A 72089-nucleotide genomic window follows, 5' to 3' on the forward strand; every position below is an offset into this window, starting at 1 on the left:
AAAAAGTATCAAATAGAGATACAATAACTGAAATTAAAAACCCAGTAGATGGTGGATGGGCTAAACAGACACAGCTGATGAGTTTTAATAAAAATGAAAAACCCAAGGTATTCATTATGGGATAGGAACTTAGTATCTCCAACTTGGAGGAAATTAAACCAGGTTTTACAATTATAATACCTTGGATTCCTGGTACTTTTTTAAAGAAAACTTACAACAATGTATCCTGTTTACCCAAATATAACTGCACTTGTATATTTTTAAAGAAGCAAAGGGTTCATATGTTAGAATAATTTGTTTTCTATATTCAAATTTATAAAGACAAGCTTCATCAGTTATTCTGAAATAAAAATTTAACAAATATATCTGAAGTTGCACCAAACTGTACACTAAAACTCTTGAGAGTAAAATCATTACTAACTTCTATGGTATCGGATGCCTCAAAATATATATAGCATATGATTTAATACATCATTTAAAAAGTGGCTGTTTTATTTCAGTCATGGGAGAATACCAGTTTTACTCTGCTAATGCCACGGTAGATCAAGTTTTAGAAATGTAGAATAGCCAGATTACATTTTAAAATACTGTATGTACCGTTCATAGTTCTCCTAATGGGATAGAAGGAAGCTGTCCTAGAAAAAGTGGCAACAGTGGACATATCAGCTCAGAGTTCTGAATTAAAGTGTCTCAGGTTCCTTCATTTACATTCCCTCTTTCTTAGTTGCCTTATGATCCCAGTGAGGTCTCTTGCACTCTGCGATAATGCATCCTTTTGCTATCTAGTATGTATCTGCCGTGGAAATCCTGGATAGAGGCAGGATCAGTAGCTAACCTGTGAGAAATTGATATTATTGACAAACGAAAAACTGAATGCTTCTCCCACCATTCAGTGATAAGTTATTTTTCAGTGTCTAAGGGCAGCGATTTATTAAAAGAAAAGTCACCTTTTCAGTGCCACAGGTGTCTGCAGGAGCAAGGATAGAAAGAAGAGAAACTTTAAAAAAAAAAAAAGATTTTATTTATTAGAGTGAGCAAAGCAGACTCTCCGCTGATCAGGGAGCCCGATGGGGGGGGCCTCGACCTCAGAGCCCTGAAATCATGACCTGGGCCGAAGGCAGATGCTTAACTGACTGGGCCACCCAGGCGCCCCCCAAAAAGGAGAGAAATTTTAATAAAAGTATTGTAATAGAATCTGGTTAAAGTGTATTCACATGGGGATAATAGTACCGTTTTGAAGATTACATCAGATAATGTATGCCAAATATTTAATACTATGCTGTTATTGTTACTCTGTGATCCATACAATATGGTACTTGTTTATAAGCAGCTGATATTTTGGGTTGCTGTTTGCATTCAATTAACATTAATAAAGAAGGGAGTTTCATGAAATTCCAGCTAAACATCTGGGGGCAAGAATGGCAAGTGAGATACTTATTGCAGGTGGGAAGATAAAATGAAACTCTGAATAAGGAACAATGAAATACCTAGGCCCCTGATCTTGTCTCTAAGAACTCTGAACAGTCCAGCTCATACCACCACAGATAAAGCCAGAAGCTTCCTTTCTAGAAAAACTGACCCATTGGCGAAGAAAAAGCTTTAGAATAGAATATGATGTTGGGAGTGGGAGGAATAATAATGATTATAATCATTATTATATAATGAAAATAATAATAATTTTGTTGTGTAATGAGGCCCACCACTGTAAAGTCCTACCCATGCACACAGACCTCCCAATTATCTCCCTGTGCCTCTCAAATATGAAGGATCTTGAGTCAATTAAAGATTCTAAGTTGAAAAATTATGACCAAACAGAAGAAAGGGACTTCAAGGAAAAAATGTTAATGCAGGAAGCAAAATTTTAAAACGACCAAAAAAACCTAATTACTATCTGTGAATAACACAATGCATTCTCAAACAAGAACAAGGTGCTACTTAAAAAGCACCTTTTCTGAAGCAATTAGAGGATGTATCCCATTAAAACAAAGACAAAGAAAAGTAAGTGGATTCTCCATTTTAGTTACCTAAACAAAAAGATGAAGGACTCGGGGAAGAATGTCTCCTTGTGAGTGACTAAGGGAGTAAATGAATAATAAATGATTCTGGTGATAAATTAATAAAAGATACAAAGTAAATTGAGCAAATTACAACCAAGGCAATTACCCCTTTCATAAAGACAGAAATATTCTCAAAGGGAATGTAACCACAGTACACTACAGAACACATTATCTATATATACTTAATATATATTGAGCATGAATTTAACAAAAATTATACAATTAAATTGGGAAGGCGATGGAATAGAAATCTTAGTATTGAATCAGGTTGGTGGGGAAGCAGAATAGAGGGAGGTGTGTGAGAAAGTGAAATCTTCATCTTCCAGAGTAAGAAGTTACTAGATAATTTTACTATTGAAAAAAGAATCAAAATATAAAACTGGAGGGTAAACAGAGGAGGCAGTAAGGTAAAGTCATTAAGAGCATGGGCTTTAAAGCCCAGCTGCCCAGGTTTTAAGAATTAGAACCTAATCCAAGCTCTTGTCACTTACTTGACCTGTGACTGGGTAAGTTAACTTTCTGTTCCTGAGTTTCCTTCTCTCTACAATAATTGCTCTGAGAATTCAATGACTTCATAATGTAGAAAGCTGAGAAAATTCTTGTCACCTAAGTGCTCAATAAATGCTGTTATTATACGGTTGTTACTGGGAAATGTGCAAGTAACACAACAGCCAAGAAATAACTAAAAGTTGCTCTGGGGAGGAGGAATGAGCAGTAGGAAGAATGGGTCAGGGGTCTTAACATTTCCTTGTCTTACAGCAGCACAGTCCAACAATTTTAATGCAAGCCATTTAGGTGATCGTTAATTGTCTTACATTTTAAAAAGAGGTGAAATTAACTTTAATAGTGTTTTATGTGGTCCTATCATCATTTAAAATGTGTAATCATGGGGCACCTGGGTGGCTCTGTCAAATAAATAAAATCTTAAAAAAATAAAAAAATAAATGTGTAATCATTATAAACATTAGATATTTTACATTTTGTACTAAGTATTGAAATCTAACACGTATTTTTACATTTACAGCACATCTCAGTTCTGACTAGCCACATTTTCAGTGTTCAATAGCCACATGTAGCTAGTGGCTATCACACTGGACAGTGCAAGCCTACAGCCCTGTTTGATTTTTTAAAAACAATACACGTCATCAATGGCTGATAAATCACAGAGACAACCAGTTATGATAGGCCCTGATGGAAGACATCTTATATAGTAGTCTACCTGCTCCAAAAAAAATTTTTTTTGAATCTGAACCTGATCAAGGCTTTAGATTCAATGACCAATTTATAGAAAATATAGAAAAAGGAACATGTTAAATGGCACTTCAAGGATACAATTAGCAAGATCCATATGGTGGGATACTCTTAGTAGATAATCAAGTCAAAAGGGGAAATTTAAAAAATAAGATGGAGGAGGAATCCATGAATTTAAAAAGATATAAAGATTTGTCAATTAATTGCAATAACTTATCCTTATTTAGATCTCACTAGATTTAACAACTTGTCATGATATTTATAACTGAAAATTTGGGCAATGAATATTTGATAGTACCTTATTTTGACTAATTCTTTAGGTATAAAACTTTTAGTTTTTTAAGAGCCATCATCTTTAGGAATACATACTGAAATAATTATAGATGAAATATGGTACCTTGGATTTGCTTCAAAATAATATGCATATTATATGGGAAGTGGATGTGAGTTTAGATGAAATGAAATTGGCCATAAACTGATCATTGTTGAAACTAGGTAATGACACACAGGGATTCGTTACACTAGTTTATTTACTCTTGTATCTTTTGTTTTAAATTTTCTATAACAAAAGGTTGGAAACATAATTTTCCAAAATAAAAATTTTAAAATAAACGAAAAATTAGGGTCAAGTCAATGACTGTGATATATAAACAGTCTGCTCTTCCAACCCAAACCCAATCTTAATTCTTTCAGACCTGAGGAGAGCTTTGTTCCTCATTTCTTATCTTGCCCTATAAGCCTACAAGACCTATATTTTTCATTGGTACTGACTTTACACATATTCTTCCTTTCCAACTTGTCTAATCCTCTCCATTAGGAAGCAGAACTCGGGACTGTGTTTATAAGCCATTTGAAATTACCCACTTGACAAACTATAGAAGACTTTAATACTGATCTAAAAGAAGAAGGACTCTCAGAAAACAGAAGACAGATTCAAAGAGATAAATTCAAGACACTAGTCAATATAGCTGGAGAACTTTACTTTTTATTCTTGCAGTTTTATACTAGGACGTCAACATTTAATTTAATAATCCATTGTTCACAATTTATTAAAAAACTGAATCCTTAAATTGTACATCAATATCCTATGACTCCAAATTTTATCACTCTCCTTCAAATCTGAAGAAAATGATTATTTTAAGTTCCACAGACAGCACAGTCCCACTGACATAACATTTAGTCCAAAGTCCTACACTCGTGAGAATTAAGAATAGCCAGTATCAAACTGGCCTGAAACCTGATTGTGTTCCTGGCTCAGGATACCTGTAGTAAATTTGTAAATCCACACTAAGACACAAAAATAAACTACGGTGTGTATGTCATATAAAAAACTTCTCACAGTAAAAATTAACATTAAAATCTCACCAAATTTTATCCAATTAGCTTTCAAAATGCCTGATTAACTGTGAATCAAATACAAATAACATCATGTAGGATTTTTTTAAAGTTTGCCCAGCATTTCAAAATGGTTATGGAATTAATATAACTTTTAAAATGTCAAAGTATGCTATACATATTGCACTTTTCTGCTAGGCTGGGCTAGTATCTTCCATGGCAAGATACTAAAACTATTGAATAAAATACACTTTTAAATCAATAGGTACTTGATTAATTTCCCTGAAATTATCAACATCATTACCAAAATCTTCCAGGATTTTGTAAGATTTGATTCCTTAAATACAGTTTTAAAGTTTAACTTAAGGAGGGAAAAAACCCCTCATATATTTGACTTTTTATGTCCCTTTTTGGTCCTTCAATGACCAAAGAGAATTTTAAACAAATTATGCTTCATGTTTCCTGGCTTAATAAAAAGCTACAATTTCTATTATCCAAATTAAAAATTATACTAATCAAAAGCTATTAATTTTGAAATGTCTATGTAAGTCTGTCTGTAGGTTCCCTTAGAACCTTTCCATGCTTTTATAATCAAGAGATTTTAATCAATTATGTACTAGAATCAAATTAGGTAAGGAAAACTTATTTTGCAAAAATAAAATCACTTCCCAATATGCTTGACAGAAACAAGCTATTCATTTTCATTTGTGTTCCATTGAAGACATAACTGAAATCTGTCCAATGGTTTATTTCCCAACTGGTCCACTATGGAATTCTTCGGAATGTTTTAAGATTGGCTGTAGCTAGAGTTCTGACTTCCATTTGGACCCTGCTCTCCTTCACTGTTCAAGTGGGGAAGAAAGAGATTTTATACCAATTAAAAGACTCATTTTCAATACTCCAATAAGCCAACTAATTTTTAAAGTTAGTTACTCTGTGGTACAACTCTACAAAACAAAGGCATTCCTGATTGTAAGACACAGATGTGGAAAATTAAAATACTGAAGACTAACATTTGGTTTTATATTTTTATTCTTATGTAACTTGGTGCTCTCACACATAACAAGCATTCTGGAAGTTAGTGTTCATATACACTCAAAAAATTTAAATAAGGGTATGGGATTTCATTGTCATTACAGGTATCACTCAACATAGAGATTAGAGCTTCTGCACAAATTTCCTGTAAAATTAAATCTTACATATAAAATTTTATTCCCGCTAAATATGAAAATCAAGAAGTGTTCTTCCCAAAAAATTATTGTCCAAATGCATAATAAAATCACATGTAAATACAGCAAACTTTTATAAGTCAGAAAGAAAAATGGCAATTTCCTGGAAAATGCTGAATACTTAAAATAAAAATAACTAAAACTGAAAATACCAGTAACTGTGGCAATAGGATTATTGCCTTATCTTGTCCATCATCATCTTGCAGCTTCAGGCCCTGCCACTAGTGGAGAATCACTCAGGGAATTTCTGCAAAAAATGCATCCAAAGGTAGCTGTTTGAATGACTGCCTTAAACAGCTCCTTGTATAAGTCAAGTATTAATTTTTTCCAAACGGTAACATTAACTTACCAGACCTACAAATCTATCTTAATATTATATAATTTAATTATTTTTCTTGATCATTAAGATGGGTAGCATTTTTTTATTTTCCTTCTGACCTTTTTTCCTACTCTAAATGATCTGATATACAGTGAGAGCTGGGAACCACTGAACTAAATGAAAAGATTCTGTAAAAAACAACCAAAGAAAACCCTCTTAGCACAAGTGATTCACAGTTAGCAAAATTATGTTACTATGTGCCATGGATCTTCAGGTCGCTCAAAAGCCAAAATTATTTATCTTTACAATATCAGATCAATCACCTAAGTTTTTGAAAACTGCTACTGAAATTTATAAAAGAGGATAAAAGCCAGTAGTGTGTGTGTTGGGGGGAGGTCACACAGAGTCAAACTGACATGGGATACTATAGAATTCTTTATCCCTGAATTTCAGATGAACTAGCCTAATTCTGTTCTGTTTAAATTTATGTACAGTATATAGCCATATGTTGAGGGATACCTGTAAGAGACCTGCCATCGCATTAGGAAAAGTTAACAGATAATCAGATTAATGTTATTTTTTAAAATGAGACACTGTCAATCTACCAAGTCAGATTTTAAAATTATGTAAATCATGAAGTTTTGGAAGAAATTTCATGAAAACAATACAGCACAATCTATGAAAAAATATGATAATGTATATGAAATATATAATTAAATGAAATCAATAATTAAAGTCTACAAAGTACCTGTTCGGAGGAGGTTTTGGTTTTGGCATCTTACTAAGAATAGTTGCCATCTCTTTTCTCTCATCAAAATTCTTCCACTGCTCATATAGCTTTAAAATAACCCTGATTATTTCCAAAATCTAGAAGTAAGTATTTGAAAAGTTCTCAGTGGCAATACCAAGCAACATTTAGTATATAAAGAACACACATCACACACATCCTCAGAAAACAGTGTAAAGATAGAGTCTCTGTCCTTAAGTATTCAGGTTATATTAGACAATCTTGATAAACTTGAAAGCAGTATTTTTACCACACTGCTCTGTAGGCTTCTCCTTCTACCCTCTCATCTTTTAACATGTATACTTTGTCTATCCTTATCCATCTCTGCAGTTGGTTTCCTTCTATCTGCTAATATCCTAAACCAAAACAGAACAGTGAGGTACTGGGAAGAGAGGTCTAAATCATGAAGGAGTAGGCCACTACAGAGTACACTCCTCTAATACCAACCGTTTCAAACAATTTAATGGGAGGTGGTGCATGAAAGACATTGTTTTGTTTCTCTGTTAACTACTCTACACATGAGTTAAGGTGTTCAAAACCTGGCAGCTATAAATCTGTCATATCCAGTTTTCAGATCAGCCCTCTTTCTCATCTGAGTAGACCTCACATTGGATCTAATACTATCAACACTTCAGCAGAAAAGGTAAAAAAAAAAAAAAAAAAAGGGCAAAAGCCTTTTGTCAGGAGACAGGCTGTGTTATAAAAGTTTATAGTAGTATTTAGTGGTCTCTAGGTAGCTTTTAAAATAATCCTGGAAATTAGATGCAGCTTTGCAACTCAGCAAACCAAAAGTTTACCATTCTGTTTAAGCCTAAACCCAACAGAGAAATATAACCTAAATAGTCAACATCAACTCTTCTCGCCAAACATGTTTCTTAATATTTTTTTTTACCAAAAATCTTCTTAGCTTTGTGGACATCATAGGATTTTAGACTCATGTTAAGTAAACATCATATTAACTTTAAAATGTTCAAATTTATACTCTACTAAGGGAATTTTATTTTTTAATATATTTTTTAAATTTTAAAATTTTTGTTTGAGAGAGAAACAGAGTGCAAGTGGAGTAAGGGCAAGAGGGAGAGAGAGAATCTTAAGCAAGTTCCACACCCAGTGCAGAGCCCAACATGGGGCTCGATCTCACAACCCTGAGATCATGACGAGAGCCAAAATCAAGAGTCAGATGCTTAATCGACTGCCTTCGGCTCAGGTAGTGATCCTGGAGTCCCCAGATCGAGCCCCACATCAGGCTCCCTGCTCAGAGGGGAGTCTGCTTCTCCCTCTGACCCTCCCCTCTCATGTGCCCTCTCTCATCCTCTCTCTCAAATAAAAAAATAAAATCTTAAAAAAAAAAAAGAATACCTTCTCCATATCCACAGAAAGCTCAGCAAACCACTGTCTGGCATCTTTCTGCTGTACAACACAGGCTACATGTAGACAAGCTGGAAAGAAAATGAGAGAAAAAGGGCCATGTTTAACCTCAAGTGTGACATGTAGGGACTTAGAACTAAAGATAAGATTTCCACTTAAAATTTTCATGTGCATTTTCCAATATTCTTTTTAAAAATTACACAGATTCATCTAACAGTTACCAATAACCATCCCATCAACTTAATATAATACAGACACAAAAATTACTAGACTATCTTAAGGTTCTGGACATCTCCTGCTCCTCACTGTATACTAAGGATGGTACAGTTGCTCTGAGAGTCGGGGCATGTTAGGAAAAAATCCAATGAGGAAACTACATCAGGGAAATGATCCTCAACAGTGGCACAAAGGAATGGTCAAAATTCACCCAGAAGTCAGTTTGACACATACACAGGCCAATAATATGCTAATAAATTTCAACAATTAATTATATTTTGATATTTCAATTAAAAGCAGTCTGTTGCCTTTAAGTTTTTAGCCCAAGATGAAGTCAGGTGAACACTGGGCACCCCAGTACCAAATTCAGTGTTATAATCAAATGGAGCTTAGAAAAAAAAATAATGCACTATATACAGTATAATTACAGTTGCTCTCTGAACAACATTAGTCTTAGGGGCGCCAAACCCCTCTGCAGTTAAAAAAATCTGTGGGTAACTTCTGACTCCCCCAAAACTTAACTATTAATAACCTACTCTTGACTGGAAGCCTGACTGATAAATAATTGATTAACACAAATTTTGTGTTATGTACTATATACTGTATTCTTAAAATAAGCTAGAGAAAAAATATTAAGACAAGCATAAGGAAGAGAAGATACATTTACAGTATTATAAAAAACCTGTATATAGGTAGACCTGCACAATTCAAATCCATGTTGCTCAAGGGTCAACTATATACACATTACACACAATATAAACTAACAAAGACAGTAAAAGAACCCAAAGACAACAATCTCCATCATAATTTTGCCTAATATAATTTCTACCAGCAGCTTGGCTACCTTGAGCCCACACCAGCTTCTTAAGAGTTATTTTCCCTGTTTTAGTTACCCAAGTGATTTTGTGAAGGATGACATTCTAGGCAAACAGTGACTCAAATGTGAACTGACATACTGGTTGACCCAAGTCAAATGAAGCTGTAAAGTAGGGTGTAGGCCCTGAAGGGACGAGAGGCGAAAGAACTGAAATTATAGTAACAGGTAATTAAAGTACAGTGGAAAATGTCATTAACAAGGCATACACACATTCTGCGTGGAGCACTGGGTGTTATGGACAAACAATGAATCATGGAACACTACATCAAGAACTAATGATGTAATGTATGGTGATTAACATAACAATAAAAAATTAAAAAAAAAAAAACAACAAGGCATAGGCAGAGTAAATTAGAGGAGACATCCTAAACCTGGACTGAGGTGATGTAGGAAGTTTGGGGATGGGAAGGGTGTCACTAAAGAGGTGATATCTAAGACAAGTCTTAAAAAAAAAAGGTGAGAATGGGAGCAGAGAATGATATGTACAGGTTAAAAGAAGTTGTGTATTTTATCCAGAAATTGGGTGGTAAAAGAGTAGGGGGAAAATCAAGAGGACAGAATCATGAAACTCAATAGGAAAAAGAAAGGGAAAAGAAACTAATAAGTGCTTAATATATGGCAGGCATTACTGGTGTTCTGTAAGACATCTCATTTAATATCTGCAACAATTCTGTATGGAGTTAGTATCCCCAACATTTTACAATTAAGGAAACAAACTCAGAAAGGTTAAATACTTTTCCCACAATTATAAAGAAAGCAAAGTTTAAACCTAGGACTATCTGATTCCAAAGCCTGTGTTCTAACCCATTACGCTACCTTCCACAGGTAAATAAAATGGTAGCTAACTTCTCCCTCCAGCAAGGCACTGACTACAGAGGCTCCTTTACCGAACCTCTGAGCACTTAACTGGGCTCAGGGAATAAAAAACAGGCCCAGTTATTCTATATAGTTTACAAGTAATATTAGCAGGCTTAATTCTGAACTTTTCCTCCTAAACAAAAACGTTCTATTCAAACACTGGTCAAAATTATTTTAAATGACTTAGAAAAAACAAAAAACGAAAACTTAACAAAAGAAGGGGGTGAGAGGGACAATAACTCTGACTTCTGAAAGTTGAATTTCATATTATTACAAATTCACATGCAAGGATTAGTCTATCACTTCATGAACCATAAGAATGTAAAGCATAATAGGGTGAAATTTCTTTTGGGATGACCTAAATAAGCTTATAACAATTCAACTAGTAAAGGCATACCATGCTTACATACCTAAAGCTATCATGAAAGGAGGATACAGTAGGCAAAGATCCGTTCTGTAGGTATCATTCACTATCCTCCTACAGAAATATAAATCATATTATTACTGAAATCAGAACTACCTTGTATGATTGTACATTTCCCCCCAGAGAGGGTCAGATTTCCCATCTTTGTAAACATTTCTTTTGTATTACTGAAGCACAGATATAAAGGTGAAAACATCAAGGGAAAAAGATGGATACATGAAAATGACAATGAATAAGCATATTTTAATGGATAAAATTACAGCTAAATAGATTTTAAACTTAAAACCTTACAGTAAATTACAATAAGGATTTTTCCAATTTTTCAAATTAGAAAATCAGAAGAAACCAGAAATTATACAGTTAATATGTATGTTGAATACCAATAAAAAGTACTCTATTTGAAAGATAATGTTTTAATTTTTATGTAAACTGTTTTTTTAAGAATCAAATTTTAATGGAAATATTAATCAAATAAAGATTCTTATCAATTTAGCATTTATAAATATAGTTAATTAAAATTCAACAAGCAGATATTTCACTCGACATACAATGTCTTGGGGCACTAGTTTAATTACTTTAAAAATATTAAACTTCATATTCAGTTGTCAACCTTCCTAGCTAATAACATGTTACACTATGAATAACTTCTGTTCTAATTACCATGCAAGGGGAAGCAACATGTCTTCTTGGCCCATGTCCTGCACATACTGGAGCAAAGGTCTATAAGGATGATACACTATCAAGCAACAATCCTAGAAACAGTTTAAAAAATGTGTATGTATAAAAACAGATTTATTACAACACAAAAACTTATCACTACCCAACTGATTTGTAATTGTGTATTTCAAAATGTATTTCTCTAACTCATGCTTGCTTCCCTTTTATTCTCTTAAGCAAGCAGTATGGCAGCCCTAAACTCTACTATAATAGTGAAGGCAGTGCTCTCTCTGGAATATACCTTGGTAAATCGGTAGGCAGTCAGTCAGCATCCATTCCCTTAGAGACTCAAAGTGTCACATCTGCAACACACTGAAACCTCTTATTAGCCTATAAATCCGTAATTCCCAACTGGAGGAGCAGAATTCTGCCAAAGACATAATCTATCTTTAAATAACACCACACACATACACAAATTGTGCAAATAATTTACAGTGGCTTCATGTCCTGACTGGTTTGCTTGTAATCCTTTTATTATAGTTACTATAGAACAGAAAAATTTTCCCATCCTAAGTGGGACATACAAATTATTTTACAGGCTTCTCAGAGGATATAGGTGATGACGATGCTACCAGGTACTCTGATTTCACCATCATGTATCATTTGGATGGTTTTAAAATGCACCTCCCTATAAATCATCTCTTTAAAGAATTTCTGACTTCACTAAATTTGAAAGTTTTACTCTATTAATCACAAGGAAGTAATACACTTACCATTAGTTCTAAAAGATAGAATTCACATTCTAATATCTGTTTTAAAAAAAAAGATTATAAATGTCAATGTGAAACAAATTAGATGAGTCTACTTAGTCTAACATAACAATTTATACATTATAGTAATGTATCACAAATTTTTACTAAAATTTTTTGAATCAAAATATACAGTAGTTTATCAGAATAAACATGTACAATAAAAATTAATTTTTACTATTATACAAAACATGTAATTATGACTATAAAGGATTTTAATCCTTATAGAAAAGTCAGCCTCATATAGTAATTCTTACTTTTTTAATTTAAAATATCCTGTGTAAACTTCAGATTTTCTAATACACTTTCCACTCAACAAATGCAAAAATGCAATTATCTCCACTTATGTGTTACTTTTATATTACAAATCAATAAAAGGAAAGAATACTGAAAATGAAACAAAAATATACAATTTATACAGGATGATGAAATCCCTCACAAGGTAGAAAAAGGACATGCCTATTAAAAATGTTAACAGAAACTCACATTCTAAATTAATGTAAAGTTTCAAATATGGTTTTCATACTGTTCCATTACAGTAGCTCCCAGCCCTAGCTACACACTAGTATCACCTGGGAGCTTTTAGAAAATACCAGTCCCTAGGCCTCAAGCCTAAAAATTCTGTTTTAGTTGGTCTGGAGAGGCCCCGAGATCACCATTATTAAAAAGTTCCCAAAGTGATTTAATGGGCACCCAGGGTTGATAACCATTGTTATTAAGTACTTTTTTTTTTTTTTTAAAGGTAGAAGCAATTTAGATGAACCATGAGAGATGATGGACTCTGAAAAACAAACTGAGGGTTCTAGAGGGGAGGAGTGTAGGGGGATGGGTTAGCCTGGTGATGGGTATTGAGGAGGGCACGTTCTGCATGGAGCACTGGGTGTTATGAACAAACAATGAATCATGGAACACTGCATCAAAAACTAATGATGTAATATATGGTGATTAACATAACAATAAAAAATTTTAAAAAAGGTAGAAGCAATTTAGCTTTAATTTAGAATTAAAATTTATATTCTTGTATTCAGTATTTGAAAGTACCATTTCTAGGAAACTATTCAGTTTATTCTAACATAAAATGGAGCTAGTTTATATACAGCTTTGACAAGTAGTCTTATTTTATACAACATACTTACATGGTTCATCCTATAAGGAAATTCCTTTGGAAAGGCATATGAAAATCTAGTTTTTACTGCAGAAAACAAAAAAATGACTTAAACTAAGAAAGTGGAAAAGTAAATTAAAGCAAAATTTCTTTAACACAGTGTAGAATATTAGAGGAAGGGCTAAATCACCTTTTTTTTTTAAAGATTTTATTTATTTATTTGACAGAGAGAGACACAGCGAGAGAAGGAACACAAGCAGCGAAAGTGGGAGAGGGAGAAGCAGGCTTCCCGCCTAGCAGGGAGCCCGATGCGGGGCTCGATCCCAGGACCCTGGGACCATGACCTGAGCCGAAGGCAGACGCTTAACGACTGAGCCACCCAGGCGCCCCAGGGTTAAATCACTTTTAGTAAGAGCTCTTAGAGATGCTTAGGGACCCAGATTTTTTTGTTTTCAGGCATGGGAAAGAACTAAGTGGCAGGAATTCCTAGGCCCCCATCTATATCACAATTAGAGAGCTTTAATTATATACTTAATGTATTAAAAAAGAGTTCTGCTGCTTAAAAAATCAAGGGGTTGGGGAAAAAAAAAATCACCTGGATTTTTTTCATCTCTAAAATCTTTCCAGCTCTAGAATGATATTGGTTTTATTTCTCAGTAATTTAGCTTAGAAGGAACACAAGTTGTGTATGTATTCAAATATATATGTATATATTTCTAAATATATATATGAAAATTGAAAAGATAATACAACCAAAGAATGTTAATAGTGGTCATCTGAGATTTAAGGATTTTTACTTATCTGTACTTTCTATAATAGGTACCTCTTTATCAAAAGATGTATTTTAATAAAAGCATAAATATATGTGCAAAGTTCTCTAAGACTTTTTCATACCACACACAAACACATACATACAGTTACTATTCTTCTTTGTCACTAAGTACAAATGAAAAAACTGTTAACTATCAATCTCTCTCTTCAAAATGATGAGTGTACACCTTTAAGTACTACTACTTGAGAAAATTGTATTCACGTCATTATGATGCAGTGTTTCATTAAATCAAGTGATGTTCTAGAGGATCTGTTCTGTGATCCCTTCCATTTGCATAAAGCCTAAGACCACACGGAGATTTAATTTTTTTTTCATTTACTCTATGTACTTTATTTTCAAAAAGTTTTATTTTGTAAGCAGAGGAACCTAACAACTAATTTAGATAGATAATATCTGCCAAGATTTGAAACCTAAACCATTTAAAGTTGACATTAGGAAATTTATACTTAAGCTTTCCTTTTCTTTCTCCTTTATTTGAAAACATACTAATATTAAGGTTTCTGAGTTTTACAAATACTTGTGATGTGAACAAGATGTAAAGTGTACAAATAAAATAGGTACTTACGTAATGGTAACTAATCAACAAGGTAACATTATCTCTGTACATAAAACAAATATGCACCCCTAACTCTGAGACCTTGACACCTAACTTTCTCTGAGATTTACCTGATACTGTTAACCTCTCTCCTACTCCATGGTAAAATTGCTCTGCATTTTGATTTTCTATCTTTTAATCCTTTTCTAACTTGGGAGGAAAGTACTTCCCTCCTCTCTACTGATACCTCTATCACTTGTGTATTTTTCATCTGCTCAACTGACAGTTCATACTTCTTTTTGCACCCTTAACCATTCCTCCTCCAATAAATCTGTCCCATCACTTACTAAAATGCTCAAATTTCTCTTAAAAACAAAAACACATAACACCTCTACCAAATTATATTCCTCTGCTTTTAGAAGTAGACTATTTTTTAGAACATTTTTAAATTTGTAGAACGGAAAAGATAATAGAGTTCCCATATACTCCCTGTTATGGGCTGAATGTTTGTGTCCCCCCAAATTCATATGTTGAAGCCGCAACCCCTGTGTGATGGTATTTGGAGCCACCTCCAAATTTAGGGAGTTAGTTAGGTTTGAGGGGGGTCATGAGAGTGGGGTCCCCAGGACAGACCAGTGTTCTTATAAGAGGAAGAGCAACCTCTGCCACATGAGAGCACAATGAGAAGGCGGCTGTCTGCTTGCCAGGAAACAGATGGCCAATCATGGAACTGATCAAGGCAGACACTTTGTTTGATCTTGGACTTCCCAGCTTCCAGAACTGTGAGAAATAAATGCCTATTGTTTAAGCCACCCAGTCTATGGTATTTTGTTAGAGCAGCTGGAACAGACTAAAACAACCCCCCACCCATTTTCCCTTGTTATTAACATCTGGTATTAGTATGGTACATTGTTATAATTAAGGAACCAATATAAATACATTATTATTAACTAAAGTCCATAGTTTATTCAGATCTCCTTAGTTTTTTCCTAATGTCCTTTTTCTGTTCGAGGCTCTCATCCAGGAGACCACTTCACATTTACTTGTCATGTCTCCTTTAGATTCCACTTGGCTGTGACAGTTTTCCAGACTTTCCATGTTTTGATGACTTTGACAGTTTTTAAGAGTACTAAATTTTTTTTCAAGTATTAGTCTGTGGCTTGACCCTCTACTGGAATTTGTCTGATGTTTATTTAATGTTTAGACTGGGGTTGTGGGATTTTGGAAGGAAGTATGAGAGAAGTAAAGCACCATTTCATCATATCACATGAAAGGTACACACTACTAGTTATTTATCACTGTTGATAATCACCTGGCTGAGGTAGTGTTTGTTGGGTTTCTCTACTGTAAAATTATGTCCCCCTTCCCTTTTCATAATATACACATTAGAAGGAAATCACTATGCACAATGAATACTTAAGAAGGGGAAATTTATGCTTTCCCTATTTGAGAGTGTAGTTAGCTACATAAATTATATGAAATTCTTCTGTATTAGAGATTTGTTTCTTCTCTCCCATTTATTCAGTAATTTATATATATATCGGTATGGACTCAGGGATATTTTTTTATACTTTGGGTTATAATCCAATACTACTTTTTTGTTGTTGTTGCTGTTATACAAATTCTTCTAGCTTTGGCCATTGAGAGCTCTTTCAGTTGGGTTACGTGTCCCTTTGACATATCCCCATTAAGGTAGGTGTTTTTTTTTTGTTTGTTCGTTTGTTTTCAGCATTTCCTTACTTATTGGCACTATGCTCCAGGTCTATCTTGCATATTTCCTGTCCCAGTCACTTCTCCAAAGAGACCTAGTTCCTTATTATTGGAGAATGGTATTAGAAACAAAGATCTGGGCACTAGGAAAACTCACTGCTACTGCAATGTCATTGTTTGTAGACCCTCATTTTTAAGTAGTCTCTACATCCAATGTGGGGATCGAACTTACAACCTTGAGATCAAGAGTCATATGCTCTCTGACTGAGCCAGCCAGGCACCCCAAGGTTCATCCATGTTGTAGCATATGAAAAACTTTAAAATCTGTCTACCTCAACTCACATTCTCCTCCAATTCACCTTACGTTATTCTGCCAGATTCACCTTCCTAACACACAATTCTAGCATCATCCTCATGTTGAGAAATAAAGCCTTCAAATGTACCACCATCATCAACAGAACAAACTACAGATTCTTCACTGAAGGCCCTCTAGGACTTTTTCCAGCTATTTCCTTACTGACCATTCACTGAATGTAATTCATTAGTTTCTCTATTTTTGACCAAACTGTTTGATGCTCCTAGACTATCTTTCCCCTACATTTCCCAGGCTCAAAGTCTATCTTTCTTTACCAAATTCAATTTAAGCCTTTCTGGATTCATCTAACAAATAACCTTTTACCACTCAAAACATTTACTGCATTCTCTAATTCTCTTATGCCACTTATTTCTTCTTTTGTATTAATATTTGTATATATATGTCTTATGTTCTTGTCCTTAAATTCCTTGTATTTATCTTTGTATCCACCACTGCATCCAATATGGTGTTTCCAGTGAGAACAATGCTGTTATTGATGATGATGAGCAGGCACTGAGGTTTACTGAGTATTATGGACTGAACCACGCTCTCTGCCCTGACCCTGCCAAATTCCAATGTTGAAGACCTAAACCCCAATGTGACTGATTTGGAGACAGGTAAATAAGAGGTACTTATGGTTAAATGTGGCCATAGGGTGGGGCACAAATTCTATAGGACTGGTGTCCCTAAAAGAGGAAGAAACACTAAGGGTACACACCCACAGAGAAAGGACCATGTGAGGACACAGCAAAAAGGTGGTCCTCTGAAAACCAGGAAGAGAAGCCTCAGGAGAAACTAATTTGTTGACACCTTAATCTTGGACTTCAGCTTCCAGACTGTAAGAAAATAATTTTGTTGTTTAAACCACTTAGTCTCTATCACTTTTTATGGCAGGCCTAGCGAACTAAGACACTGACCAAGACACTGTTCTAAGAGCTTTACTGATATTAACTCATTTGATCCTCACAAAAACCCTTTGACATAAATATTATTAATCCTCATCTGCAAGATGAGAAACTGAGACACAGATTATATTTTGCCCGATCTGCCACACAGAAAGCAAGGGAGCTGAAATTTGAAACCTAAGCTGCATGAGCCTATATAATACACTATTAACATCTATGAAATAAACAAAAATATTCTACTATAACAATTTCCTCTTCATTGGTAACCAAATACTATTATGAATATATCTTTATGGCTTTGCATGAAAAATAAACCTTAGTAATAGGTATTTTACTTTTTTTTTTTGAGAGAGAGAGAGAGAACACACACATGTGAGCAGGGGGAGGGGCAGGAGAAGAGAAAGAGAGAATCTCAAGCAGGCTACACATTCAGCACAGAGCCCGATGCGGGGCTTGATCTCAGGACCCTGAGACCCTTCATCTCAGGACCCTGGGCTGAAATCAAGAGATGGATGTTTAACCGACTCAGCCACCCAGGTGCCCCAGTATTTTACATTTTTAAAAATATACACCTTCTAAAAAATTTGGAAAACAAAAAAATGACATAAGAAGAAAATAAGGCATCTAGAATCCACTACTAACAGATGAGCACTGCTAACATTCTGGTGGATTTCCTTCCAGTTGTTTTTGAATTTTTAATAATTCAATTTTCCAGACGGCAATCCAATACTTATCAATACGATATATCTGCTATATTAAATTCTATGGAAAAGCTGGTTCTACTCTGCTATTCTTAGAAGAGTAAAATATGGCATGGAAAAGACTGAATTAGGTTATTAAACTCTTCTCAGAAAAGGGAATGACCCAAAAATATGAAAATTAGTCTGGTTCACAAACCTAAAAACACAAAAACCTTCTGCCTCTTCCGTGCAAGATAAGAAAAAAAAAAAAAATTCCGCATTATCTTTCATCTTTTGTTAGGTGCTGGCTTTGTGCTTAACCTATGAAGATGGAGCATAGCATAATGTTAATACCATAATGTTAATACCTTGTACACAATATTTTACAATCACTAGTCTACAGTGTTATTTCCTTTAATGTCATGACTCCAAGGCAGCTAAACCCCATCATTTTGGAAAAAGAACTAAAGCCAAAAAGTAAAGGAATCTGCTCAAGGTTATATAGCTATTGCTCAGACAGAATTGAGGCTGACTACTGTAGTCAGCATTTTTTTTCCTGCACTGTTTTTCAATATGGAGGCAAAATACATAATTCCTATCAAATACATACACTACAATTACTAAACAAAGTTTACCCACAAGAAGAAGTTTACCACAAGACCCAATGGCTAGTCATTATGAAGCAAAAAAAAAAATACAATAAAACTGGAAAATAAGTTTTTTCTTTACCCTTATTATTTAAGAGCCACTGAGTTGATGTTTTTGGATAATAGTTACTATTCATTTCTGATATTAAATGTAATGTCTTGGACATAATACTCTTAAGTGGTTTTCAAAATTTTTGTATTTTAACTTTATTTTTAGCCAAATACACTACCCATAAATGTGACCACAGGAGATTTAATAAACCCAACCAATATTTCACAGGTCTCATAAACTAAAAAACATTAAGGTCCTATAGAGCTTTTTCAAAGAATTACATCCTTAAAGCAGGATATACTTTTTGCACTTACATACAGAAGTAGCAGCAGAAATCAATCTTGTATTTGAGACTACTCCAAATTCCTAGAGAAATAAAGATAGATGAGATCAGGTACATAGTAACCCAATGAACCTAAGGGTATCTGGGTCTATTCAAAGCAAAGCAATTCCTATGTCCCCCCATGTTTATAGTCTGGTTTTCATCTTCTACCTACTTGAAGCGTGAAGTATTTAAATCTCTAAACGTATTACTTTTCCTTAAAATGGCTGCAATAAGACAAATGTTTAAATAATTTTGTCATTTAACATCATCGAGAGATACCAAATTAGAAACCAAGCCCTAAAGCAACAGTGCCAGTTTTCTGCACCCCAATTAGTTTCCAAAAAGATTTTTTATATTCTACACTTAACTGCAATAAAAATATTAAGTATCCTTCCTATTCAACTGAACCTGGACTAATGAACAGGTATTTCATGCTATTTAGTAATAAAACAGTTGAATCTCTAAAGATAAACTTCAGTATCACCAAAAGAATTTAAAAGACCATAGAAACTATTATTCTATTTGGAAGAGGAAGACAAGAATGATAGAATGATATATTATAAAACTTCCTTTTCTTTTTCTTTTTTTTTTTTTAAAGTAGGCTCTACCCATGCCCAGTGTGGAACCCAAGACGGGGCTTGAATTCACAACTCTGAGAGCAAGACCTGAGCTGAGATCAAGAGTCAGACACTTAACTGATTGAGCTACCCAGGTGCCCCATAAGACTTTTTTTTTAAAAATAATTTCAGCCTTACCACAAAGCAAGCTTTTTTTTCCCTTTTTTGAGAGAGAGCGAGCGAGCAAGAGGGGATGGGGGTGGGGGGCATGGCAGAGGGAGAGGGACAGAATCCTAAGCAGACTGTGTGATAAGCAGGAAACCCAATGCGGAGCTCCATCCCTCGACTTGGAGATCATGACCTGAGCCGAAATCAACAGTCGGACGCTTAGCCAACTGAGCCACCCGGGTGCCCCAAGACTCTTAATGTCAGTTCCCATTTCCTCTTTGAATTTAATATGCCACCATTGTAAAAATAACTAAAATTTATGAGGTGATCCATCTTACATATATTGTCTCATTTAATTTGATTAACCTCATAAGATTACTAAAACCTTCACTTCATTTTAAAACAGAAAAATCAAGAATCAGTTCCTTATTCAACAAAAGAAGCGAAACTAAACCTAGTCCTAATCTATATAAATACCTTCAACCTATATCCTTATTTTGGGGGGTGGGGAAGGTATGTATGTGTGTATATATGTTTATATTTAAACCTCAAACCATAGTAACTGAAACTAAAAAGTAAATGCCTCAGACATCTTAAAAGTCATTTCTATATAATTCCCACACAACTGGACAAAACACAGAAAGATCTGGTCACAGTTAACAATTAAAAACAATAACGCTATAACCAAATATAAAGGGATACATTTTTTTTTTCAGGAATAATTTTTTTTCTTTTTAAGTATCCTCTCCACCCAATGTGGGGCTCGAACTCATGACCCTGAGATCAAGAGTCATACACTCTACCAACTAGAGCCAGCCAGGCATCCCAACCCAGGAATTCTTTATTCAAAATTCTTAGAGTGAAAACTTTCACTCAGTAAATCACGTAACAAAAGACATTTAACAAACAAAACAAATTAAAATCCCCAAATTCATCTTTAAGAGTAGAAATTTATAAAGATTTTATCTAGATTTTCCATACTGGTTGTGTTTCAGATACATCAAATTACATGGTAATATTTGGAAAAACCACCCCATAATATGGGTTATTTTTTATTTATTTTTAAAGATTTTTTATTTTTTAACAGAGAGAGAGACAGTGAGAGAGGGAACACAAGCAGGGAGCGTGGGAGAGGGAGAAGCAGGCTTCCCGCTGAGTAGGGAGCCTGATGTGGGACTCAATCCCAGGACCCTGGGATCATGACCTGAGCCGAAGGCAGATGCTTAACGACTGAGCCACACAGGCGCCCCATAATATGGGCTTTTTATAAACACTTCCTTTTCCCACAAAAGAACTTAGTAATAACAGGGCTGGTTCTGTCCCTCTAAGCTACCACTTATAATCAGAAAACCATAAACCTCTAGAAAGTCTGTCTTAATATTATTTCTAATAGGGTCAACTCTCATTACTTTAGGTAATAATTAGGAAAGACGTCTTAAATAATCCTAAATAATGACTAAAACAAAACTAAATCAAAATTGACTACCAAAAGGAATATAAACCTATTGGGTTTAAATTACATTCAATTTTCAAGAATACAATTACGATTCTAAAGACATCTAAGAAACATAATACAAAGGGTTCAGAACTTTAAAGACTGCATATATGATCATGAACATTAGTCAATATCTCCTATTACTGTCTGGATTTTAGCTGCACTCTCTCAAAAATACTGAAAAGGAAAATATGAGCAGAGATTTAGTCTCAGCTCCAAGTTCCCATCTCTCTTCTCTCCCTCACCTAGTTTCTCTACCCTAACAATTCCTCATCAGAATCTAACTGACTAGAGCCACACTCAATCCTTGCTTTCCCTATGGTTTGCCAGGCAGCCATTATCAGGAAGCAGGGAGGGAAGACAGTAGGGCATAGGATGCATATGGAGAAGGAGGGACACAAGAGGAGGTACTATAATTCAGGTTATAGTAGAGAAGCTGTGGCACTTATGGAATACTACTTAGTGCCAAGCAGTAAATGTCTTTGAGGACCTAGAACAAAGCAGTTAAAGGCATGGAATTAGTAGCCAGACTCCCAGGCTCTGCCACTTACCAGCTCTATGATCTCAAGCAAGTTTCTTAATCTCTATGTACCTCAGTTTACTCCTTTATGAAATGAGGATATTACTACCATACACCCCATTGTTTGTTATGAGGATTATAAGTCATATTATGAGTCAGTTATAGTTGTAAAAGAACTTAGAATAGCACTTGGCATACAGTAAATGCTACATAAGTGTTTGTTAAATGAATGTATAAAGACATTTATATCTTTGATTTTTGTATGAATTTCAATATTTTGCATAAATCACCATCTGTCACTATTTTTATATAGGTAATATGAAAACTAGGGCAGATTAACCAATGTACATTGACTATACTTCAATGAAGAACAGAAAACTATTTCATACCTCTACTTTGGATGCCAAAAACACACATGTAGGAGCCATTAATACAGGATCTATACTTTTCAGAGAATACCTAAAATATGATAAAACAAAGTTAAATGTCATTCATATAGAAAACATTGGGGAAAAAACCAAGATAACTCTATGGCAAACACATGATTCATTTATACTAAGGTTCATCAACATTACATAAGAGTTTCAAATAGGTGTAACATAATCCCGAAATAAAAGTCCTACCTGGCATAGAATCTCTTGAAATAGACCGTAGCAGTGGCAATAACTTGTTGTCTTAATTTAAGATGTTCACCTAATGCCTGAATAACTAAAAGAAAAATAATAGTTTTAAATGTTCTTCTGGTATCTTTATAATATTGACATTGAAAATAACTTTCATGTGGTTAAATCATGACTGTATTAATTTTTAACAAAGAGAAAAACCTACATATGCTATAAAGCTCTACTTGGATCACACTGAGCTAGGACTAGGATTTGCAAATCTGTTAAAAAAATATAGGTATGCATTAACAACAATAAAAATAGAAAGTGTCCCATAGCAAACACTATTCTTATATTAAGAAGGTTGAATGATAGGCATTTTCCTCTACCTTCTAAGTATTTTCAATGTTTTTTTATTATCTTTAGAATAACTATAAAAAGAAAATATTAGACAGTAATCAAACTCACTACAACTTCCACTTTATAGTTTATTAAAAAGTCCATAATGAATTCTCCAAACAATAGAGAGAGGTAGGTTTGCAGAAGAGTGAACTGAAGGTTAGAAAGATCATGTAACAAAGCTACCATGTGGGACAGCAAGGATCTTTTGCCTCTAAATCATCTAAGCAAAGTTGCAAGATAAGAATGATCAATAGGATGTCAGCCCAAAGAATCCATTTATCTTCAAAATACTTGCTTTAGTCAATCTTAAACTGGTTTAGTAACACATTATAAAGGCTTAGGGAGATTAATGAACACTTTGAAACTGTCTTGAGTGTCTCTGCAATGTAAGATTCACAAAAGACTGTATTTAGATCACTTATAAAGATAAATGAATATAAGTTATAAAATGAATACATGAATAAAAATATTAAGTAGGGACTAAAACAGCTTATCACAAATTACTATACAAAAGTTTTAATTCAGAGGTAACCAACTGTACCATTTCAGTCAATTTTTTTAAAGTTTACCATTTGTAAAAAATATCTGTAATTTCCAATACTCTTCTTCTGAGAGAAACTTTAAGTCCTTCTGGCGTTCCTTCAACAGATCTTGTTTATCCAAAATCCATTGTAAACTAGAAGAATGAAAATGTTAAGACATGTTACAGAAAATCAACTAACAAAGTCACAAAAAATATACTAAGACTGAACAAGTTATGAACATTCCGAGAAATATAAAGTGCAAGAAGTAACCTTGGAAGACAGTATTTTTCACATTTCTTGAAACTGAGAATTATCTCACTAATGAATGTAAATATGCCCTGAAAAAAAAATTCCACTCTAATTTTGTCTCTTTTTTGTTCTCTCTCTAATTTATTTTATTTCCTTGGTTTTAAGACTCTGATATCAAGAAAGATCTTACAATCAGTGATGCCTTAAGCTTTTAATCTACAGCATGTTTATTTTTCCCTAGTGATACATAAAATAATAGTATAGTTATTTGGCATCAAATGATGATGCCTTAGATTTGAATTATCTTTTCTGTTGTTCATGAGTAACTGCAGTATTTAATTTCTCTACTTCACAAATTCCACTCATGTTAAAATCTGCTTCAGAATTTATTACACTAATAGCCTCCTCCACCCGCCTAGTCAAGTCTACTATTTTTAACCAGAGATATGAAATTGAAATGACCCAAAAAACTATTCTGCAACTTGCTTTTGTCACTCATTATGTTCTGGAAGTCTTTCTATGTCAACAAATTTGTTATTCAGCATTACCTTTAAACTGCTTCACAGCATTATGGATGGATTGTTACCTAGTTAATTCCTATTAATAGGCATGCAGCTTATAATTTTTTACTATTAAAAATAATGCTTTAATGAATAGCTTTGTAATTCACCCTTGCATATTTGGTTAATAATATATTTAAAATAATTTCCTAGAAAAAGAAGCGATTGGTTGGTTTTGCTGATAACTGTTTTACATTGTCAGTTTGTATTCCATTCGTCACACCAATTTCCATTCCTATTAACAGTACATGAGAGTGTTTTAAAATATTTAAACCCCCTATGGGTTACTGCCAATCTTTTAAATACTTTACAACTTAAAGGCAAAGTAGTATCTTACTGTTTTAGGGGTTTTGTTTTTTAGTTTACTTCTGAGGTTAAACATTTTTCCATGCCTTACTGGTCAAATACAGTTCTTCTTTTGAACACTGTAATTTTAATGACAATTTTTCTAATAGGATGGTCTTTTTCACAATTAAGAGATTCTTTTCAATAATTTGTGTACTATGGATAATAAATCATTTGTCAAATAAACTGCAAACATTTCCTGAGTTTAGATGATCTCTTAATATTTACTTATTTGTAACACAGAAATATGAATCACTTATTAAAACCAACCCATATTTTACTTTGATTTTATGCTGGTCACAAATGGGAAGGCCTTCCCTGACACAAAATGATTTAAAAAAAAAAATCACCTATATTTTCTAATACACTTAAGGCTTTTTTCTTTCAATTTTTCTTATTCCTATGCCACGTTATTTTAAAACATTAAGATTAAATTATTAAAATCTGGTATGGAAAATATCCCCCTTGCTGATTACTATTCTTTAGAAAAACTTCTCGATATTCTATTACAATTATTGTTCTAAGACTTGAACTTTAGAAGTATTATGTCAAGTCCCAATTGCATTAAATTTAGAGATCAATACAGAGAGAAATGCTATCATTACAATGCTAGAATTCAAACTCCCTTTATTAAAATCTTTATGTTCTACTACAGAATTTAAAAATTTTTCTTCCTACAGGTCCTGCATATTTCTTTAGTTTATTCTTGTGTATTTCATATTTTCCATTAGTACTTGTAATTATATTTTCCCATCATTCATTTAAAAGAAAGCTTTCCATTTTTACGTTTTGTAACTGGTCACTTTACTAAACCTTTATTATTTATAATAATTTTTCAATTAACTGAATTTTCGAGTTAATTTTATCTCTACAGGCTGACAATTTTGTCATTTTTAGTATCTCATTCTATTAACTGTATTGAGTAGCAATTCAGAACAGTGTTAAACAGGCACCCTTATTTTCCTAATATTTCACCAATATCTTATTCATGCTTTGAGGTTCTTACCATGTTAAGAAAGCACCCTATTTGTTTTAGTCAAAAATAGATGTTGAATTTTAATAGACGTCTTTTGATGCCTTCACTGTTTATTAACAGATTTCCTAATACTGACTATATTTCTACAATAAAATCACTACCATTTTTTATATTTCTAATGTAATGTTAGACTCTACTTGCTAATAATTTATGATGTTTGTATCAATATTCAAAACAGACTGTTTTTAATGTTACCTTTGCTAGATTTTATCAGTGTTCTTGCAGCTTCAAAGAGAGAACTGGAAAGCTTTCTTTCTGTGTGAACTGGAATTTCAGTAGCAGATCCTCTTGAAAATGGGAAAACATTTACCCATGAAATAATGTGGGCCAGAGCATTTTTTAAGGGGTAGCTCTTTGGTAACCTTCTTAATTTGTTTTGGCTTTCAAATTTATTACCATGGAGATAACCCAAAGGTACATCTGAATTTATTTACTTTTCTCATTCCTAATTTTGTATCTTTGTATCATCCCTCTTTTCTTTGATTCAATTAGCAGCAGTTTAGTCTATACGGATTTTTCCTTCCAAAGAACCAGCTCTTATAATTTCTGACTATTTTTCCTTTTACTATGTTAATATCAGTGTCACCTTTATTAAGTCATTTTTTTTACCCCCTCCCCGGATTTATTTCACTGTTTCCTGTTTAATATTCTCAGACTATTTTGACTTATTTTTATTTTTTTCTCAGTTATTCTGGATGTTAGTTTATAACTGTGGCTTTGGCTCCATCCCATAGGTATGGATATATATTGATCTCATCAGTTTATTTCCTTAATATTATGTAATTGTATTTTCAGTTTCCTCTTTGATACAATAAAATATCCAGAATTGATTTTGTACATTTTTGTTACCTCTTCATTAATTCATTCAGTCAGCCACCTAGTATTTAGAGCCCTTCTACTTTTACTGCAGTAAGGTCAAAGAATGTGTTGTGCTCTACTTCCACTTTCTAGAAAATGCTGTGATTCACTATGTTCTGGAATTATCATTAATTTCATCCTCACAGTCACTTAAAGTTCTTAAAAAGATAAATTTCACAAACAAATATTTAAGTTTTTCCTCACAGCACATAGTATGGAAGATAAACCAAGAACACTTATACATAGCAAATCTCATAAAAATTAAGATTACATTGTTTGTAAAATTCACCATTATTTCATGTGCTAAGAAAAAAATTGCCAAGCTCATTTCAGAAATGTTAAAATGTGCATCTTCAAGCCATGATAAAGAGTTCATGTCAATTTTCCTCTTTTACCAAAATCACCTAAAACGATGGTTTTTGTCATCTTTTTGTTGATTTGTTTTCCCAGAATTGATCGCCTTGTCTTTCTCACTTGCAACCTTTTGCAGATAAAGCACTTCATGATTCTCAAGAGATCTCAGTGGCCCCTTCCTCCAGGACTATTTGAATTGTGAGGGAAGGACACTTTCAAAAAAAGCACATTTAACATTGTAACAATTTTATACTTCAAAAGTGAAAAAACAAATATTATAGATCCTGCTCCCCCTTTGATAAATGTTATTATGCCAACAATAAGTGAAAGCATAATGAGAACATTTACCAAAAGGCAGGTAGGATCTTTTTTTTTTAAGTTGAAAAATGGTTCTAACTTCTGATAATCAACAGCCAGCTGTCAATTCTTTCACCTTCTCTCAAACTTTATTAAAATACTACCCCTTGTCCACTAAATTTTCTGTATTTTAATTTTGCCCAAGCAAATATTAGTGAGCAAAACAGGGCAAAATGAAAATATGATCAGAGGTAAGGCTTCTATAGAATTTCATCTCCAGAGAATCACTTACAGCAAGAGGAAAGCCTGCTTTTCTGAAAATAGGTTTCCAAATCCATTGTTTTTCTTCTCTTACAAAGGACTAAAAACAGAATGAATAGGAATCCATCTTCTTCACAGAATCAAAATTTAAATTACAATTACTAATGCTCTCTTGGCATTAAGATATATTTACACTAAAACAGAATAGTATCAGGTTCTGCTCATCTTTCAACCGTACAGCGGAAAGCCTAGTCAAAGTTCAATTGGTTCCATCACCCACCTTTCGGCCTAAACGAATGTATTTAGGGGAAAATATTTTTAATATTACTCTAGTTCTTCCATGGTCACTAATAAAAATAAAAACTTACTCATGAAATAGGTTAAAGAAATCGGCAAAGTCACTGGAAAATACACACTTAAAATATAAGGCACAGACTAATGAAATGGATAAATTTTGAAAGCACCTGCCCTATTCCTAACCAACATACAACTCCATCTAGGCATCAGGTAATGGCAGGAAGCGGTTAGACAGAAGAAACAAGACTGACTCTGGACTCTCTCCTCGGAATAATATTAAATCCACTCAAGACAGAAGTTCAATGACAAAAGACTACAATGCCGACAACTGAAGAGAGCCCAAGCAAAAGCGAACCCCAACTGTCCTGAAGAGCCGGCCTCACAGTCCGGAACTGTGCCACACTTCCCATACCTGCGCCCATCCCATCCCATCCCACCATCCCCAACCCACCCCACCCCGCCTCCAGGCCTAGCTTATCCAGGAATCCGAAGTTAAACTCCTTCCTTCCTCGGAGACCGAACCTCCTTAGCCCCCGCCCTTCCCCGCTCACAGATGTTTCCCCCCGACCCCCGAAACGCTGCCAGGGGGCGGGGAGAGGGGAGTCGCCAGAGAAAAGTGCATCCCGCTTCCGGCCGCTGCCGCCCCCGGGAGACCCCGCGGCGCTTGGGACAGGGGCCGGGATCCAGGCCAAAGGGAGTCGCAGGCCCCGTCCTCACCGACTCCCAAGAACAAGCCCCGGGCGAGAAGACGGAAGATCACTTACTAATGGGAGCTCTGCCAAAAGTTCCCTGCCATGGAACACAGCTTGCCCTGATAAAAAAGCACCAGCCGGCGGAGCGGCCCGCGGAGCGACCATAGACCCAGCCCGCCCGGTAACCGCGCTCCTGGATCTGATCTGCTCGGCTCCGCTCCGCGGCGGCTACGGTGAGAGGAAGAGGATGGCACTCTACTCTCCTTGACGCCGGCCGGCAACACTCTACAGTGTAAACCCGTTCCTGTGGATAAAAGTTCCGGCCCGCCCCGCGGTAGCAGACGGGGAGCAGACAGCCTGTGGGCGCACTGAGGGGCTGAGAACTAGGGCTCACAGAAGGCTCCCGGCGGTCGAGAGGCTCTCGCGAGAGTTTCTTACCGGTTCCGGCTTAGAGTTCGTGAGCTGTTTTCTGCGAGCTACGTCTATTCAGTGAGTGGGCCGGAAACCTACGCCGGTTTGGGATTTTGTTATTTCATTTTACAGGCCGCCCCTATGGCACTTCGTTAAAGTGTAAGGTTTCGTGACTTCAGTTCTTTCTCCTGCTATTGAAAAGAGGTATAAAGCTTATTTTGTCCTCAAGGACCTACCAAAATTTGCCTGCACCAAGCCAAGTACGTTCTTAATGGAGTCTTTTTGGACTGGAATGCAAACTTTTAGAGCAGCAGTACTTTTCCGTGCCAGAGACTACCGGTTTTGCAGAACAGTGAAAAACATTTTTCCTTTATTACGTATGTATGTATGTGTATGTAGTCACATATAAGTGCCAAATAGAAAGATACAGCCAGAAATGTAATAATTTAATTTTACAAGGTGAAATCTGTATTTCCCATTATTATCATTGTGACGTTGCATTTATTGTAAAACTTATTATTCTAAATAATTGGATACACCTGAAAGCTGTTCATAGAAAACCAATGTTCTGAGCAGCTTACTACATTATTTTTCAGATAAGTGAAATAAGTCAGAGAAAGAAAATAGCATATGATTTCATTCATATGCACTTTAAGAACAAAACAAATGGAGAAAAAAAAAAAGAGACCAAAAAACCAGATACTTTTAAGTATAGAGAACTGGTGGTTGCCAGAGAGGAGGTGAGTGAGGGGATGGGTTAAAAAGGTGAAGAGAATTAAGAGTACGCCTATCAGTGATCAGCACTGAGTAATGTATGGAATTGTTGAATCATTCTATTGTACACCTGAAACTAGTATAACACTGTGTGTTAATTATACTTGAATAAAAAAACAAAGGTAAAATTAGAGAAAAACTTTTTTTTAAAGAAAGACATTTTTCACATTGTGGGTAGAGACTAATTAGGGTGCCGTGACATTGTGAGTCTGATAAGCATTTTCTGGAATGAGATAAAATATCAGCTGTGTCAGAAACAGCAAGTATTATAATAGTATTATGTAAAAATTTTGATTCATACACATGCACATGCACTAGGTCCAGATGTGAAATGCATGTCAGTGACTTAACATAAAAATATTTTATATGTCACATGTCACTACCATAAAGTCTGATGTGGATTAGATTGACCTCCTTGGTAGTTGTCCTCCAGATCTTCAAGGATCTAGCGTATTTTCATCATTCAACTATTGCATCTTGGTTCTTTGCTTCTAGGCTTGAAAATCATTCTAGAGAGAACACAGAGGACTCTCACTGCCTCTTAATCAGTGTTAAGAGACTTGAACCAGAAATAATACCATCACTTCCTCTCATGACCCATTGACCAGAATAGGCATATGACTAAATTAACTGCAAGGGAGGCCGAGAAATGTAGGGGAACGTGTAGTATGTTTGATGAACACTTACGTCTGCTACACTGCAGATCACAGTCAAAAAATTTTGAAAAGTGGTGCCTTAAGAAACATCAGGCCATAGGCTACTTCACAGAGGTTCAGAATTTCAACTCAGAGGTTTTTGGCACTTGGGTATCTTTCAAAAGGTAAGGACACAGCAACAAATTAGTGTTGTTGAATGTTTTGTTCTATGTGTCCCATTACACTTTGTTTCTACCACTAGACTACCATTGTTTCATGTCTAATTCTGCATTCTTCCTCCAAAACTGAGCTCCTTCATCTTTGTATCTCTGTTAGTTCAAGGCATAACACATCGTAGGCACAGAAGATACTGGTATTTGAAACTGACGGATGAATGGAGGGCAAGGTGCTTAAAGAGAAAGAATGTAATGTTATGGACAGAGTTAGGTGGAAAAGTGAGTATTTAGAATGCAAAATAGAAATCAAACAAATGACTAAGACCTTGGAGATCAGGTCCCTTTCTTCTGTGAACTCAGGCAATTTACCGAACACGTTACATAGAAATGCTTTCTGTCCACAACCTGGTTTCTGCTTCCCAACCAGGACTCCACATTCCTAGAAGCTCTGGTGCTCCCAGTAGCTGTGCCAAGGAGGGAGCCTGAGCTCCATTAGTTTCAGGGCAAACCATCTCTGAGGGTACCTTGTAAATGTAGGTTGAATTGAACTGACTTGAACCAAAAGCTAACTTAATTTAAGGATATCTTTGATGGGATAGAGCAATTTACAAAAGCTCTTAAAATGCCTAGAAATCCCAGTTTATCTGGATGCAAAAGATGATGAGTCATGTAGGTTTGCTTAATTGTACTGATAGTTTTTAAAAAAACTTTTTATAATTTTAGTATTGTTTCTCAGTCCTCACTACTCAGTCACCTACTTAATCACTTACTGGAATTAATCAGTCTTGTCCCTTCTAATTTTTTATTTACCTTGTACTTTTCAAATAGGGATATGATCAATAAATTCTTGATGCTAATATTGATTCTCCTGTGATTAAAATAAAAGTGTTTATCCTTCTTTTCTACGATGCCTTCTCCAGAAGTCTTAATGCTATTCTCAGAAACTAGAGCCTAGAAATGTAGTGGTTTTATCAAGCTTACTTAGCTGGTTAGTGGCAAAACAGCAAGAATCTAGTTCCTCTGATTTCCAGTACAGTGAGCTTTTCATTATAAAACTATAATGACTAGGGCACCTGGGTGGCTCAGTTGGTTAAGCAACTGCCTTCGGCTCAGGTCATGATCCTGGAGTCCCGGGATTGAGTCCTGCATCGGGCTCCCTGCTCAGCGGGGAGTCTGCTTCTCCCTCCGACCCTCCCCTCTCTCATGCTCTATCTCATTCTCTCTCTCAAATAAATAAATAAAATCTTAAAAAAAACTATCATGACTAAACTACTATAAACACAATATTCCAGGTTTGTAGTAGAAGTTTCTCTTCTTAAACACTATTATTGGAGACCATCTTCTCACTTAAAAAAAAAATTGTCAGAGAGAGAGAGAGGCAGGCAGAGGGAGAAGCAGGCTCCCTGCTGAGCAGGGACCCCCCCCCCCCATGTAGGACTCGACCCAGGACCCTGGGATCATGGCCTGAGCCAAAGGCAGATGCTTAACCAACTGAGCCACCCAAGATGTCCCCATCTTCTCACTTTAAATTACTGTAATTTGCTTTAGTACTAATAGTCTTTATTGTGGAAATATCTTTTCTTCTATTTAGTCATTCACTATGCGTCCCTTTATTTTAATTTCTGGATACATGTATTTGTGGAAGATGAGTAAACCTCTAACTTACGGTAAACATACTAGTTAAGAACTCAGTCTCTAAATTAGACTGATCAAGTTCAGGTAACAGCTCTGCAGCTTACTAGTTGTGTAACTGTCTTAGATCAGACTGCTGTAACAGAAGACCACACACTGGGTGGCCTAAACAACAGACATTTATTTCTCACAGTTCTGGAGGCTGGGAAGTCCAAGATCAAGGTGCCAGCAGATTTGATTCCTGGAGAGAACTGTCTTCCTGCTTTGCAGATGGGTGCCATCTCATTGAGTACTCACGTGACAGAGAGAGAATAAGAATACTATCATCAGGGCCTCACCTTTATGATTTCATCTAAACCTAATTGTCTCCCAAAGGCCTCACCTCTAAATACCTCTGGGTATCAGAGCTTCCACATATGAATTCCATTCAGTCTATACCAGTAAACTCGGTCAAACTACTTAATCACACTGAACCTCAGTGTCTTCATTTGTAAAATAGGGATAATTATAATTCCTAAGCCATAGAGTTCTGGAGACATTTAAATGAACCTTAAATTGGAATAGTGCCTAGTACATGGTTAAGAGCTCAATAACTCTTATGTTTTACTTTTTTTTACTTTTAGCTTTTTTACATTTAACACTTAAAAGGAGTTTAGATTCTACAATCTGGACTATAAAGAACTCTGTTTTCGGGGATAAGGAAGATAGTGCTACCTTGATACAAAGATGTACTCTGCCTCTTAATTCTAGTCCTTGACACTTTAATCCATCTGCACTTCACAGAGAACAATAATCAAGTAGGTTGATTTACAATGTGCCAGTTTATTTACGCCATTAGGCATTTGTTCTGCCCTGTATACCTCTAGGTCTGGAATCCCCAAAGAGTTTAGGGAGTCCAGAATTAGCTTTCTGGTTTCAGGTAGTCTAGAATGGTCTTTGAGAGAACACAATGTATATCATGAAGAAACCTGAGAGCCAGAGCCTAGTATTCTTATTGTCTGAAGAGTCCCAGGACCAAAAAATGGCCCATTTTTAAGAAGATTCCCCAGAACAAAAAAAATCCAAATAATTGGTAAACACCTTCAGTCCAGTCAAGGTGATCCACCTGGGGAAGCATGTCAGGATTGTGATTTCAACTAAAAGTTAACACCAGGTAATTATGTTATTTTGCTAAAACAAGAAAGGAAAATTTATGGAATATATAAATGGAAGTCAGAAAGGTTAAATTGGCAGAGTGTATGAGTTTCCTATTGCTGCCATAACAAATTACTATAAATAGTGGCTTAAAACAACACAATTTTTTAATCTTATAATCCTAGAGCTCAGAAGTCCTAAATGGGTGGGTCTCACTGAGCTGAAATCAAGGCGTCAGCAGGGCTGTGTTCCTTTCTAAAAGCTCTAGAGAATCTATTTTTCTTGCCTCTTCCAGCTTCTAGAGGCCGCCCACATTCCTTGGCTCATGGCCCCTTTCATTTTCAAAGCTAATAATGCCAATTAACTCTAACAAACCATCACTCTTACACTGACTCTTCTGCCTCTTTTCCATACTTAAAGCTTGTGCTTATTACATTGGACCCACCTGAATAATCTAGAATAATCTATTTTAAATTCAAACAATTAGCAACCTTGATTCCATCTGCAATCTTAATTCCCTTTTGCCATTTAACCTAACATATTCACAGGTTCTGGGTATTAAGATTTGGACATCTTTGGATGGGGGTGGGTGTATTATTCTGAATTCTGCAGTAGCTTCAGTGGCTCTGGCTCACAGACTTAAGTATCTAGGCTCTTTCGCAGGTATGGTCTTAGAAGTGGATACATCTGAGTGTTGTAACTTGATAGCACTAACTCCGGCTAACTCCTATGGATCTAAATTGTGTACGTACCAAGCAATCTCCCAATAGTAATTTGGCTTTTCACATGGATTTGCCTTTATAAATATAAAGCTCTCAATAGCAAACAAAAATACCTGATCAATTTGGCAATTATTAGTGTCCATATAAATGAATAAATTTATATTGGGTTTTTAATATATGAATTTCTCTGGGATAGATTATTGTGTGTCCACACCGAAGAGATGATCTAGATATGGTAAGCTAGCAGTTCAGGCTTTCCGAGTCTGCAAGAATGAAAGATCCTCAAACCCTGAGGAAGTCCATCTGTCCCAAATGATTGAAATATGTCTTCAATATACTTTTTTCTTCAAATCCAAACTCAGAATGGATCTTACCATCTGGCTATGAACTGAATGGTCTCTTCTTCCATTACATCCTTTATCCCTGCAACACTGGCCAGTTCCATTCCTTCTTTTCATTCACTCTTATTTCAATCTATATATTTTAATTAGACTCTTCTGGTTGCTAAAGTTACTTCCAGAAACTTACAGTTCACTATAAAGAAACATGATTGACACTAGAACTGTACCTAGAAAACTGTCCAGAATTGAGGCTTATTTCTCTGTGTGTTTTCTGTTTTCTTGTTCCCAACTGGCCCATACAGTCTCCCCACTCTGTCTGCTTCATCATCTCTGCTCAATGTAACTTTGGTCTGTATGCTCTTCAGCTTTTGTCTACATCATAAACTTTCCACTTCAGTTCTACTTTACTTCATTTTCTACTTACTGCTTCTATTTGCTTGTTTGTCTACATAGATAAAGGTCACACACACAAAGTATTGTCTAGAGGTAGCCTTGATTAGAATGACCATGATTGGCTTAGAGTGGTGATCCTTAACCATGACTGTACCTTAGAATTGCGTAGGTTGCTTCTTTTTTTTTTTTCTTAAAGATTTTATTTATTTATTTATTTGAGAGAGAAAGAATGAGACAGAGAGAGCATGAGAGGGGGGAGGGTCAGAGGGAGAAGCAGACTCCCCACCGAGCAGGGAGTCTGATGCGGGACTCAATCCCAGGACTCCAGGATCATGACCTGAGCTGAAGGCAGTCGCTTAACCAACTGAGCCACCCAGGTGCCCCAAGAATTGCTTAGGTCGCTTCTAAAATATTCCATTTCTCAAACTCTAACCCCAGGCCAAATGTCTTATGTAGAACAAGTATATCTATACAGTATTTATATCCTTGTGCGCTTATTTATATTTGATCAAGAATAAAAATGTGGGAGCATATGCATCAAGGCATTAAAATAATAATGGAATTAACGGGAAAGAGAACAGGGCCACTGCTAGGGTGTGGGGCTTTGGGCAAAAAATTTTGTGGGGTCTCTTTCTCTATAAACATTCTGATTAAAAAATGTACTCCACCGGAACCTGTAAGGCTGAAAACAAAAAGAACTGTACATAAACACTGTACTCTGGTTTGTAAATTTCTTTCTCACAGGAGTATAGATTAATAATTCTGAACTTGTTTTACATGCATGCTGAGGTTGAACACACAAGTAAATGGATAGTACATAATGGGAGCCAGGTTTCTCACTGTCAGAGAAGGAAATTATGAATCATTGAGGGAAGAGAATGAACTCTATGGTAATGGATTAGAATGAGAGATTACAGAGTCAGCTCTGCTCATGTATATATACAGATAGGTATGGAATACGGTATATATAAGTTTGTATACATGCAGTAGTATTCATATGCATGTATATAACATATATATATTTTAGTTTCATCGGCTAAGAGGAGTTGAAAACACTGATACCCAATTGTAATGAGCATACTCACACCCAAATCTTGGTTTGTAAATACGACCCTCCAATAAAAGGAACCCAGGATCCTTGGATAAATGGCTAATTCTAAGACTGAGCAGAGAAAATACAAGGTGGTCCTGACTCATACTACCAATGAGGGAGAAAAGAAGTGCTCCAAAAACAAAAGATTGGGACTATGTCAGAAGAACACAGGAGTCAACCTGAAAGAGACCCCAATAGCCTAAGCTAAAACAATGTGAGCCACAAAAACAAAATAATGTAGTATTATAACCCACATAACAAAATACATACATTTGAATCCATACTGATATATAATTGAATAAATAAATGGATGAAAAGAGATAAAACTTTTCTACTGAAGAATTCCAAACAATATATGTTAGTATTGCCCCCACCATAAGATGGAACTTATCCCTCTCCCCTTGAGTATGAGCAGAACTTAGTGGCTTGCTTCCAAAGAATGGATTACGGAAAGAGAAAAATAGTAACTTTATAACGGAGATACCCTGCAAACACTACTTTAACTTTAAATGATAAAAATTAACAAAGCAGTGACATGTCGTGTTGATAGTATATATTCCTGACATAATGTTATGAGGAGAGCACTTTACCTCTGTGGTCCTCCTTCCAAAGGCCCATTACCCCCATAAATAGTTACGAGAAAAAGCAACAGACCCAAATTGAGAGACATTCTGCGGAATACTTGACTAGTATTCTTCAAGTTGTCAAGGTCTTCAAAAACAGGGAAAGACTGATAAACTGTCACTGACCAGAGAGAACTAGGGAGACTCTATGACTAAATGTAATGTGGTATCCTGGGTGGGATCCTGGAACAGAAAAAGAGTATTAGTGGGAAAAATTTGAATAAAGTGTAGAATTTAGTTAATAGTAATGTACCAATATTAACCTCTTAATTTTGACAAATGTGCCCTAGTTATATGAGATGCTAATATTAGTGAGAGAGAACTAGGTAAAGGATATACAGAAATTTTCTGTACTATCTTTGCAATTTTTCTGTAAATTTATTCTAAAAAGGTTTATTGTAAAAATTATATATACTCAATTACAGGGCCCTGAGGCATAGTCTAGAGCAGTATCTTACTTGACTGAATCTAAGGGCAGTGCTGGTTCCCGTTTGCCTTGCATGTGGTTGGTTGAGGCATGGGCATGTGACAATCCTGGCCAATGCAACAGAGGAAAATCCACTGAGAGCTTCTGGGCAAGGTCTTCACTGGTCTTAAACTGTAGCATTTGGAGGGGAAAAAAAAAATCAGTCCCTTTTCTGCTGCTGCTGATTATTGTATCTATGTCAGCGGTTCTTAACTGGGGATTATTTTGACTGTCATGGAACATTTGGGATTGTCTGAAGACATTTTTACTTGTCACGGCTGTGGGGAGGGCACTGTAGGCATCTATTGGGTGGGGGCCGGGGATGTTGCTAAACGTTCTACGATGCACAGGACATCCCCCCACATCAGTGAATTATCCAGCCCCAGTAGTGCCAAGGTTGAGAAACATTATCATATTTTTCTTTTCTTCTTTTCTCTCTTTCTGATGTGATAGGAGAGATATCAAGGAATATAGCACATAATGAAAGGCTTCAAATGGTCTTATGGGACTATTTAACTAGAGGTGATTAGTGGCAACACTGGAGGCAAGAGAATCAAGTACCCATGGTCAGTAAGGGAATTGCCTTGGATAAACTAACTTAAAAGTTGAATTTGAGGGATGCCTGGGTGGCTCAGTAAGTTAAGCATCTGCCTTCAGCTCAGGTCATGATCCCAGGGTCCTGGGGTCAAGTCCCTCACCGGGCTCCCTGCTCAGTGGAGAGTCTGCCTCTCCCTCTGCCCCTTACCTTGCTCATGCTCTCTCTCTCACTCTCTGACAAATAAATAAAATCTTAAAAAAAAAAGTTTAATTTGAAAGCCATAGTTCCGTCAAACTATAATCGAAAATACTTGACTTTGGTGAGTTATTGCTCTGATGCTCTCTCTCCTTACAAATGATAAATATAATAATGATTAGAAACACTTTTATTATGAGTTCTCTTTTAAATTCACATTACTGATTACAGAAATCCTTATTTAATTGCTGGGGGATCAATTCTTGACCTTCTTTCTATGTGAAATCGAATTCAGCCACTTGAAACATTATCATAGTTAACAATAGTTACATGTACATATTTTATTTAGTCCTATTAACAAGCCTGTTAAGTAGATATTGTGCTCTTTTTATAGATGGCAAAACTTGGACTGGAAGGTTAAGTGAGGAGCCAGGTCTACATATATAATATGGCAGAGCCAAGATGAAAACCAGTGTGTGTGCCCAGAGTGTGTATGACTTCTGTGTCATATTAATACTGCCAAGAAGGAACAAACCAGCTATGTGTCAGCATTGAACATATTAAGGACCAGTAAATATCACACTCCCAAAGGCCCTCGCACTGTATGAGGCACTTAATTACTAGCAACCCCTCAATAAATATGTATTGATTTACATTTTTTAAAAAATGTACTTGGTGAAATATAAATATATTGTTTAGGAATGGCACGCAGAGCACTGAGCTAAACATCAGGCCAAGTCAGGAACAAGGGTTCTTCTATGAATTAATCACAGAGCCTTAGACAGATGACTTAATTTATCTGAGATAGAATAACTGATACTTGCTGGGCCTACTTCCCAATGTTGGGACCATATACAGAGAAGTTCTTTGGCAAATGTGATTTGTTGAATAACTGAAAGGCTTTACAGTCTCAAATTCTGAGTTCAAAGAAGCCCATTAGATAGGGAACCACTCCTTTGGAAAAACCAGCTCAACCCTACTACACAGTGTTCAGGGGATGGTGTAAACCTACCTCAATATCCCACCACAAGTCTGGCTGATGACTTCATTCTTTCATTTCTCTGAACCTGTTTTTCTGACTTTTTCACTTGATTCCATCACCCCTCCCTCCAAACTAATCAACTGCTTTTCCAAAGTCATTTGCTGGAGCTGAAGAGAAGAAAGTATGTTGCCCAGAGGTTAGACTCTCAGGGCCATTCTGTCCAAAGAACACAGAAATTTCTGTCCCTTTTTCTTACCGCAGGCTGTATTAATCCTATTTCTTATTTTCTCTATATTATCATGTTTTGACATCTTAAAAAATCCTTCTGACTGGAGAGAGACTGCCCTTATCAGGGCTAGCCAATTCGTAGAGATTGCAAAGGGTCCAGCTCACGGCATGTCTTTGATATGCAAACTAACCAATCCAGAGCCAGACCTCCTTTATTTGGTCCTTATACCCCAGGAGGCAATATTCCTCTGCATCCATCATCCCATGGCCAAGTGCCAGGCAACTAGGGACCACCCATATAGCCCCAAACCCAAGGAAATTATTAACAGTTTAAGTCAATCTTAAACTGTTCACCCTGCCCTGTCTTACCTTTCCCACAGGAACCCAAATAAAGATTCTCGCCTAAACATACTGCTTGCTCCTGCCTTTACTTCCTGACCAAAACCTGGTGCTCCTCCTGTGGCCTTGTGTGGTGAGCTGCTTGCCTCTTGTTTCCAGGGGAACTGTGAGTAACATTAATTTTCTTTCAATGGCATTGACCTCTCTGTGTCATTACTTAGTCACCTTTACAATAAGATCTAGGCACAGAACACAGACCCAGCAGATCTTTTCAAAGCCAGAGGCTAAAGTAGCTTAAAAGAAAGTGGAGAAACTAGTGTTTTTTCTTTTCTTTTTTTTAAAAAAGATGTATTTATTTGAGAGAGAGACAGAGACAGGGATAGCGAGCAGAGAGAGAGGGATATGGGACTGGATCCCAGAATCCCGGGATCATGACTTGAGCTGAAGGCAGATGTTTAACCAACTGAGCCACCCAAGCGCCCTGGAGTAACAAATATCATCAAGACTTCCACTTCAGGGTGAGGTGGTCGGAGTGAGGATGTACTTATTTTGTGATTCTAATTCCTTTAATTATCAGTCCTTGATCAATGTTAAAACAGTTAAAACATTCATGACTTAAACTTAGTTTCTTTCTAAGAAGGAACATGGGACACAGTGTTAACCCCACTATTCTTTTTGTTTTTAATCCTTGAACTGAACTCCTTTCTCCTCATTCCCTTTCTTATTTATTCCCTTATTCCCTTATTTATTGTCCCTTATTTATTCCTTTATTCCCTTATTTATTGCCTTTGTCTTAATGTCATGAGAGTCGACTGGCAGATTACATTTAGACCTTAAAGACAGACCTCTCTCCCTAGTATATATAGTATCATGACCATTTCAGTCCATTCAGAATTTTATAACAAACTTCCATATACTGGGGTGGCTTAATAACAGTAAACATTTATTTCTCACAGTTTTGGAGGCTGGGAAGTCCAAGATCATGACACATATGGACAGCCGTCTGGTGAGACCCTACTTCCTGGTTCACAGAGGGCAGCTTGTCTTTTCCTTGTGTCCTCACATGGCAGAAGCGGAAGGGATCCCTTTGGGGTCTCTGATAAGAGTACTAATCCCATTCATTAGGCCATTCTCATGACCTAAGCACCTCCTTAAGGCCCCACCTCCTAATACCATCACACTGGACATTAGGTTTCAAAATACTAATTTTGGGAGGACACAAACATTCAGGCCAGAGCATTTAATACATAAGAAAGGTAATTTGCCCACAGAATGCAGAGCTGATCACTGCAGGAGATCCCTCCCGTCATCCTTTACCTTATTCCCTTCTCCCTGGAAACACAAGAAAGAGGGAGGGATGGTTCTAGTTCTATCTCCCTAACCCTATTTTCCTTTCCTGTCCTTTTTGAGGTGACCTATGGAAAGGCCCAGAGGTGCCATCTTCTTTTCTACAGCTGTTCTTGATACCTGATTCTTCATTCATTCAACTAACTGTAACTATAAGCGTGCTGAGGCCAGATGCCTGGTCCGCGTGGTGCAAGTCCGTATTGGTGCCTGGCACATAACGAGCACGCAACAAACACTTGTTAAATGAGTGAACCATGATTTTACTGAGCGTTTCTGTGTGCCGCTTACAGCTCTGAGAGCTGAGAATAGGGAAGTAACGGCTACACTGCGCTTCCTCTGGAGGCTGACACTAGGAACAAAAACAGACGCGAAGTACTCTGCCTAACGGAGCGAACTCCCTCCCGGCTGAAACTAGAGCAGGGCGGCGCTGGGTGGCGTGCGCGTCTGCCGGGTCTCTGTTGGTCCGGTTCATGCTCTTCCGGCTCCCGCAGCGCGGACCGATCTGCAGCGCCAGTAGCGGGCCGGGGAGAGGCTTAAACGCCAGATGATTCCTCCCGACGGACTCGCCTGCGGCGTTCCGCTCTCGCTTCCAGACGCCTCCCGGTGCTCCAGGGTTCGGCGGCACACACCTGTCGACTGCCTCGGCCCAGCTGCGGCTCAGTCCTGCAGGACTCCAGGGAGCGATGCCCTTACCCCGCCTCCTCCAGGCTGCGGACCAGAACAGCAGCGGGGCCTCAAAGGAAAAATCCCGCCAACAAAAACAAAAACAGCAAAACCCCCCCAAAGTTTTTCCTCGCGACCTCACCCACTTCGCTGTGTGCATGAGGCGTGGTGGTCTCGGGTTTGAAGGGCGAGGAAGTGCCTAATGCGCAGCCTAGAGGGCAGCTGGCGTACTGCGCAGCCCTGGGATGCTTTCCGCGGGTACCCGCGCAGGGTGCTGGAGCGTCCTCCGGGAGGTGCTTTCACTTGGGTCGGGAGTGGCGAACGCAGGCTGTGGTGCTTCCTCTCCAAGCCTCAGGTTTTAGCTGGAGCCAGAGAAACCGGCCTTGCCCAGGGGCCAGTCTCACGGACGGAATTCCAAAGAGAACTTAAAGTTCTTGTATCTTACGCTCCGAATAGCTGCGAGAGGCGGCGGTTGCGGCGTGGGTGCAACCAGGGGAAGCAGCAGCAGCGGGCGCCGCAAGCCGGGCGTGTGTGTTTCCTCTCTGGGCCAGCTTTTGCCAACCTGCCCGGCCTCGGAAGCCCAGGGAACATACTATCTTTTACTTAAGAGCTCTGAAGCCCTATTACATACTCTGCCTGACATCTCCAAACACTGCCAACGCTCACATTGTTGAGTGGCGAATTCGGGGGTGGGGGTGGGATTAGCAAAGGAAAAATTAGGACCGCAAAGGAAAAATTAATTTCTCACTAGGTTTATTGCATCTGTACCCTCCTGTCACTTTTGTCTTACTAAGGATAATGTTAAACTTCACCAGATATTTCAACTGACCATTTCAACTTTTCCACCTACAAAAGTTTCCTGATGAAAAAAGTCTTCCGTCTCGATAAGCATACTTTCTTGTTTGTGTTTCATAATATACAGAATTATATTGCCCATCATGGACACAGGAAACCAATCACTACCTTTTACAGTCACAATCATTGGTTTTCTGTATTTATCCTTAGGATTGAATACTTAAATTGGCTGCAAGTTTATTCAGCTGTGGTTTTAACCCTTTGACTAAGGGGAATTATTTTACACATTCAAACCTTTTTCTTTTTAAAAAGAAGTAAATAATTATGATGAAAATAGTCTTTGGAGTCTTCCTGGTCTTGCTCCAGGAACTGACTAACGTGCACCAAATCCTTGACCTTGGTCTAATTTCTACCAAACATCAAAACCTGGGTCTATTCCAAATGTGAGCCTGGGACCGTGAAAGTGAACTGGACAATCTTTTCCTGCAGGTAATCCTGTCTTTCTTTGCAATGGTCACAAGCTCCTCAGACCTTTTGAAAACTGTCTACAGTTACCTTGCAGTGCTCCTGAAAACGTGGGGGAAGATCATATGTGAAGGGCCTGGAAGGGCCTAGAATGAGGCTTGTCAAGCATGGGCACAGCTGCTCCATAATAAGCGCCCATTACGTGTTCATGGAAAGCATGAATGATGCATGAATTAATACAGGGTGCTCACCCTGAGAGGTCTGTTACTCAAACTTTAATAACAAACGACTATGAGTTCCTGCTTCTCTTTTATTTTTATTGATGTCTTTGTCACTAAAACGCTTCCTGCCTTGGGAATTTGACGCCAGCCTGGTACAGTCGTGGGGGCACCTGCCTCCCTCTGATTTCGGCACCCTGGCATCCCTGGTAGTAGTGCCAGGCAGAGGACCGACAGGGTCCACAGAGGAGCCGTCCAGCGGCGCCTGCGTCCTCCCAGCAGCTTCTGGAACCCGCCCCGAGGCTCGTGGGTGCATTCGTTTCAGCGAGGGCTTCTGTGACCGTGCGTGGCTATCCATGAGTAGCGTAGTCCCAAGGTCACCGCGACGCAAAGCCGACCACTAAGAAGGTATTGGAGCGGCCTGAAATGTACAGAGGGAAGAGGCAAAGGTCTTGCGCGGAGATCTGGGGCTACCCTTTCCTCTCCGCCTCCTTAGGAAAACAGCCTGAGTGCCTGAGGGGTCCAACCCCGGAAGGAGGGGAGAGAGATGCCGGCCCCCGTCAGTTCCAAGCCCCGAAGGAGGCCTGGGCGCTCCTTCGCCCCGCGCGTGGGGCGTAGGCGCAGAGGCGAGGCCCCGCGCTGAGGCCGGCTGTCCCATGGAGCCTCTTTGGTCACCGCAGCGGGCTTCCCGGTGCTGGGTGTGGTGCCGTCCCAGTTAGCCCAGGGATTGGGACGTCCCTCTTAGGCGGCAGGGGAGGGTCTCGGCCAGTCACGCAAAGATCCCCAGCGTTCCTCTCAGTGCCTAGGCTTGCTCAGCATTCTGGGCCTTTCTGCCGACGTCCGAGGTCGCACAATTTTGCGAGGGGGCTGGAGAAGCCAATGGGGGAACTGATGGAGTCACACTTCATTCCTTTCTCACTTCTGTGTTTGTCAGAGGGAGCTTTGCTTGGAATTTGCTGCACCAGATAGTCACTTTGATGGAAGGAAGTATAATCTTATGCCCTGAGCAATTGTTTTTGTAGATGACCCCATTAAATCATTGGAAAACTCGGCTAAATGCATTGCTCCAGAAAGAGGAATCTTTTTGAGATCCCAGAATTCATTATAACATTTGCTATTTCTAGAATGTAGAATAGTTCGTTGGAATTTATTTTCCAAAAAGGAGGTAGAGTTCTAATGCTATTATTACAAATTTTCAAACAGTTTTTAAAAGGCCAAGCAATGCTGAAAAGTAAATTAGTTCTAAGTACAAGAGGGAAAATACTAGTTACAAAAATTAGTGAAAACAGCTATTGAAAACTCGTTCCTCTTTTTAATTATCTTCCAGCAATTGTCTTCCTATTTCAATCCCCAGTTTTGCAAGAGGAAAAAGCAAAGCAAAATACCCACATCTTATACTTAGATTACAGATACTGTTGTCAAATTATTCAAATGAACACCCAAAGTTTCTTTTTTCTTTGATGTGGACATCTAACTACTTAGGCTTAAAAAGGTGGGCCGAATCTTTCTTTAGGACAGGACTTCCCAATCGTTAAAGCACTGGTTCCTTTCAATTTGTGTATGCAAGCTAAACCTTCCTTGATCTTCTCAGATGGAACAATTCTACCAAACAGTGTAGAAAGTATTGCCTAATTTGGAGTGTGTTTTGGAAAGAATAAGTTTGCTGAGAGCAAAAGGTCTTCTTTTCTCCTCCAACTAATACCATTTTTATACAAGTATCTTGTTTTAAAATGAATATTTCAGCTTACCAGATTTCCATATCCTTAGTCTTAGATTTATTTGGTAATATGAAAAAGGGACAGATTCTTAATTTTAACTTTCTCCCATGTTTATCACCTTGGGTGCCTAGAATGAAATGCCATAGGTTAGGACTTGGAAGAAATTACAACCATCCTTACTTCACCAATTCTTTCCAACTTAGAAGGGCATATAACTTTCTTCCTGAGATCAAACAATATTTACTTTCCTTTTCCATGTGTTATCCCCCAGCCTTCCATCCTAATAACAGGAAGGCTTGAGAATTAGTTCTCCATTATATAGACAGTATGAAAACAAGTAAGAGTGGTTTTCATGGTCAACACACACTTTGAATTTACTTTATTGTCCCTGTAAATATTGTGTGGAGTCTAGTTAATTCTCCACTGTCATCATCTTTATAATATAAAATAATCAAAATTAGAACTTGGTCAGTAATGCTATCCACCATTTACACAATATCAATAATTTTTAAAATTGCTTTATTGGCTATCTGGGAGCTTTAGCCTTGACTGCATAGCTATGGTTCCTTAAAATGGAATAAATTTCAATAAAGTGTAGCCTGTGTCTTTGGTATTCTCATTATTATAAAATGTAAAAAAAGTAAAAACTTTTTACACCTCTTTAAATATTTCAGTTGCCTTTAAGATTTAATTTTTTATTTGAGAGAGAGAGAGGGAGCACGAGCTGGAGGGGCAGAGGGAGAGGGAGAGAGAATCTCAAGAAGACTCCATGTTGAGTGTGGAGCCGGAGGTGGGGGGGTGCTCCACTTAGGGCTCCATGCAGGGCTCTGTCTCACGACCCTGAGATCAGGACCCTGAGCCGAAACCAAGAGTTGGGCGCTTAGCTGACTGCACCACCCAGGGACCCCTCAGTTGCCTTTAAATTGTTTTGTCCTTAAACATACCAAAAATTTTGAGAGCTTACCCATAGGCTATGTCTACAGAGGGCTACTGTTGGAAATAATAACTTGCCCTGAATTTATGCCTGTTTTTTGATGACTTTAAAGTGACTTTGTGGGATTGCCCCCATTTTTTGGAATAATTTATTTGTTATAATGAGAGAGGAAGTATCTCTCCTTTATTGGACCATAAAAATGTTAAGGCCAAGGAAGCTTAAATATTACTAGACTAGAGGAGTAAAGAGGAGACCTGAAATAAGAACCTTTATCTCTCAAGTGTTCACCTGTTCCAGTATCAGTAAGTATCAAGTTAAGATGTCTTGTGGAATTTATTTTAATTGAGCAACTTACAAGAGTCATATTTATTTCATTTGACTTATATCTTATACATTGAAGCCTCCTGATATTCCTTTGGTTCTGAGATACTTGGCTTCATGAGATGCAATACAAATGAGTTTTCAGAGTTGTCTAGTAACTAGGTGATGGTGGTGTTTGGTAGGGCTGTGTTAAAAGGTGGGAGTTCAGTCAGGCTTGGGAGGAAAAAATGGTTGCCCAGAGGAGGTGATCAATTCAAATTAGACTATAAACTATCTTGATTTCAGACCCCAGAATCAAAACTCTTTAGATGAATGCCCCTAAAAGCTCATTTAGATCCTGCTCACTCAAATTGACTGGGGCCCCACTGCTGCTCACATGAGAACTGGTGGCCATGCTGAGGGTGACAATTGCAGGTCAGCCTTCCTGCCTGCAGTCATATTCATATATATTATATATAGACAATGGAATACTACTCAACCATCAAAAAAGAAGTCTTTTATCCTTTGCAACGATGTGGATGGAACTAGAGGGTATTATGCTAAGCGAAATAAGTCAATCAGAGAAAGACAATTATCATAAGATCTCACTGATATGTGGAATTTAAGAAACAAAATAGAGGATCATAGGGGAAGGGAGGGAAAAATAAAGTAAGATGAAACCAGAGAGGGAGACAAACCAAAAGAGACTCTTAACTATAGGAAATAAACTGAGGGTTGCTAGAGGGGGGGTGGGGTAACTGGGTGTTGGGCATTAAGGAGGACATGTGATGTAATGAGCACTGGGTGTTACATGCAACTAATGAATCACTGAACTCTACCTCTGAAACTAATAATACACTATATGTTAATTACTTGAATTTAAATAAAATAAAATATTTTTTAAAATAGAGAGGGTTGGATAGATGGCTGTTAAGGACTTTTCAGTTTTGTGATTTGATGAGAGATGAGGATGGATAGGACTAGGGACTGAATTGTTTAGCCTGTCTCCCAATATGCCAGATGTTTTCAGGGCTATGTTGCTATCAACCATACTGATTTAACTCTCAATTAACTCAGCAATTGTCTCTTCCTCTCTGAGCCATCAATATTTTCCTCTTGTGTGAATCATTACCATCATCAGACAAGTCTGCTATAATATCAACCAACCTTTGAAAACTCTTTGATCTCATATCCCTCTAAAGTTACCACCCTATGTTATCTGGTTTCCTTTATAGCAAAACTCATTTAAAAGGTAGTCACTGTCCCTACTTGCTCTTTTTCCATTCTCTTTTGAATCCCACTTATCAGATTTTCATTCCCATTAGTCCAATGGAAACTTCTGCCAACATCAACATTGACTACCATCTTACCACCTCTAATGATCAGCTCTTGAATCCTCCTGTTACTTGACTTTTCAGCAGCATTTGACAGAGACTGTCATTCCTTTTTTTTCCCCTAGAAACCTCACTTCCAGGACACTACTTCTTTAGTTCTCCTTCTACTTTACTGGTTGTTCCTTCTGTCCTCTCTGCTGGTTCCTCCTCACCCCACTGACTTCTAAAAGTTGAATTGCCTCATGGCTCAGTCCTTGGATTTTTCATCTCTATCTGCACTCATTCCTTTAACAATCCCATCCATTATCATGACTTTGAGTACTCTATACTGATGACGTCCCAGTTTATAGCTCCAGCCTGACAGCTCCTCTAGTCTAAATTTACATATTCCAAATTCCTACTTAATTTCTTCTTCACTTGAATGTCTAATGGACAGTTCAAATTTAACATTAACTCTTCTGTTCTTCCCCAAATTTGCTGCTCCATCAGTGCTTTTCATCTTAGCAAATGAGAAATCCATACTAACAATTTGTTCATTCCAAAAACCTAGACATCGTCTTTGATTCTTCTTTCTTTCATACTCCAACTCAATCCATCAGGAAATGTTGGAGGCTCTGCCTTAGAAACATCTCCAGAAGTTTACCTCTTCTCATCAACACCACCACCCTGATCCAAAACACCATCATCTCTCTCCTGGATATTCCTACAGCAATATCCTAATTAGTCTTTGCTTCTACTTTGTCCCTTTTAGCTTATTGTCAATATTGTAGCCAGTGTGATCCTTTTAAATTAAAGTTCTAGTGTGTTATACGCATGTTCAAAAACTCTGTAATGATTTCCCATATCACTGAAGTAAAACCCACAGCTCGTAACATGACTCAGAAGACCCTACGTGAATAGGCCCAATTATTTTCTCTCTAATCTCATCTACCACTCTTCCTCTCACATGATCTTTTCTAGTCATATTGGCCTTCTTGCTATACCTGGAATTTACTAGGCACGCTTTTACCTCAGGGCCTTTACACCTCCCCCAGCTATCTTATATGGCCTTCTCCTTCACATCCTTTGAGTCTCAAATGTCCTCTTATCAGAGAAACCTTTCCTAGCCATCCCATATAAAATAGCATCTACCTCCGCTCCATCAGTATTTTACCATTTACCCTGCTTTTATCTTTTTTTTATACCATTTATCGTTTCAGATGTTTATTTATCTAAAGGAAGAACTGTTCTAAGGTTGGTTATTTAAAGGACAAGTCTCTGGCCTCCTTTGTTGGTTTCTATCCTCGGGTTTGTTCCCTCATGATTGATTATTGCTATTCTAAGAATCTCATCTTCACACAACATTCAAAGAAAGAAATAGTGGGAACTCTTTCCTTTTGGACACCTCTTTTTAAGATCAAGCTAAGCCTTTCCCATTATCTCCAGAAAACTTGCCCTCATGTCTGTTTGGTCAATATCATCTCATGTGCCCATTCCTAAAGCAATCACAAACAAGAGGAAAAGAACTGCTGGGTGCCTGGGTGGCTCAGTTGGTTAAGCGGCTGCCTTCAGCTCAGGTCATGATCCTGGAGTCCCGGAATCAAGTCCCACATTGGGTTCCCTGCTCAGCGGGGGGTCTGCTTCTCCCTCTGACCCTCTTCCCTCTCGTGCTCTCTGTCTCTCATTCTCTCTCCCTCTCTCAAATAAATAAATAAAATCTTTAAAAAAATAAAAAAATAAAAAAAAGAACTGCTATGATTGAGGTAAACTAATCAAGATTCACTTCTTGAGATTTAGAGGGTTTTAGCATTCCCTAAAGCACTTAACCAATAAAATATAGGTTCTATTAGCAAGAAAGAAGTGGGGACAATGACTGTTGGATGGACATTTTAATAGTGTTTTCCACACTTGTGATGAATTAAAACTCCCATTTTGTCCGCTATCTTTTGTCTAAATAGATTGCTCTCACATTTCTAGGCAGCTGCTCATTTGAATCAAGGCAGTTCCTCCCATTTATGTCTATTGTATTTAATCGTATTCATTCATAGGAAGTAGTACCTATTATCTGTTGCCAAATAGTGAACCACTTTGAAACTTAGAGGCATAGAACTATTTATTTGCTCAATATTCTGCAACTTGTTCTGGGCTTACCCGGATGGATCTTTGCTGGTATCACCTAGGCTCATTCAAGTGGCTGTAATCCTTTGGTAGGCAGCTGGGGCCTGGGCCTTTCTCTCTCTCCGTGTGATCTTTTATGTCTATGGAGATGAGATTAGGCTTCTTCACATGGTAATCAATAGTGTATCAAAAAGGGCATGCCCCAAAGTGCACATACTTATCAAGTTTCTGTTAGTGTCACATGTGCTGATGTCTCATTGAGCAGAGCAAGTCACATGGCTAAGTCCAGAGTCTATGTGAGAGGATGCTACACGTGAACATGGATACCAGGAGGCTTGATCTGAGGGGGATGATCATGTAACAGTTTACGACAGGAGAAAACTATTGAAAAGAAAAGAAAAATTACTGGAAGAATTGTGAAATTCAAAGAGCCATTCTTTTTGGAATGCTGTATAACTTCTCTAAGATGTGACTGAGTGAGACACAAAAATGAGAATACCAAGTCAGCAGGGTAAAACTTTTACTTTGCACAATTTATTATATATTTAAAAAATTAATAAGTTAATTATGTAAAAATGAATTCAAGTATGAATGAAGGTAGTAGAACCAGGTACAGGATGAAAATGAAGCATCTTTGAGGCACCTGGGTGGCTCAGTTGGTTAAGCATCTGCCTTTGGTTCAGGTCACGATCCCAGGGTCTTGGGATGGAGCCCAGCATCGGGCTCCCTGCTCAGTGGGGAGCCTGCCTCTCCGTGTCCTCCTGCCTCTCCCCCGCAACTTGTGTTCTCGCTCACTCTGCTCTCTCTCTCAAATAAATAAATAAATAAATAATCTTATAAAAGAAGAAAAAAAGTTAAAAAAAAAGAAGCAGCTTTGTAAGTATCTTTCTTTTTTTTTAAAGACTTATTTATTTATTTGAGAGAAAGAGACAGCAGAAGTGGGAGGGGCAGAGGGAGAGGGAGAGAGAGAATCTCAAGCAGACTCTTCACTGAGCACACAGCTGGATTTAGGGCTCGATTCCAGGACTCTGAGATCATGACCTGAGCCGAAACCAAGAGTCAGACACTTAACCGACTGTGCCACCCAGGTGCCCCAGTATTTTTCTTTCTTTCTTTAATTAATTTTTATTTTTACAAAATATTTTGTTTATTTATTTGAGGAGGGGCTCGTGTGTGTGTGTGTGTGTGTGTGTGTGTGTGTGTGTGTGTGTGTGAACCTGTGAGTGGTGGGGAGAGGCAGAGGGAATCTCAAGCAGAATCTCAAGTAGACTCCCTGCTGAGCATGAGTCCAATGCTGGGATCCATCTCAGAACCCTGAGATCATGACCTGAGCTGAAACCATGAGTCAGATTCTTAACTGACTGAGCCGTCCAGGTGCCCCCTAAATATTTTTCTTGTACAAAGCAATGAAGCTTTGTCTTGATTATTTGTCTATTGGTCTTATTTTACCCAACATCATTGGGTTGTAAAAACAAAAGCCAAGTTGTTATTTTAAAAGAACCAGAAATTTGTCTTCAGCCTGTCAACTTAATTACTTGGCTGCATATCCTAAAAACACATGTCCTTCCTGCTCTGGGGTAAGAATGAAATAAGTAGCTATTCTTATTCTGATAGCTATTCTTCTGTTACACCACTCTTTTTGTGGCTACTAGGCACTGAAATGTCTGTTAAGTCATCAAAAGAGAGAAAATATCTTGCTGAATTATATTTTTCCTTCTGAAGTCTTGAATCCAGATGCTGTCCCAGCAGAATCCATTTCTCCTCATGCTTGCAATCATACTAATCCAGACATCATTCCATCTTTCTCTGTTGTTCAATTGTAAAGAATTCTAACAGCCTCTCACTTTTCCTCCCTTCTCTTCCTTTTCCTTTCTTCTGTCCCTCTATCACCTCCTTCTCTCCCCCCAGTTCTTTTTTATTATTCTTTTCTCTCAAATCAACTCAACTCTTCACATGACTTAAAATTAAGCAGCTGAAATTAAATAAAGTCTTCTGTTGTCATCACCAGTGTTAAAATTAAAGACCATATTGTTATGGCCTTTGGTTTGATCTTGGAAACCAGTGGAGTACCTCCTTCGTGTTCAGTGATGGGAACCTGCTTTTTCTTCCTGCATTTTTAATTTTTTTAAATTTTTTTTCTTCAAGATTTTTTTTTATTCATTTGAGACACAGAGATACAGAGAGAGAGAGAGAGAGAGAGAGAGAGAGCATGAGCAGGGAGAGAGGCAGGGGGAGAAGCAGGCTCCCTGCTGAGCCAGGAGCCTGATGTGGGGCTCCATCCCAGGACCCTGGGATCATGACCTGAGCCAAAGGCAGACGCTTAACCATCTGAGCCACCCAGGTGCCCCTTTTCCTGCATTTTTTAAAAAAGATTTATTTATTTATCTATTTGAGAGAGAGAGAGTGCGAGAGAGAGCACGAACAGTGGGGAGGGGGTAGAGGGAGAAGCATGCTCCCGGCTGAGCAGGGACCCTGGGTGTGGGACTCCACTCCACTGGATCCCTGGGATCATGACCTGAGCCGAAGGCAGATACTTCACCGGCTGAGCCACCCAGGTGCTCTTTCTTCCTGCACTTAACACAGTTTTGCATTTGTTACTTTTTCCTGAGAAGAATAAAATATGTCACATAGCTGTTTAATATTAGGAATGACTAAGTTAATCAGTTATAAAAAATAAGAAACTGAAGAAGATAGATGCTATGCAAATAGTAGAATGTCTTTTATTAAGAGCTACACTACTGGGGCGCCTGGGTGGCTCAGTTGGTTAGGCGACTGCCTTCGGCTCAGGTCATGATCCTGGAGTCCCGGGATCAAGTCCCACATCGGGCTCCCTGCTTGGCGGGGAGTCTGCTTCTCCCTCTGACCCTCTTCCCTCTCGTGCTTTCTATCTCTCATTCTCTCTCTCTCTGAAATAAATAAATAAAATTAAAAAAAAAAGACCTTGGACAAATCAATATTCTTCTAAAAAAAAAAAAGAGCTACACTACTAAAATACATTTAAACTTTGGGTCAACTGATAATGTCTACAGTTTAGACCACAGACCACAAATCCATGAATGCACAACAGTGTTGTACTGGATTCAAAAGATGTCTTTATTTAAAAAAAATTAAATAGCAGTTTTCAGGAGACTGGTTCCTATTTTAGTAATAACTTATAATTTTGTTTTAATTCTCCAGGTGTTTTGGATAGAATAAAACCAGTGTTACCTCAATTTCAAGGTTTTATTTATTTATAAACCTCCCAAACATAAAAACTAACAAGTTACAAGGAAATCTAAAAGTCAATTTATTGATAACACACAAACAAGGTCAAAGCCCAAAAGGAAACAAACCAACATGTTCCATTTTTTAGCAGTACCACTTAGGAATTGCTTTCAGCTGCGACTAATAAGACTCTCTCCCTTCCTCCTCATTCTCCCTACATACTCAAAGAAATGGCCCAAAGACACCAGGTTTATTTTCACCTAAAAGAAGTCCAGACATAGGTAATCCAGGGTTGGTGTGGTGATTCCATTAAGTCATCTGGTGTCTTACCTCCTTGTATCTTTCTGTTTGTGTATCCCAAGCCCGTGGTTTCCATATACAGGAAGCGTTTCATGGACCAAGATGGCTTCTGTAGCACCAGCCATGGTGTCTGCATTCAGACATGAGAAAAAGCAAAAGGGGGCTAAGTTGTCTCCTTCGCCTCAGAAAACATTCTATTTATATCACATTAACCAGAACTTACCCAACCACATCTAGTTACAAAGAGTCTGGAACACACAGTCTTTGTTCCAGACAGTAATGTAACCAGCTGTAATGTAATGTAATCAGGGTTCTGTTAGAAGAAGAGGAGAATGGGGCGCCTGGGTGGCTCAGTTGGTTAAGTGTCTCCCTTCAGCTCAGGTCATGATTCCAGAGTCCTGGCATCAAGTTCTGAGTCAGGCTCCTTACTCAGCGGGGAACCTGCTTCTTCCTCTCCTGCTCCCCCTGCTTGTGCTCTTTCTCTCTCTCTCTCTCTCTCTCTCTCTCTCTGTGTGTGTTAAATAAATACATAAAAATCTTAAAAAAAAAAAAGAAGATGGGGAGAACCAACACATGGGAAGCAAACAGAAGACTTCGCTACAGTGACTTAGTGTGGAGAAATTATATCATGCTTTTTTTTTTGGCCACGACAATCTATGAAGACCCAACTATAACTGCCTTGTACCTTCAACTACTGACTACCTACCTTGTGGCTTCATCCTTCCCCTGTTTGTAAGTTAGAGGCTCCCTATCTCATGTTTCTTTTTGCATCTAGGGCATAGCAAAGTGGCTTATTCTCTAAGTCAGATGCTACTATCCAGGACTTTGATTTGGAATTAAGTAATGTAAGAAAAGCAAATACTTGTGTGGAATCCATTTTTATGAGAGTAAAAGCAGAGATATCAAGTTCCCTGAGGCAGTGGTGGCAGAGGTCCCTGCTCAGAGTTGGCAATGCAATTTATGGGGTCTGTGTCCTGTGCAGTGGCTATCTCCAGTCGGAGCCATCTGTGGTCTAATTTTGGCAGTCTTTCTGCCATTTGCTTAGAATCAGAACCACCTAATATCTTTTTCTGATTCAACCTTTAAAAGACGGCTTCCGATGTTTGTACCTGGATTAGTTTGCTAGGGTGTCATAACAAAGTACCGTACACTGGGTGGCTTATGCAACAAAATGTATTGTCTCACAGTTCTGGAGGTCAAAGTCAATGTGTTGGCAGAGTTGATTTCTTCTGAACAACCTTGGATCTAAGGAAGGATCCATTCTAGGACTCTCTTTGGCTTGTAGATGGCCATCCCCACGTTCATATGTTCTCCCTACATTCATATCTATGTCTAAATTTCCCCTTCGTGTAAGAACACCAGTCATATTGGGTTAGGGCCCATCCTAATGACCTTATTTTAACTTGATTATCACTATGGTAGGGAAGTCTCTATCTCCAAATAAGGTCACATTCTGAGGTACTGGGTGTTAGGATTTCAACATATGAATTGGGGGAGGGAATTCATAACACATAAGAATTCCCAATGATCCACACATGTCTTGGGACATCAAATTAGGGGCACTGTATCCCCTCTGTAGTAATACAGAGGACTCACTCCCTCCCCACTGCCTTCCATCCTTCCTATTGGTTTCAAAAACAGAAATGCAAGACTGCAAAGGTCAAGGGTGAGTGTAGAATAACTTCACTGATTTTTTTAAAGGAAGGTATTTGTATAAATAAAATGAATTTAGTCCATGTATAAATTGACTTAAGCACAGATCACATTTGGTGGACTCTGTTCCAGTTAAGAAGAGGAGGAGGAGTTTTATTCAATGCCACAGGATTAACATTTTTGATCTTAATAGCTTTGGACACTGTGCCTGTGGGTTCCTTAGGTCTGGTGGGGCACCCCTGTAGCTTTGAGAATTCCAGATGGCCTTTTAGGTTGAAGACTCTACAACTTAGCACATTCTCTCTGGCTCATCTCCGCTACAGCTTCCTAAAAGATCACAGAACTGAAGGATCTATTTTTCCTCCACAGATTTCAGTGGAATATCGACAATGTATACATACTCACCACCTGCTCCAGATCTCTTCTTGCCTACTGGATTTTTAAAAAATATTATTCTTAAATAATATTTTATTTTGGAAAATTTCTAACACATACGAAAGTAGAGAGGAGAGTAAAATGAACCCCCATGTACCTGTCACTTAAATTAAACAAATCTCAATTTCGTTTCATCTATATCCAGTGGCTCTCAACTGGGGATGATTTTACCCACATTGGGCTCCCTGCTCAGCAGGAGGCCTGCTTCTCCCTCTCCCACTCCCCCTGCTTGTGCTCCCTCTCTTGCTGTGTCTCTCTCTGTCAAATAAAAAAATAAAATCTTTTAAAAAAATAAAAATAAATAAAAGGATGCTTGAGCACTAGTCAGTCATTAGGGAAATGCAAATTAAAACTACAGTGAGGTAACACTTCACCCCTAACAGGCTGGTATAATTTAAAAAGACAGATAATAAAACATATTAGGGGACATGGAGAAACTAGAACACCCATGCACTGCTGGTGGGACTGTAAAATTGGAAACAGTTTGCTAGTTATTTAAAAAATTAAACGTAGAGTTACGATATGACCAAGCAATTCCACTCATGGGTATATATCCAAAAGAACTAACACATATACATACAAAATACAAAATAACTAAGGCATATACATAGAAAAGTTTATATGCAAATGTTCATATTGGCATTATACATAATAGCAAAGAAGTAGAAACAATCCAAAGGCCTATCAACTGATGAGTGGATAAGTAAAATGTGAAATATCTATGCAGTGGAATATTATTCAATGATGAAAAGGAACAACATACTGATACATGCATGAACCTTGGAAAATTATGCTAAGAATCCAAGTCACAAAAGACCACATATTATGTGGTTCCGTTTGTACGAAATGTGCAAAATAAGCAAATCTTGGGGCGCCTGGGTGGCTCAGTTGGTTAAGCATCAGACTCTTGATTTAGGCTCAGGTCATGATCTCAGGGTTGTGAGATCGAGCCCTGTACCAGCTCCACACTGGCTGTGTCACCTGCTTGATTCTCTCTCACCCTCTCCCTCTGCCCCCACCACAAAAAAAAAAAAAAAGCAAATCTTTGCAGACAGAAAATACACTCGTGTTTGCCTAAAACCGGGAAGTTTGGGAACAAATGGGGAATGATAGCTAATGAGTGTGGGCTTTCTTTTGGGGAGAGGGATGAAAATGTTCTAGATTAGATTGTGGTGATGGTTGTACAACCCTGTGAATATACTTAAATTGAATTGTATATTTTATCTATCTGTCTATCACCTATTTATTTAAAGTAGCTGAGATCAAGAGTTGATGCTTAACCAACTGAGCCACCCAGGCACCCCTGTACATTTTAAGTGAGTAAATTGTATGGTATATGAATTATATTTCAATGAAGTTGTTTAACAAAGAAAACTAGTTTGTATGTGCATAAAAGTTCATCGTTTGTAATCTTACCTAATTTTATGTTGTGATTATGTACGTATATGAAAAGCCATCTGAATGTGAACCCCTACTATAAAATAAGGACATATAAAATCCAAACATACTTTCAGGAAACTAAAATGTATCAGCATTTGGTCATGGACATGAATGACATGAACATAAATAACACAAGTGATGGTATTGCATTTTAAATCAGAGAAATATATAATTAATGGTGACATTAGGTGAATACACAGGATACTACTAGTGAACTTAACTAATTGTTATTCAGAGATGCTGGTTATGAACCTGAATTTGGTTTTAGTTGGGACTTAGCTGGGTATTTTTATTGTTTCCTATTGTTATCATAATAACCATATAATGAACTTCCTTCGCTCACAGGTTGTCTTAGGGGCCATAATAATACCTGCCAGGACAGCTTCCTCCCATGATGCACCACTTTCCAAAGAGTTGAAAACTGGTCATGGATTTAAGGAAAATTCTGTGCCTCCTAAACACAGATTTAAAATTCTTTCTTCATGAGGTGGAACAGCTTGAAGAGGAAGGAGGTTTTCAGGAATTTGAGGAATTGAAAGAGAAAAAAATGTTTGGCTCATCACTGTGCCTTTGTCATATGATCATTTTCTCTGCTCAGAATCCCCTTTGTAGAGTTGGAGAACCTATCTTCCCAGCAGGGCTGGGGGGGGCGGGGCCCTGGATTGGGTGGTGTCAACAGGTGTCTCTAGAGATCCTGGGTTTGAGTGCCTAACTCTGAGTAGAGATTTATTATAAAAACTACTGGCTATTATCCTTTCTACAAATCCACACATCACCTTCCTTTTCTTCTTTCCCTCTTTTTCCTTTGCCCCATGCATAGTTTTTGAAAAGAATTTAAATCTCAAAAGTAACTTTTAATTGGAAATACATTCTTATGGTACCAAATCCAAAATGACACCAAAAAGGATACAGTGAGAAGTCTCCCTCCTGTCCTAAAGGTTAGACACCCAGAGTCTCCCACCCCTCCAGGGAACCAATGTTTCCAGGTGGATTTAAACAAATCAAGAAACAAACAAGGACATCTAGATAATTTTAGAAATATCTGCTCTCTCCCTCACCATTCTTTTGTTCAGTGTTCTTCTGTCATTTGTGGCTCCTCTGCTCTCAGAGGCCAAGAGGTGGTCACCACTCTGCTTAGGCAACTGTCTCAGCCTTAGCTCCAGGCTGATTTTTAGCTTCTATATAAGGCCTTGTCACCTTCATCTGGGAAAGCCAGCAGCCACTTCAGAGTGAACATTTACAAGAGACTATGTATCTACATACACAGTCTGAATTTATACAAATACTTATCATTCGGCTTGTTTTTTAACGGGCGGAGCGTGTGTATATTTTGCACACACTTCCACACATCAGGAAATATTTTCATTGACTGATTCGAGTGTGACGTTCTCTTTAACAGACAAAAAACCCCCATACTTTTGTTTCTTTTGACTTTTCTTTTCCTAATTCAAATACCAAATTGTTCTTGTTATTGCCCCAAGAGATGGTATGTTCTCTGGGGGTGGGGATGGGAGGCAGAGATAAAAAGAAAGAAAGCCAAGCTCTTCAAGGGGAAGCAGAAAAAAAAGGAAAGGGTGGGGGGAGAAAAACCGTCTGGGAATCTCAAGAACATCTTTATTTCGCCTTTTAACACTCCGCCTTTCTGATTAAAGAGTTCAGACCCGCTCCCCCGCCCGCCTTCAATTATCCCCCAGCATCTTTTCTCAGAAGCTGTCACCACCACTTGCTGAACGGCAGCCCCATCGTGAGCCATTAGCCCGGTTCTGTTCCGTTTCGCTTTTCTTTCCTCAGTTTCTCCCTGCAAGCTTTATAAATCTCCCTTGGAGGAGGAGTGTCCAAGCGGGTGGAAGTCTGAACACAATGCAACCTGAGAATTTCTGTCACTCTCTGCATATGCTCCTAAGTGCTTTAATCCCAATTAGGGGCGGCTGACACACGGTCCTATTCATTCCCATCAGCTCTTGAATACATTTGCCTAGAAATGAACTTCACAAATAGAGGCGCTCCTAAATGTGCCCAACAGCAAGGAAAATCGAATTGAGTGCGGGCTCATTCGGCAGCGGCCGGCAGAGGAGCGTTGAATGTGGAGGTGCCCCGAGACATTGCAATTCAGCAACACGCTCGCTGACTTTTCTTTGCACCATGTCAACCGAAAGAACCAAGAAATAAGTTGGGGAACTCCGGTTAAAAGGCAACTTGAGAGGCACTCTGAATACTTTTATTGAGCCGCTTCCAATGAAGGACTTAAAAAACAACAAAAAAGGCACCACAAAACCCACCAGCGGCGTCCGGGCTGCGTCTTGGCCGTGCGTTTGGAGCCTACCGGCCGCCTCGCACCCACCGGCCTCGCAATTAAGGGGAAAATGGCCCCGTCGCCTGCGTGTCATCTGGTGGCGTTCCCAGAGCCCGTCGCTGCCGCCCTATTCAGACCCGGCCTTAATGTCCCACCCGCGCCTCGGGGGCCGCGCAGCTGGTCCGCGCTGACCCTCTGGCCCGGCCGGGGCAGACACCCTCGGGGGCCGCGGCCCCGGTCACCTCAGGCCCCAACTCCGCGGAGTCTCCGGGGCCCTCTCTGCCCCGCGTCCTCGCCATTGGTCCCTGACACCGCGCAGCTCCCTCCATCCTGGGATTCGAGACTGCGAGCCGGCCAGGGTTGGGGGGGAGGTGGTAGGGGGCGGTGATTCTCCCAACGCCCGGGTCCTCAAAGGCAGTGGGCCTCAGGATGCAGCCAGCTTGGTCCCCCTGGGGACCCGAAGCCCAAGAGCTTTGCGCCCCGGTCACCCCCAGCTCTGCAGAAGGATGTTCGGAAAGGAGCCGCTAAACTCATCACTGAGGACCCGTGGGGCCTCTTTTCTAGGCGGAGCCCAGCCGGGTCACACGTGCTCGGCGCCGGCAACATTTCCAGCCCTGCTCTCGGAAGCTACGCGGCGTCCCCGTCCCCCCGCCCACCCCCGGCCAACGCAGCCGGGTCTGGAAGCAACGCAGTGGGGAGAGCTAGCTCTCTGCAGCCTGCCCCTCCAGCTCGCTGCCGCTTTCAGCATCCGCGCCTCATTAGGGGCAACCTGTTACGGGGCGGGAGTGGTGTCCGCGCAGTGCTGCGGCGGGCAGCGAGCAGGGCCGCCCCCAAACCCGCCTAGCCCCGCACCTCGGTACAGAGGGGATTTCGCTTGAACGGGGCCTCTGGACGCCCATTTTAAGTCCATAAAAAAGCCGAGTGGAATGTTTTGATTGAGTCTCAACATTGTCTTTGAATAAGGCTGAGACCATGTAATTAATGTGTCTTTTTAATAAGGGACAATACGGCCGTTCAAGCTATTTAATTTCATTTAATTTTCCATCCCATTTGCTGCACAGCCCGCTTTTACTTTTAACACCCAGCCTTTCACGGCCCATCTTGCTCCACTGGGCACATTAGATTGGTTTCACCCTTGCTTTTTAGGGGAGAAAAAATAAAAGAAAATGTGTTCCTTTCCTCCTTTGTGGACAATTTATTTCACTTGGGGAACTTCAACTCTGAGCCACAGGACAGAATAAAACTCGGCGAGCTGGTGTGAATGCCTCTGGCGCAGTCCCTTTCTTCTCGAGGGGCTGGGAACCAGCCACAATTGGCTATATTAATAAATAACTTTCCTCACAGTCGGCCTTTACATGGTCCTATTGATAAAATTGTTCGCGTGTCGTTCACGCTTTTTCACTCATTAAGGAGGGTCGGGGAGGAGCCCCGAACCCAGGCCCCGCGCTCGCCCCTTCCCGCTCGCAGTGCTGGTAATTTAAACTGGGTGTCATCCCGGAGTCGCCAGGCCAGAGGTTAGAGGGACATGTTCATGGCTTAAATTTATTGCCCTCGACTCTTCGGAGCGGCTTCCTCTCCTCCTCCCCTCCCCCGGCTTTTGCCATTCATGGGCTTGACGGATCAAAGGCTCCCTCCACTCGGTCGCTCGAAGCCTTCTCGAGGCCCGAAGAGGGGCAGTTGGAGGATTAGGAGGGAAAAATCAGTGGCAGCTCCCTCAGAAAGTGGCCCTGGGCATGGCGTGGCTGCCAGGTCAGAGCGGCCGAAGCGTGTGGCCGCCCGGACCCGACGAGTGTCTCTCTTCTCCGCCTCAGCAGCCGCGTCTATACAGGCCTTGAGTTAGCCCCGAGACCCGCCATCTATGTGTTACCGCACCGTTTGACTGGAGATGCTTAGACCTGAGACCCTTGATCTGACCTGGATTCCCCCATTACGCAAACCTCGAGTTTGGGAGCGCCACTCACTCTACACACAGATCATTGCTATTGACCTTCGCACCCGCGGAGTGGAAGCTAAATTTACATCATCGTTCCCACTTTACGGATTAGAAGAATGAGGCTCTAAAGTAATTCACAGACGTTTCCCCCGAGTCTTGAATGACAGAGCACAGACTAAATGACCCCGCGTCTCCTGACAGTGTCCAGTATGGAGAACGCAAGTCTCCATCGACGGGTGCTACGGAGCTTCTTAGAGGGCCTCGTGGGACCAATTTCTGAGTTACAGGTGTCGCCACCTTGCGTCGGGCCGCTGTTGTTAATCACATTCACCTCTGCCAGTGACCTAAGAACCACACCTTCCGGCGGCAGAGTCCGGTGGAGAATTCGGTGTAGTTGCTGCTGGGAGTCCTTCGCCCAAGTGTACAGTCTTTGGGCCTCCAACACAGGCCAGAAACCCACAGCCTCTCAGGCCTCTCCCGGAATACCGCGTCGGGCCGGCATCCTGGTCCATAGGATTTGGGGAGCGGCGCCCACGATGAGCAAAGCGTGGCAGGTGCAGGCAGAACTGTCACAAATATCTGATGAACCCAAGTACTCAGCTATCTTATGAAAAGAAATGTCTCCGCACAAATCGGAGTCTTCCTTAAAAGAAAACGAGGAGCACTCTGGTTTAAATTCCGAAGTACGCGCGTTCTCATAGTTCATGAACTGGGCTGAAAGTATGGGTTGCTAATGCCCACCTCACTCTCTTTTCCGTAACCTTTGATAGAGTCCGCCTTTAAAGTTAGCTCCAAGAATTTCCTCTCGGTTTAAAACGTAAAAGCAAATCAGGGCTTGAGTCGGTCGGTTGGCAAGTGAGGGAGACCTGATTAAAAAAAAAAAAAAAGACCCAATCAGCGGCACCCCTATTCAACCCTCTCCTAAGAACAGGGCGCAGGTTCGCCGGGAAAGCCGCGGCCCTGAGGCCGCTTCCCACTCCCAGAGAAAGTGCGGGTCCGGGGTGCACCCGAGAGCAGTGGTGCACAACGGACCACATCTACCAAAACTAGTTCGGACGCTTCATATTTCGGGGCGTAACTGGACAGAAGGACCGAAAAAGCGGTTCTAAATAGACAACTGGCCTGGACCCAATCCCCTGAAATGGTAATATGGTCGTTATTTAAAAAGTGTAGGTATTTTCTGGTGTTTTCCCATCAAGTACCTGCCTAATTTCTGTATGGCACACGCCAGAAATCAATAGAAGTTAACAAGTCCTCCAAACAGTCCCCATCTCTTTGTTTAATCTCCTTTACAATAAAGCCAAGGGGAGAGAATTAAAAATCTTTGAAGTAGACCAAGGCTCAAAGGAATCAGCCAAGTAGACTTAAAGTAGTCACTTATTTCCCAAAACTGGTTTGTCGGCGAACAATAAAAGGAAGTAAAATTTATGGAGAAATTATACAGTGGATTTGTCACTTAAAATATCGTAACTGTCTCGAGGACAATACCCCATGCTGAGGATTAATGGTCCCGCCGGACCTTTGATTCACCAGCGCCTTTTCTTCGCCCTTGACAAATTGGATTTTTAGGAATGGGAAGGTCGCCTGGACCATTGTGCGCCAGCCATTCAGAGGCCTCGATTATGCAGCGGGCTGAGGGAACCACTCCATGTGACCCTCTCGGGTGGGACTCTGCAGCTGCTCCGCAGAGCAACTCTCTCACCAAACTCCGCGCCCTTGCGCTCGCGGTGCCAAAAGGCGCCCGCCCCGATTGAAAAGGCGCAGTGCATGCCCGTCCGCGTCACTCCGCGGGCGGAGGACGCACGTCGGGGTGCGGCTCCCTGGCTGGCGCGCGGCTCGGGCTCTGTCACTCGCGCCCTGCGGAGGACCCGGCGCACCCGAGCGCCTGCCTGGCGGCGGCGGCAGCAATGCACACAGCAGCTCGCGCTCCGGCCACCAGCGTGAGTGCCGACTGCTGCATCCCGGCCGGCCTGCGCCTCGGGCCGGTGCCCGGAACCTTCAAGCTGGGCAAGTACCTGTCAGACCGCAGGGAACCCGGGCCCAAGAAAAAGGTATTAGCAATTCCGACCTCCGCCTCCAGCCTCTCGCCTCCCTTTGCCCTGGCCCTGGCAGGGGTAGATAGGGCAAGTGGAGGAAAGGGGTGATTGAGTCGTTACCTGCCAATTCTGCCAGGTGGCCGGGGGGTACTCCGGTAACTCCCCACAAGTCGCATTAAGTGAGAGCTGGACGGGGGCCGAGCTGAGGGGAAAGGACGCGGCTCAGAGGGGACAGCCCCCGGGTGGGGTGCATGGGACTCTTAACGCGCCGGGACCACTGAGAACCCGCGGTTTCCCCGGAGCTAAGGGTTTCGTTCGCAGAGGCGTGGCGGGCCCCGGCCTCTCTGCCAACGTGCCTTTTCTCTGTTACACAACACGCAGGGCGTTGAAGACTTTTCTTACCTTCTTCCCTGTAACGCGCTAATTTAAAGCTTACATTTACCTTAATTGAATTTCATGTGTTGGGAAAAAAACAATCCTTGGGAAACCCTCAGTTCCTAGATACCCCCCTCCTCGGTCCCCCCCCCCCCCGCGGATGTCTGCTGGAGGGTTGGGGTAAATGGAGAGAGGGTGAGACAGGTGGTGGCTCCGACTGGGGCTTCGAGGGCGAGGAGCGCCCACCCGCGTGGGGCACCGGGTCCGCACGCCTGCAGCCGGGCTCTGAGAGTCCAGGGTCGCAACTGGGAGGCGTCGGGGCCAGCCCGCCAGCTCTGACTCCCGGAACAGCGGACACACCCCTGACCGCAGCGGGGTTTTAAAGGCCCCCGCCCGCTCTGAGGCGTCTCAGCCGGCAAAGGTCGAACCACAGCGACCGGGAAAAGAAGGCAGGAGTCCGGTGGGGGCGGCGGAGGGAGGACCTGAGCTTTGCCTAGTTGCTGCCGAGAGCTTTCTTGTAAGAAATTGCTCGGGCGCCCAGCCAGTGGGACCCGCATCTGGCTCCTCACGTAATCATCCTCCCCGCCCCCCCCCCCTCATCCCGCGGTCTAGAGCCTTCTTCTTTAAAAGGTGCTTTATTTATTTTTAAATGGCCGGCGGTCCTGCGGCCGCTTTGTGCACACACTTGTCACTGCGGGGCTTGTCGGCACCTCCGCACCTCGGTGCTGTGCAGCGAGTTTCGCGAGGCACGAGAGGGAGGTGGAGGAAACTCTGGGTTCTGGGGCTGACTTCGAAACATCTCTCGCCTAGTATTCCGGCTGCTCTCAGGACCGCAGGAGCGAGAACTAGGGTGGGGGTGGGGATGGGGAACGTCTAGGTACAAGATGCCCCCAATCGCTCATGGAGGATGCTCTCGCCCTTGGTATTGCCAAGGTAGGGCGAGAGGGGGAACTGTTATACTAGCCAGCCTCTTCTCCCTCCCTCAAGCAAGGGTCCTAGGAATTACCTTCCTCCCAGCAGCCCACAGCTGTCTGGCCAAAGGGAACACAACCATTTTCCTGAGTCGGGTGGGGTGTTGGATAAACTTTTCCTCTGGGTTGTGGGCCTGGCCGTGGCGCGGGGAAGAACGACCACTGCTTGTGTTGCAGGTGCGCATGGTGAGAGGGGAGCTGGTGGACGAGTCGGGGGGCTCTCCTCTGGAATGGATAGGGTTAATCCGGGCAGCCAGGAACCCCCAGGAACAGACTCTCGAAGCTATTGCAGACTTACCCGGAGGACAGGTACCGTGGGCTTCCCCCCACTGCCAATTCTACCTACCTAACCGTTACTGAGGTGGCCGCCAATATCAAGAGCCAAGCGCTTTTGCTGGAGGTCTCATTTAAACGTGCCTGTAAAGCAGATACTATTATTTTCCCCATTTGAAGAATGAGGGAAATGAGGTTCAGAGAGATCCAGTAGATTTTCCAGGGTCACACAGCGTCAGAACGCGCATTCCAACCTTTCCTTTTGGTTGTGGCTAGACCGATTACCCAGGAAATGACAGCGAGCTGTTCTGCTCCTTGTGTCCCAGATTTTCTACCGAGCGCTGCGAGACGTCCAGCCAGGGGAGGAGCTGACGGTGTGGTATTCCAACTCCTTAGCTCAGTGGTTCGACATCCCCACGATCGCAACTCCGACGCACGACGAAAAAGGTACCAGGTCCGGCGGGGCCTCCGGGCCGGCGCGGGTGGGTGAACGTCCAGCCCGTCTCCCGCCCTGGGACGCGACAGGGCCTTTCCCTCGAGCTGTGTAAAACTGAATTCAGCCTCCCTGTCTGTGTAGGCACAGAGGCGATGTCACCACTACCTCCTTAAAATCAACAGTAAAGGATAACAGCGACAATAACCTGCCTTGTGATGGCAGGGGAAAAAACATTTTTTTTTTTAAAGATCTATTTATTGAGAGAGAGAGAAAGTGGGGGGAGGGGCAGAGGGAGAGGAGAGAGCATCTCAACCAGACTCCCCGCTGAGCGTGGAGCCCCACATGGGGCTCCATCTCACCACCTTGAGATCTTGACCTGAGCCGAAACCAGGAGACCAGGGCTTAACCTACTGAGCCACGCAGGCGCCCCCCAAAAATTCTTTATGAACTTCATGGGGGTCATCTTTTCCTATTCCATACCCAGAGACAATTATTTACTCAATTAAGAATCAATAAAGAAGCCTTAACATATTATTAATCATATCATGAGCTCCAAAAAACAAAACTCAAACCTAGAATGTTTTAGAAGGTGGAGGGGCTTCTCTTCACTGGTGTGAAGGAGAGTAATGTGTTTCTACCGCATTTTAGAAGCATTACGGTACTTACAGCTGGTCAGTTGGCAGGTACTGAGGCCCTTCCGTTTAAATGGTATTTATTCATTTCCCCCTCCCTACTTAAATTGAATCTGGGATGTATCCCAGTTTCTTCTCAGATGTATTTGATCCCTTCCAAAGCCAAGAGTGGATTTATGCAAATTAAGGGGCAGTAACTAAAGAGAAGAATATTTTCAAACCTTCCCTAGAACACTGAAGAACATTTTCTGTGAAAGAAAGCTGGGAGGTGCTAAAATAGTTAAGATCTTGAGACCTCCCTTTTAATTCACAAAGCTTCCAAAAACTTTTTCCTTGACAATTGTTTTAGTTTGCAATTTCTTCTAAAGACACAGTTAATGTTAAAGTGAACACAACGAATGCTGTGAAATATTTTAACATGCTCTCCTCCTGAATTGCCTGCTCAAGTCTCATCCTTTTAGAAATAGGGTTAAATAAATTAATACAAATGTGAGCATTAAGAAACACGTCATGAATAAGACAGAATGAAGTTTATTCAGAACGATGAATCACTTCACTTCAAAGTATCACTATCTTGTGGGTAGATTTGTATGTACAGTATTCATAAAACATTATCCTAAAGTAGTTTGTTCCTTGTATCACACTATATTAAATTCTCTTGTCAACTTCTTCCAGTAAAAGAGAAACATGATAAAAGCCCCGTAGTGGAGAACTCTCAAATCCGCCACTACAGGACAATTCTAACAGCTGCTGACCTTTAGGGGCCAGACATTTCTACACAGAACACCCCTCCTTAGGCACTCTCAAATAGTACAAAAGCAACTTGTTTGAGTGGTGGTCCTTGTGTTTTCATTTCAGCCAACTGAGCTTATAAACAGATGTCGGAATAGACACCATTTTCCTTTTGGGAATGTACGGGGCTATTTTGAACCCTGACTTCCCCACCTTTGATATGCTTGAAATCTTGGCAACCTCAGGGTTACACCAAGGAGAGGAGGCAAAGTCACTTATGAAGTGAAGGATTTCAGAGTCCAGAGAACATGTCAGTTGGTTAGGATAAACTGAAAAAGGAGCATATTGAAACAGAGAACACATTTGCTTAACTCTTGAAAAGAGAAAGAAATAAGTAGGGATGGCCGCTATTCTTCCAATATTGACTAACTCCAGTGGATTTAGATTCCATGATAAGCTTAAGGAAAGTACGGACCTTTTGTTTTAGGGATAAAGCTTACTTGGCTTTGCAATTGACTAGAGTCATTCTGGGGCAGCCTCTGAAAACTCCTTTAAAAAGGGGGTGATGAGAGGAAGGTTCGGAGAAGGGAGGTTATTTAAGATATTAAATCAATATACCCACTAAGAGAACCCAGGAAATCTCTCTCTTTTTTTTTTTTTACAAGGTAACATAAATAATGAAATGATTTTATCTAAGTCTTCCATAAACAATTAGCATAGGTTCTCAGAGGCAAATCCTCTTTCCCACCCCCCTTTTGCTTTCCGCTCTACCTTGGCTTCAGCTGAAATAAACAGATCCTTACTTGAACTTCCGTCTTAGTTATCTAGGGGGACTACTTGCTTTATGCAAAGCCAAAAGTAAAATACATGAAGGGAAGAAGATCTGGAATTTCTTTCAGTTGTTTTTGTAGTGATGTTTCAGAAGTTTGAGCTGCTTGTGTACAAGGGGGGAGGGAATTTAAGTTTTCCACTAAATTTAATAAGACAGACCTATTTGGGGTACTTAACTAACTTCTTTCTCACAGACATCCTTCAGTATTATCAATCAACCGTAACATTAAAAAAGAAACCCACTGCAAGATCACTGTTCTGTGTCCAGATATAACAAGACCTTTTAAAGTGAAAATTAACTTCCGCCATGTGATCAAGATCTGTTTCATACATGTGTCTCTTGATTGTGTTCCCAGACCCTGGCAAAATTAAAAAAAAAAAAACTAATGTCAATAATATTAAATACGAAAAAAGACTTGACACCAAAAACATGTATACAGTTCCTGGTAGAGAATTGTACACTTATTAAAAGCTGAGTACCTCCATATATCTCTATATATTCATGTATTTCATAAAAAATAAACTATCTTTCCCAAGGACTTTATTATATTAAGCCTGGATTCGTGGAGCTATCTAGGAGTTAATTAATTACTCCAGGTAGAACAACTGACAAGATAATGCAACATCATCCTTCAGTTTTTAGAATATCAGGACATAGGGCTTTTTCTTTTCTCTCATCAAATTAAATGGGGTTAAAGAGGAAATAAAGATACAAATAATTTTGAAGAATAGCAGATCATAGTCCCTATGTGGTCCTTCAGTTGGTCACGCTCCAGGAAAACCTCAGGCAAAATGTTTAAGGCTGGGAGGGGGTGGGAAGGGTGGGTAGTGGACATAAAAGGCATTGTTCTGTGAAAAGGAATGATTACATATGGCCCATACATACAAGATATTGTCTCGCCTGGTAATGAGGCGCTCACGACCATTAGATTGGTCTTTGTTCAGTTTATCCAAACTCCTTGACATACGCCACCTATTCTGCAAACGCCAACAGATGGGCCCGGGCACAGCACAGCCTCAACACTTGATTTAAAGCAACAGCTGCTCTCTGTTCTGGTCTCTTCCCCGGCCAGTCTGCCCGAGCGCTGCCCTCCCAACGAAGATTTGCTCGGATTGCCCGGAGGAAGTCTTCGTTGGAAAGGCACAGGTCACCCCTTTGGCCTCTGAGTAATCCCAATGGATGGATATGGTGACAAAGTTGGCCATTTGGGGCTTCTCAGGGTCCTTGCTGCGGTGGGGCTACCGAACTAACTGACTTATTCGCTGGACCCAAGAATACTCCTGTTCCTCCTCATACCGCTGATCAAAATCTGGGCTTTGCCTTGGGTGCGCTTTCTTTCTCTCTTGCTTTTTCGCCTCTCACGGGGTCGCTTTCCTACTTTTTGTCGCCCAGGGGAGGAGCGCTACATTTGCTGGTACTGCTGGAGGACGTTTAGATACCCCAACAGCCTTAAGGCCCACCTACGTTTCCACTGCGTGCTCAGCAGCGGCGGGGGCCGAGCCTATCTGCACCACGAGCACGGGGCTCGCCAAGGCGCTGCCCCGGCCGCGGATGGCCTTCACTTCTCTCCGAAACCCCCGGCGCCTGACTTTGCCGCGGCCGCCCCCGCTGGCACTCTGCGGTCCCACCCGCAGGCCCCGCCGCCCCTCCAGGCCTGCGGAGCGCGGGAGAGCATTAAGCGCGAGGCCTCCTCTGCGCCCTCCGCCGCTTCGCCTCCCCCGGCCAAGTGGGGGCAGTCCAAGAAGGGCAAGGAGCAGCCGGACCGCGCCCTAGACATGAGCGGGGCCGCCCGGGGACACGGCCACTTCCTCGGCATCGTGGGCGGCTCCCCAGCGGGGGGCGGCGGCCTGGCCTTCTACCCCGGAGTGCGCTCGGCTTTCAAGCCTGCCGGCTTGGCCAGGGCGGCCGCGGCCGCACACGGCGACCCCTACCGGGAGGAGGGCGGCGGCAAACCCGGGTCCGGCCTGGCCTTAGGCAGGCTGCTGGGCGGGGGCCGGGCGGGCGGCCGCCCGGGAAGCGGGGAGAACCCCGCGGCGGGCAGCACGGGCCACCACCATCACCACCACGCGCACCACCACCATCACCACTCTAAGTGCCTGCTCGCGGGGGAGCCGCCGCCACCTCCTCCGCCTGGCCTACCCTGCTCGGGGGGCCTGCGCGGTTTCCCTCTGCTCCCTGGGCCCCCGGAAGAGGCGTCAGCCTTCAAGCATGTGGAGCGCGCCCACCCCGCCGCGGCTGCGCTGCCGGGAGCGCGTTTCGCCCAGCTGCCCTCTGCTACCGGGCTGCCCGTCGAGCGCTGCGCGCTGCCGGCCCTCGACGCGGGCGGGCTCAAAGCCTACCCCGGTGGCGAATGCAGCCACCTGCCTACCGTCATGCCGGCTTTTACCGTCTACAACGGGGAGCTACTCTACAGCTCACCGGCCGCCGCCGCTTATTACCCGCTCAAACTGCACTTCGGCGGGCTGCTCAAGTATCCAGAGTCCATCTCATACTTCAGCGGGCCTGCGGCGGCGGCGGCAGCGGCCGCTCTAAGCCCTGCAGAGCTGGGCTCGTTGGCTAGTATCGACCGAGAGATCGCTATGCACACGCAGCAGCTGTCGGAGATGGCGGCAGGGAAAAGCCGCGGCCGCCTGGACGCGGGGACGCTGCCACCGGCCGTCGTGGCAGCGGGTGGCCCTGGGGGTGGCGGCAGCGGAGGTGGCGGCGCCGGCAAGCCCAAGACCGGCCACCTGTGTCTCTACTGCGGCAAGCTGTACTCGCGCAAGTACGGGCTCAAGATTCACATGCGGACGCACACGGGCTACAAGCCGCTCAAGTGCAAAGTGTGCCTGCGGCCTTTCGGCGACCCCAGCAATCTGAACAAGCACATCCGGCTGCACGCTGAGGGCAACACCCCCTACCGCTGCGAGTTCTGCGGCAAGGTGCTGGTGCGCCGCCGGGACCTGGAACGCCACGTCAAGTCCCGCCACCCTGGACAAAACCTGCTCGCCAAGGCGGGCGAGGGCCCAGGCGCAGAGCCTGACTACCCCCCGGAACCTGGGGAGCCCAAGAGCGACAACGACAGCGATGTGGACGTCTGCTTCACGGACGACCAGAGCGACCCTGAGGCTGGAGGCGGCGGCGAGTGCGACTCGTAACGAGTCGTCCGGGGAGAGGGTGGGCTTGTGGGGGCGTGGACAGAGATAAGAAGGTGGGGGTGGTTCTGTTTTGGGAGAAGAGAAGCTCCCCGAGATGAGAAGGATCCGGTTGACAAAACCGTTTTTATTTTGGTCGGGCGCCAGATTTGGAAGAGTGAGAGGTCCCGGGTCCGCTGCTTAAACTCGGAGCAAAGGTTTAGAAGTGGCTCAAAGAAACCTGGCCTTCTGCGCAGCCCGAGGGTGGCCGGTCCCGGCGCGTCCTAGACCCTTGGACTCCGCGGGTAGGCCCTCCCACGAAACGCCCAGGAGGTCCACTCTCAAGGTTTAAGATTGCATCAATGTGAACTTCACAGCGCCCTCGAGGGCGCCGATTTTAACTGCCATGTATTTTTAAATTGTTCTTTTCTGTGGAGGAAATTGTGCCTTTTGAAACGATTTTTGTGTGTGTGTGTGTGTGTTTTACATTAGCATTTCACGAAATAGGCAAAACAGTAGTCACAGTTCGGTAGATGTGACATCCATACATTTGTTTCCATTTCATCTGTTCTCGGGTCAAAGACTACGCCTTCCCGCATTGGCTATATAGTGGTAGCAGGTGTACAAATTGGTCAAGTTGCAATTATTTATGAGAGTAATGACAAATGTAAAATATCTAAAGCATGAATCTAAAAGCACGCAGTATATAATTTTAAGGAAAATGTCTTATTTGGTAGAGTACAAATGTGATGTATGTTGTTTTACAATGAATGATGTACAGTTGATTCAGTATTTTGGTCTTGGTTCCAGTTTGTGCAATCTTTAATAAAAATAAAAATGAGTTTCTTCACTTAGCGATTTCAGTAGATCCTTTAAAGAAAGAGTTTAATTTGAAAACAATTTATGAGGAGACTCCATAATAAAATAAATCCTAGGACACTTGAAGACTTTGATTATTCATAAAATAAATGTTTAGTGTTTTAATAGGGAAATATACCATTTTCAATATGTGCAATTCAGGGGCTCCCAGATAGCAGGCAAAGCAATTGTCTTCTGAAACCATTGTTAATTATGCTAAGAGTTTTCATGTTTAGGAAAGAATTAATGACCTTCAAGAAAAAAATGCATATTCCTCATTAACAAGAATTATAGAACTGTAGAATCACTATTTCTTGTTATATACCGTTTTGACAGGAGAATTTTCCTTGGGAAGCAAGGGAAACTTGTGCAGTGCTTTTTATGATTCATACACTTTAGTATTCATTCAACAAATGCTAAAGGAGGTACTGGTCTACTGGTCTGTGAAGCTTTCTTTTCTGCATGCACTCTTTCCAATGATCTTGTGCTTTTTTAAGTGTCCGATTTTACGGATAAGAAAATATACACTTCAAGGTCACTGGGAGGCCCATAATGAGAAGGACAAAGTTATAAACAATGACTTTGTTTATGGGTATAAAAAATTAATGCTAGCTAATGGAAGACTCATAAAGGATATATTTCTGTGGGCTAAAATTGGAAAGCACCCTCTCCCCTTCCTATGCCACCCCCCAACCCCATATTTGGGGGAGGATTTCACTGAAGTTACCTAGAAGTAGAGGATTAGCTATCCCCTCCACTAAGGTCAGGTACCCTAAGAGCCCAGGTCTGTAGTGCTTGTTCCAGAGGTTGGTGGGAAGATTCTTTTTTTTTTCTATTCCAATTTTTTTTCTATCCATACATATATTTTTGTAAACTCTATGAATAGCCCTTTTGGTGGGAAGATTCTTGTAGGCCACCAAAGGGTCTGGATATGATCCTGATGATTTAACTCAGTTAAAAATGACTTTTATTTTCTGAGTCCTGAGTACTGCAACAGTCTCCACCCTGCTGTCTCCCAGTTGGGAACATGGCCTCAGTCACTGGGTGGCTGCGGGGACTTTTTCTAACACATCACAGCAAGAGGCATGGGTGGAGGGAGGGAGAGGACACCTGACTTCTATAGGGGATGATCATCAAAAAGACTTTTTCCCATGAGAAAATTTATGGAGGCAATTTTAGGTTTTTAGCATCAGCTGACCAGAAAATGTTTTGCTTTGTGAAAGAAAGCCCAAATATGTGTGTGTGTGTGTGTGTGTGTGTGTGTGTGTGTGTATTAACATGTATATATGGGTGACAATGAAACTACCATTTATTGAGGGCCTACTCTATACCAAATCCTTGTGCTATTTGCAATTCTTTCCTCCCTGCAGAAGATGACCATGGGCTTGGCCCACTAGTTTCTGTGATGCCCTGATACACAGAACTGGAAGTGAACTCAAGCATCTTCCTGTTCAGCTTGCTCTAGGCACC

General features: G+C 40.4%; 2 protein-coding genes and 1 long non-coding RNA gene across 7 annotated transcripts; 2 read left to right on the forward strand and 1 right to left on the reverse strand.

The window, feature by feature from the left end:
• Nucleotides 1-4274: 4274 nt before the first annotated feature.
• CCNC (cyclin C) lies at nucleotides 4275-29271 on the reverse strand. 4 transcript variants are annotated; one of them, XM_025863065.2, is made up of 12 exons: nucleotides 29198-29271; nucleotides 23647-23753; nucleotides 22697-22781; nucleotides 22463-22532; nucleotides 19323-19374; nucleotides 13324-13379; nucleotides 12152-12187; nucleotides 11382-11473; nucleotides 10708-10775; nucleotides 8338-8417; nucleotides 6940-7058; nucleotides 4275-5485 (listed from the first exon to the last, which is right to left on the reverse strand). In XM_025863065.2, the coding sequence occupies exons 4-12, from the start codon at nucleotides 22499-22501 to the stop codon at nucleotides 5431-5433; spliced, it is 597 nt and encodes a 198-aa protein (XP_025718850.1). In that variant the 5' UTR covers nucleotides 22502-22532; nucleotides 22697-22781; nucleotides 23647-23753; nucleotides 29198-29271; the 3' UTR covers nucleotides 4275-5430. The 4 variants fall into 4 exon arrangements, with proteins under 4 accessions (XP_025718850.1, XP_025718831.1, XP_073749801.1 ...); XM_025863046.2 differs by lacking the exon at nucleotides 29198-29271 and adding an exon at nucleotides 28623-28907; XM_073893700.1 differs by lacking the exon at nucleotides 29198-29271 and adding an exon at nucleotides 27054-27184.
• Nucleotides 28802-43777, forward strand: LOC141372966 (uncharacterized). 2 transcript variants are annotated; one of them, XR_012378508.1, is made up of 4 exons: nucleotides 28802-29165; nucleotides 39274-39398; nucleotides 40189-40238; nucleotides 40643-43777. It is a non-coding gene; the product is annotated as an uncharacterized lncRNA (long non-coding RNA). The 2 variants fall into 2 exon arrangements; XR_012378509.1 differs by having other exon boundaries at nucleotides 28802-29039.
• An 18491-nt stretch (nucleotides 43778-62268) lies between these two features.
• Nucleotides 62269-70457, forward strand: PRDM13 (PR/SET domain 13). The gene is made up of 4 exons (XM_025866452.2): nucleotides 62269-62412; nucleotides 63921-64052; nucleotides 64343-64463; nucleotides 68041-70457. The coding sequence occupies exons 1-4, from the start codon at nucleotides 62269-62271 to the stop codon at nucleotides 69783-69785; spliced, it is 2142 nt and encodes a 713-aa protein (XP_025722237.1). The 3' UTR covers nucleotides 69786-70457.
• Nucleotides 70458-72089: the final 1632 nt, after the last annotated feature.

This window comes from Callorhinus ursinus, unplaced genomic scaffold (assembly GCF_003265705.2).
Source record: "Callorhinus ursinus isolate GAN/ISIS: 27379988/994484 unplaced genomic scaffold, GSC_fseal_2.0 scaffold6, whole genome shotgun sequence".
NCBI lineage: Eukaryota > Metazoa > Chordata > Mammalia > Carnivora > Otariidae > Callorhinus > Callorhinus ursinus.

Bases quoted from the DNA above. Each gene is read 5' to 3' on its own strand.
- PRDM13 (XM_025866452.2), top strand. From the start codon at position 62,269: ATGCACACAGCAGCTCGCGCTCCGGCCACCAGCGTGAGTGCCGACTGC. The intron at 64,053-64,342 runs GTACCGTGGGCT...CTTGTGTCCCAG, and splicing joins CAGACTTACCCGGAGGACAG to ATTTTCTACCGAGCGCTGCG. The intron at 64,464-68,040 runs GTACCAGGTCCG...TTTGTCGCCCAG, and splicing joins TCCGACGCACGACGAAAAAG to GGGAGGAGCGCTACATTTGC.
- CCNC (XM_025863046.2), bottom strand. From the start codon at position 28,654: ATGGCAGGGAACTTTTGGCAGAGCTCCCATTA. The intron at 12,188-13,323 runs GTAAGTATGTTG...TTTTTAAAACAG, and splicing joins TTCCTTATAGGATGAACCAT to ATATTAGAATGTGAATTCTA. The intron at 10,776-11,381 runs GTAATTAGAACA...ATATTTCTGTAG, and splicing joins ATGTTGCTTCCCCTTGCATG to GAGGATAGTGAATGATACCT.